We start from the raw sequence: 72,089 nt of genomic DNA, 5'->3' as shown, positions 1-72,089 counted from the left end.
CAAGGCGCCTGTATAGGGCTTCATGAGCCAGGGCATTAGTGGGTAGGCTGGGTCCCCGAGGATCACTGTAGGCATCTGCACATCCCCAACCGTTATTTTGTGGTCCGGGAAGAAACTACCTGCCTGGAGGCGTTTAAACAGACCAGAATTCCTGAACACATGCGCGTCATGAACCTTGCCCGGCCACCCCACGTAGATGTTGGTAAAACGTCCCCTATGGTCCACCAGTGTTTGCAGCACCATAGAAAAGTAGCCCTTTCGGTTAATGTACTCGCTGGCCTGGTGGGCCGGTCCCAGGATAGGGATGTGAGTCCCATCTATAGCCCCACTGCAGTTTGGGAATCCCATCGCGCCGAAGCCATCTAGGACGACCTGGACGTTTCCCAGGGTCACTACCTTTGAGAACAGTTGCTCAACGATTGCGTGGGCTACTTGAATCACAGCAAGCCCTACGGTAGATTTGCCCACGCCAAAGTGGTTCGCTACTGACCGGTAGCTGTCTGGCGTTGCAAGTTTCCAGAGGGCTATGGCCACTCGCTTCTGCACACTCAGGGCTGCTCGCATCCGGGTGTCCTGGCGCTTCAGGGCAGGGGACAGCAAGTCACAAAGTTCAAGGAAAGTGCCCTTACGCATCCTGAAGTTTCGCAGCCACTGTGATTCATCCCAGACCTGCAGCACTATGCGGTCCCACCAGTCCGTGCTTGTTTCCCGGGCCCAGAATCGCTGTTCCACACCATGAACTTGACCCATTGCCACCATGATCTCCACTGCGCGGCGTACACTGCTTTGTGAGAGGTCTGCGCCACTCTGTGACTTCCTGTCCTCACCGCGCTGACGGAGCCTCCTCGCCCGATTTCTCAGCAGCTGACTGTGGAAGAGGTGGACGATAAGGTGCGAGGAGTTGACAACGGCCATAAGTGCAGCGATGATCGCAGCAGGCTCCATGCTCGCAGTGCTGTGGCATCCGAGCTGTAACCGACCAGAGAAGGGCGCGAACAGATTTCCCGCCGGCGCTTTCACGGAGAGAGGGCGGGAGTGACGGTTCAATGATGACAGTTACCCAAAACCACCCTCGATACATTTTCCCCCCCAGCATGCATTGGGGGGAAATCCCAGGATTCCAATGGGCAGCGGGGAGTGCGGGAACTGTGGGATAGCTTCCCACAGTGCACCGCTTCCAAAGTCGACACTGGCCCCGTTACTGTGGACTCACACAGTCGAACTAGTGTATTTAGTGTGGATACACAACTTCGACTTCATAAGGTCGATTCCACAAAGTTGATTCGAAATAGTCTTGTAGTGTAGACGTACCCTTAGAGTAGGAACTAGCTCCTGTGCTTATTTGTATGGCTTTCCCTTTAATATTCCTCTATTTTTTAGCACTATGTAAGCTTACATTAATAAAATAGTTACTAATAAGGGTCATTGGTATCTGAGCATAATTTCATTAGTGCTTCTATCTGGCAAACAGAAGATGTGAGCAAATTCCCCAAGCACCTTAGAACAGTGTTTTGGAGATGCAGAAAAATCATTTGGAATTAGAAAGGTTAATATTTAATTTTATTTGGATTCATGCTTACAAGGCCAAGGCCTCTCTAATCTACTTTTCCACTTACTCGAAGAGGTGGTGACTAGACCTATAGTTTTGCTGTTTTCCATTATGCAAGTAAACAGCCTCCACCACATCACCTCACACTGTCATGGTTTCACACTGTAGTATGAGTGGGAGAAGAGCTATAAAACAGATATATGCACTATTGTTACCAATAATGGAAATTCTTCTTGAGCTGAAGTGGTCCTTGATTCTGGTTATATATATATATATATATAAATAACACATGCCATTGTAAGGAATCAGATTTATATATATATATGTGTAAAAATCATGATTTCATAGATTAATAGATAAGGTCAGAAGAGACCATTGTGATCGTCTAGTCTGACCTCCTGTGTAACACAGTGTAATTTACTGTAGCTGATGATTATATACAATTAAAATAGTATCTAGTTAGAAAAGAGCCTCTGGTACTTTTTAACACTGATATTTCCCTGATGTGTACCTGTTGCTTCCTGCCTGTAATATCTGACTCTGTTGTGACGATAAAATTGATACTCATAGTCAAGACCTTATCATGGCAGCACCATTGTTTCACAAATGTTGATATTACACTCTAAACAGTGATTCAATACTACATTCAGAGAGGCCCACCAGGTGAAAAAAGGCTAAAGAATCCAGCAGTCAAAGTCAAATACACATTAGCTATCATAAACAACTCACAACCAGCTAAGAGATTTGATGAAATAAAAATCAGACACACTTCTACAGTAGTGGTGACAGGAGTTAATTTTATTCCCATCACACTAAAGCTCATGACAGATACTGTACATAGCAGACTCAATGCTATCTATGTATAAATGGCATTTTTTTTAAAAATGAAAAAAGAGAGCTTCCTCGTCAGTAAGAATGAATGTTTGTCACAGCATCTGTCATAAGAGTCCTGGATTCTGTGATTTCTCTGACTTTTTCTTTTTGTGTCTATGACTTCTGACATCCTGAGATTTTTGCTTTGGTAGGTGAATGAGCTGGTGTACAGCTGTGCACTGCAGACTTACAGGAAGCCTTAAGATAACAACTCATAGCGCTGAACAGGGTGCTAACTGGGAGAAGAGAATCAGCACCGGTGACAAGTCTTCAGGGACACAAAGGACCAGATCAGGGAACTCACTGAAAGGGTTCTGCACACTAGACCTCTACAACAAAAAGGCACAACCAGAAAACATAAAAGAGCTGGCAGCCAGTCACCCTCTATAATTTGAAAGCATGATTAGTTTAAAAAAAGATTATAGACAAATAATCCTGATCCTATGAAGCAGGCTGCATAAACGAGAAAGGGAAAGTATAGCATTCAGGAGGTCGTACTGCCAAAATATTTAAAATGAATATATGCAAAAGTGTGGGCCCGAAAGAGTAAGTTTGTCATTACAGCTGATGCTTTTTGCTGTGATTTCTATGATATTATTACCATTACTCCAGGACCATTCCCAACATACAGTGACAAACATATAGCCCTACATATAATTTATTCTTTGTTTTATTTGTCTGTAATGGTGGACAGACTGACCTCTGTACATGGTTTGTTTTTTGAGTTCCGGATTCAAAGTTATGTGTCAAGATGAAAGCTCTGAATATTGTACATATTTCTTGTTTATAACACAATAGTTACATGTAAATCCAGCAGAGCGCCCTAGATACTTGAGTTCAGAACCCTCTAAAGCCCAAATTTCTTCATATTGTATACATTTTAATAACTGAAATATGAAGTGTAATGTTACAGTTTTCCTGATCTGTTATCGAAAGTATGACTAATACTCTAAAAAACACTTTATTAGTAAGTTGTTTCCTCTGAAGTTTTCATTAAAAAAAGAAGAAATATGATCATAATACATTCATTTTTATATTGGAATGAGGTATAATAGCTTGGCAACTGCTAGTTTTAACTCTGCCATTAAAAAAAAAAGTTGGTCGATAAATTCATTAACCAAAACAACCAGAGTTGTTCACTAACTTTGACTTTGGCTCAACTACTATCATAAGAATATAATCACTTCTGCCTCACATTCCCTAGACATGAATCTGAGTATATAACTTGCAGTTTTATTACTCTAATGAACACATTCCTCATTTCTTCTGCTTATATGATAAAAACTGACCAGCCTTTTTACAATTCTATATAATTTCTTAGTACATTGTCTATGTGATATGACAACGAGTTGATATCCAATTTTTGTTTTAGTCATTTATTTTTCGATTGTATTTGTCTTCTTTTCATTTCAGCTGTGGTTAACCTTTATAACTTATTCAATGAGAAACTCCATTGAACTGTATCACCATACACAATTAATGGTTGAGCTGACTATAATAAATGAAAATGCCACCACTGCTTAGCAATTAGCTTATGGATCATCTCCAAAAAACTTACACCCTCTTCCATCTGCAGCATTTAACCATGCTGTGTGATTTAAATTATACTCAAAGTGAATGGCAATATTCAATTACTATGCCAGTGCATTCTGGGAAATTGTCACTATTGTGATTAATAGCCCTTATGGAAAACAATTAATTTGGTGTCCTGCTGCTAGGTCAACTATAAAAGCTAATTTCCTTGAGGAAAGAAATATGTTCATCAGCGTATACCTTTTTTGATGTTTTGATCTGAAACACCATATTTTTCACTATAAAAAGTTTGATTCTATATAAAATAAATGTACATTTGTGATGCATATAAAAACATGTCAAATTTATTATTCCTGATTCACAAAGAAAATATGGTTGACTAGTTAGTAAGTGCAGGACAAAAACATGAATTCTAATAGAACATGGATATACAAAATGGATTTAGTTCTCTTAGATTTTGACATTGTGAACAGCTATTGGCAGTGGCAGCAGCTAGGCAAAGCAGTCTGAAGTCAGAACTGATTTTTTTAACTTGTATGTAGTGAAACCAATGTGTTGTGCCCCTAAAAACAGATTAATTTAAAGAAGCAAATTAAAACGGCCTCCCCTCAGCCAGTAAGTATTTAAAGGCTTTATTCGGCAAGGTACCCTGAGAGGGAGAGGGAGGAACACGTTTGTTCTTTTCCTACTAGTCCCCAGCCTTCTTTTTCTTCCTGTCTTTGAGCTCCTTCTTTGTTCTGATTTACATTCCCGCTTGAAGAAAGAGGGTCTTGCTACCATCCCATCCCTACAGATCATGCTGAGTCATTATTCTTTGTTAAGGCATTGCAGGCAATAAAATGGTCATGTGGTTCGGTTCCATTCAGTTACCATCCTGGCAGCTTTTTTAGAGGCATCTAATTGCATAACACCATCCATGCTAGATTCTGCATGGGTCCATTCACCCCAATAAAGGAACCAAGAATACTGAATATTTGTTAAAAAATAGGTTGATTGCTGTTGTGTTCCTTTACCATAGTTACTGTAAATAGGCCTAATTTCAGAGAAGGCCAAAGAAGAAAGAACGTCCCCTGGCAGAGGACTTTAATCAGATTTGAGTGAAAAATCACTAGAAAATAATCCTTTGGAATGTAAAAGGATTCAACATTACATGTTTCCAGGCTGAATATATTGTTTTAACATTAATGAAACTTTTAACATTTCCAAGTTTTCCTAAACTAGTGAATTTGTATGAATAAAAACAACAAGAAAATGTAGTATTCTGGCAATTTAAAAATAATTAATATTATTTTTATTGGTATTTCCTTTAAATCATATTAAGTAAAAAATGTTATTGTTACACACTAGGATTCTATTGATAAAACCTAACACAACAGAGTAAACAATACAAATGCAGCATATACTGTAATTGCTAATACAATACAATGGATCTCTCAAAAGAAAAAAATAATAGAGTTAGATTATCCTGTTTATTCAGAGCCTGCTTTCTGTAATCTTGTTCACAGAAGACAAACATGATAGTATTAGGGGGGGAAAACTTCACATAATCCTGCTACTGTTTCTAATTTGGATTACAATATAGCTGGTTCAATTACTATAAAGTTTGCACTATATTATCTGTGCCAAAACAAGTTTGAATTATAAAATAGATAAAGGCCTTTTTCAAAGAGCTAGGGGGTTTTGCGAAGGGACACTCATGAAACAACTGGTAGCTGCATGGTTCCCTGTGTGTGTCCTAACTTTAAAGTACTTATATCTCTCATGAAGCTGATTTGTTGTATAATATTGCCACCAACAAAAACTTTTTTAGACCCAGTTAAAATTATTTGTGTACCAAACCCACTCACAGAAATCTGTAAAGGCAAAATAAATAAATAAATAAATAAATGACCAGGTAGGGAACTTTCTTTACCATCTGTTAAAACCCACACATCACATTCACCACTCATACATACAGACTCTGCACCTCCAGTTTAGTAACAAGCAAAACACATACCAAAATTGTCTAATTTTTTCTAAAGTACAAAATCTTAACTCTGACTTCAGCAACATCAATCTCAGGGCTACTGGTGATAAGGGTTTCCCTCTAGACCTTGGGTTTTCACACCTTCCTAGATGGCTATGTCCAAACATATCAATCTAAAGGGAAATCCTTTCTGATTGGCTGCCTTTCCGCACTCCCCTGCCTTCTAGGGAAGGGCACCATTCAGTGTATGCTGATGATGAGGCAATGCTCTCTCTCACCCTCTCCTTTCTTAAAGGGTTAGGAGTCCTGCTTCACACTGCCCCCTCCTTATCCCCCCAACCTAAGAGCGGGGAGAGGAGAAAGAAGGTAATAGAATGCACAAAAGATTAGGAGGAAAGAGACCAAAATAAATACCTTCCCCTTTCACAAAATTTGCAAAGTGTTCTCTGAGGTGGGGTATCAGGCTCATTCTTCCTGAATTCTTGTTACTTTCTTTCTCATTAACTCTCTCCTTCCTTCTGGTGAGAGAAGCCCAAGGCAAGCAATTCTGCCCCAGAAAGACCCTATTCCTAATGTAGACCTTTTTGTCATGCCCACAAATGCTGCTATAGCATTTGCAACCAGTCCCATTTTTCTATTAATATTTTCTGTTTGATCAAAAAATTGTTTTAATTGAAAACATTTACTTTGCTTTTCTTGTTCCACTCTAAATCTAGGGCTAGGATTTTGGGGAATGCTGCAGTGGTAAGGGAGTTGTTGGAGGAGGGTTATGGTAGGGTGGGAGAAATAGGAGGGAATTAACATGGAACTGGAAGGAAAGACAATCAGTTAACTTATAACAATAAAGGAAAGAGGAACTCCAGAGGATAAATGCAAGGAATAGCAAGAATAAAAATATTATAAGAATAAAAAAAAATAGACAGACTAACAATTTAGAAAGAATTCAGGAATTAGATGTATCAAGAGAGAAAACTCAGCACTTTTATAACTACACACATACTCTGCTCAACCCCATTTGGCATACTCAGAGGCTTAACACAGACATTAGCACAATCAGTCCCATATCAACATTACATCATCTGACTTGAATATTCATTTCCATGTTAGTGTTTCAGCACCTAATCTTTAAGAGGAGACCAAATTCCAACAATTCTGTTCCCTGTCTAAATCTGATTCTAGCATCAAATTTACAACACTCTAAAAATGCTTAAGGAAATCAACAGTGGAATCTAACATCAAATATTGCTTCGCCCACCCTGCAAACCCACTTTAAATATATTTCTTTCTTGAAGCCAACCCTAGACTGGTGACAAAATCATCCTGGATACAATTGCTAAGAGCAGTTGAATTGTACAGATCTGATTCTCTGACATGCCAGGGAAGGACACTTCTCCATTCAAGGAAAACAACAGATGAAAGTAATCTTCCTTTCACAACTGACTGGCTATCATTCAAGTACAGACTTCATCTTCATAAAGACTCAGTTTTGATCTTGGGAATTGGGGTGAACCAATTTTCTTTCTATTATCTATGCATCATTGCTTATTGTAGGTATTATAGAAAACTACACCATTTTCAAATGCCTGTCAGCCACATTTTTCTCTCTTTCAGAAATGGCATGTTTCAGTGAAAATTATTTGACATCAGACGTTTCTTCATTTCATGTTTTGTTTCCTGATATGAGAGCTGCTGAGTATGCTACATATTAAAGACCTCATTAATAACAATCTGTTTCTCTTGAGTGAGCTGAGATTTTCTAATAGAGTATCTAAAGTTTAGATATAACAGGAAGACTTTATAAGCTTTTATTTTTTCCATAGAGTTTTTGCTTTTTAAAAGAGAAACATCAGTTAGTGAAGTCAATAGGAGTCTTGGATGAGCAAGGAATGCAGGATTGGGTCCTAAATATTATGTGTTATTCAATGCAGTTTATTATTTTCCTATTAGGAAATGTAAATGATTTTGAAATACAGCTGAAATATTGCAACTTTTCTCCCTATATTAACAGAAAAAAAGGAATTAATAATGTAGGAGATTAATCTTCATATATAGTAATGTTAATAAGACTCAAAAATGTAACCATTATATTATTATTCATTTATGCAATATGGTTAATCAGAAACTACAAAGGATTGTTAGTTTTGAACCCTTAAGCAAAAATTATGAGGTCAGATTTTAAGGAAATAAGCCTCTGGGCTGTAATTAGTATTTTGTAGCATATACAACCTGATGTTTTTGTACTAGGCAATTTGAACATCTGTCCATATTATTTGAAAGAAGACTTTCTCCTAAAGAAGCATCTTATTTTATGTTAACTAGTGCTGCCCATTAAACAAAAATAAGGAACATAGAAGCACTCATTCCCATCACATGTGAAAGCTGAGAACAGAAAACTATGGAATTCTTTGCTTCTGATTGTATTCAAGTCATCATTTCACTAAAAGTAGCATTTAAGGGCATTTAAGCGCAAGGACTACAAATCAGGCTCAAAATAAAACAAAATTAATTTTAGAAGTAGCTCTGCTATCTAGTACATGTTTTAGGGTTCTGGTGTTAACATTATGAAAATTAAGTTAAAACAAGGAATATAACAAAAGCAAATAAACACCTACCTTATTGTACATATTTCAGCAGAATTCAATATACGCTGTAAATGGAAAGCTCTGGAAATTAAATCACTGGAAATTAATTTGTTTTGATCCAAGTGACTCCTGGAATTTAACAGTATATAAACTTCCACATTGACGCATCCTTTATAATTATTCAGTGCATAGGTCAAGGAAAAATATAATTCATTATTATTTTCCCCAAGAAGTTTGACTAATATATAACCTGGGACATAAGAATAAGAATCTTCAACTTTCAGGCTGTCAACATTGCTTGAGAAGTAATGTACAATTTGTGCTCTCATCTAGATTCTAGTCCTTCTTAATAGTGTCTCTCTTCTCAATGTGCAGATATTCTATTCTGAAAAATAAAATCTGCTTCATGAGAGATTCCCACACAGAAGTCCTATGACAATAAAATTCCATTTAAGATACTTGGGGGAGCATACACATGTCCTTTTATGGCAGCATTCTAGAGTAAAGTGAATAAAAGATCCCACTCCCACGCTTCACCTTGGTTCCTCTCTTTTTGACAGCCTGGGTATGATCCTTCCCAGGGGTATGTAGGATTGTTAGGCACCTCACTATCATATGTCCTTAGTGTGAGGAAGTCTTGTTTGTGCCCTTCAAGGGTCAGGTCTCCAGATCCACCATCCATGGGCAACACAAGCACTCCCCTAAGGACTTTATAGGCCCTGCTGTTTCTCTACAGGTTAGTGATAGGCACACTTCTACCTTTGAACCTTCCGAGCTTCTCTTTGGAGTATCCAGCCCCTGCTCAGTGTACACTCTCAATATTCACAGATTTGCTGCTTCAAAAAAAAACAAAAAAAAAACAAAAAAAAAAGTACATCAACATCTTACCAGGTCCACCTCAGATCACTGCTCTTAGCACACAGCACTTAGATATTTTTATAGTAAAATTAAATGTACGTTTATTTAACAAAGCATATAGATTCAAGTACTAGGAAATGGAAGTATTGGAAACAAATGGTTAAATATAAAACAAAATTGTAACACACATTCTAGTGCCAAGAGTTAATTAACAAGATACTCATAGAATACAGGGTTGGAAGGGACCTCAGGAGATCATCTAGTCTAATCCCCTGCTCAAAGCAGGACCAATCCCCAGACAGATTTTTGCCCCAGATCCCTAAATGACCCCCTCAAGGATTGAACACACACCCCTCAGTTTAGCAGGCCAATGCTCAAACTACTGAACTATCTTGTAGAATATTGGTCACAGAAAATCCTTGCAATGTTTTACACTCAGGCTTGGCTATGCCCGTCCATTCATGAAACAGTCACACTATCAGCATGCCTCCTAGGTGAGGGATTACATGTGTTTCTTTATCCCAAACATATATCCTTCCTGTGTCTTTAGACACAAACAGGACACCGCCTGCTGTTTCTTTCATACTGTGAATTTCCTCTCTTACAAATTTTTCAATCTCTTCTTTTGCTTGTGGCTCAGTATGCAAATAGGCTGGCACTGCAAGTCATATAATACACAACAAACAAATGACCAGCTAGAAAGGGGCTGGGGGAGTGTGATGGGGTGTTCACCCTACACCAGAGAGAAAGGGATTAATGGAGGCCTCATGGGCTGGCCATATCCTGTCCCAGAGAGGAGCAGTGGAAGTGAGACTTCGAAGCAGCCTAGAGAGGCTGCACAGGAAGCAGCCAATCAGGTCCTAGCAGACTCACATAAAAGGAAACTGTGGGGAAGAGCAGTCATTGGCTGCTCGGTGCACAGGGAGTGAGAAGTACCATGGACAGAGCAGCTGCTAGCAGGGACCAGAGGAGCAAGAGAGAGCTCCTGGCTGGCTGCTGGGACTGGCTGGCTGAAAGACCTGAGAAGAGGACGAAGAAGGTGCTGGGGCCTTGGGGAAGTTGCTGAGGGAAGAGAAGCAGCAGAGACGGAAGTTAAAGAGGTGCAGCAGGAGGCTGATATCCACAGGTTCCATGGGTTGAGATCCGGAGTATGGCAGTACCATTCCCGTGCCCCCCCCCAGTCCCCCCGACCACTTGCCACTGCGGAAGTGTCAGGAATTGGACTGAGAGACCTTGCCCCCAGCAGGGGAAAAAAACAGATGATGACATGGCTAGAGGTCTGAGTTATGAAAAGGATGCTTCGGTTCTTGGACTGAGGCGGGTCTGCAAGCAGTGATAAGGATGAGAGAGGCACGAACAGGATAGGGTGCTTTGGTTGACAGAGCTAATCCCAAAGTCAGCCAGCAGAAGACACCACTCGGATGAGTAAAACGCCATCACAGGGAGAAAACCCAAAAAGACACTATGACAGGAAGAAGTCCAGGGAGGCTGTAAGGTGATCAGTCACTCATGTGCTTGGCTCCAGCCAATCTACAAGCCAGGAACTGGTCATGTGACTCCCAGACCAGATATATAAGTTACACAGGAGGAACAGCTCAGTCTACTCAACATCACTTCACAGCTTGGAACTCACTCCTGCCTGACAGTGGCAATAAACTTCTCAACTCTTAGCCTGCTCCAACTTTGCTCTTCCTTTGGTCCTGTTCCTAGTCCTGCTCCAGCCTTGCTCCAACTCCTCCCTGGACTTCTGATTCTGGCTCTGCCCACTAGGCCTGACTGCTACAGCTCTGATCATTAGGCCTGACCATCCCCATCACAGTTTGTGACAGCGGAAGAAGCAAGGAGTCTGAGGGAGCAGACCTTGGCTGATAGTTATAGGTTTCCTGCATGGAACCCCGCATAGCATGTGGACCTGGATTCCCTACCAAGGGAAGGTGGCAGGAGATGCCTAAGAAAGGCATAAGGACAACTGAAAACCCTGAGAGAAGGGTGTAGGGTGGGGACCAGGGATGGGGCTGAAGGACAGTGACTTCTATTTGAATTTTTTATCCTGGAAGGATGAGATTACAGTATTGCCAAGTCTTGTGATTTTATCATGACCATAGGAATTTTGGGGTCTTATTTTACTTGTCATATGAAAACATGCTGAAAAGCTGTCAACTCACAAATTTTCCCTGTGTAGAGCAGGTGGCTGATCTAGGAGTTGCATGTGAAAAGAGGTGCAGGGTGATATAGGGCAGGAGGGAGGCTAACTGAGGTGCAGAGAATAGTGATGGGAGATAGAGGGATGGTAGCTCCCCCAGCCTGGAAGCAGTGGTGAGTAAGAGGACTTCCTGCAGAGAAGCCAGAAGAAGGTGGTATTGCCAACTCTTACAAATTGATCATAAGTCATGGGATTTTGGTAAGTGGGAGAAGCTCACACCCTAGGACCAGCAGCTACACTTCGCTCCTCCTGCTACCTTGGGTCTTCTCCTCTACTTGGAATATGGGGAGGTGCTGCTGCAGCAGCAGCTGGGGAAGGGGGAAACCCCAGAGGCGGCGGGAGGTAGGAGATGGGAGGAGTCAGGGAGGTGGTGCTGCCAGGTCCAGAGAAGGGGATGAAAACCAGAGAACAGTGAGCTGAGTGGGGAAGTCAAGACTATAGGAGAACTACCACATATTTCCTATTTTGGGGGTTAAGAGTCTCCATCTTAGCAGACAGAGAGAGGCATGCATTTCATATTCATTAAAGGTTGATATTTCAACCTGAAATTATGACACACACATATCTAGAGGAGTAAAATAGAGTTGAAAAGTCAAAATACAGACTGAAAACATGGTTTAATTATTTTAAAATCTCATCATTTTATGAGATTTTTATGAGGTGGATAGAAAGCTGTCTAGATTGTCTGGCTTAATGGATAGTGATCAATGGTTCAATGTCTACTTAGCAGCTGGTATCAAGCAGAGTGCCCCAGGGGTCGATCCTGGGGCCGGTTTTGTTCAACATCTTTATCAATGATCTGGATGATGGGATTAATTGCACCTTCAGCAAGTTCTCAGATGACACTAAGCTGGCGGGAGAGGTAGATATGCTGAAGGGTAGGGATAGGGTCCAGAGTGGCCTAGACAAATTGGAGGACTGGGCCAACAGAAATCTGATGAGGTTCAACAAGGACAAGTGCAGAATCCTGCACTTAGGATGGAAGAATCCCTTGCACCGCTTCAGGTTGGGGACTGGCTGGCTAAGCAGCAGTTCTGCAGAAAAGGACCTGGGGGTTACAGTGGACAAGAAGCTGGATATGAGTCAGCAGTGTGCCCTTGATGCCAAGAAGGCTAACGGCATATTGGGCTGCATTAGTAGGAACATTGCCAGCAGATCGAGGGAAGTGATTATTCCCCTCTATTCGGCACTGGTGAGTCCACATCTGGAGTATTGCATCCAGGAAGGTCTCAATTCTGCCTTCATCCAGTTTTGGGCCCCACAGGTTGCCCGCTACTGATATAGACCCATGTAGAATTACCCAAATGGAATTGGTGAAAATATGAGTCATTGACAAACGTTTCCCAGTTACACACAGATCTGATAATTACACTCTGATAATCTGTTTGCTGGTATGTGCTGTGCTTCTGTTTAAATCACACTGCAGATTGTGGTTGCTCAGTCATGTCTCTGGTATTTATATCTCACAGAGAAGTTCATACTGAAATTCTTAATCCTCTCTGAAGGAGACTCTCCTTTACATTTTGAAATTGCAAATCTCCAAATAACTTTGCAAAATGTTCATTGTACAATGTGTTGTCTTTGCTGTATTTCCTTTCCTGCACTGTCCCTACCATTTCTCTCACTACATAAAGTAGTATTTATGTTTTATACATGTAGTTAGGAATAATATTTAAAAAGACTTACAACTAATAGCAACAACAGGAGCACCGTGCTGTTGTTCTCAGTAGTGATCTGGTTCCATCATCACAATAAACTACGTAGGCTTCCATCTCCTGGTTTATCCACTCAGGAAAAATATTATTGCCTCATAAAACAGATCAGAACTTGTAGGTGCTGTTATGGTCTGTTGTGTCCATGATCCACAGATTAAAGACTCCTTAAGAAAGCACTGACATGATAGATTATAATGGCTCTGAAAGAGACACTATGGCCAACTAGGTGCTGATAATGGAAGTATCTCACAGATGTCCATTGAGATTGCATTGGAAGAACAATAGTGGTTCAAATGAAAACATATTTGATCCAAAAGTTGACAGGAATCCTGTGGCAGTGTCAAAGGGAAATGTGACAGCCCTGGTATCCCTACACAACTTTAATGCACCTACTTATACTCTGCTTACCTAGCCCTGTTATATGGCCAGATATATGACCAGATTTTCAAAAGTGCTGAGTGCAACTTCTGAACACTCATTACTTTTGACCATTTGGGTAATAGTGTTCATCACTTCCTATGCTGAACAGCTGGGCCAGGTTTATACAGGCAAAGAGCCATTGGGATTCATTCCAGGAATGTGGATAAAGTGATTCCATTATACTGTGGCTGTCATTAAAAAAAGTAATCATTTACCAACAATGTTATCCATGATACAGGTTCCCCCCTCCCCCATATTGAGGGTCTGATTATGATTGGTTCTTATGTGAAAGTGAAAAGAGTGGATACATTGCAAAATTCCTAAGTTTCCCACTTTGTGTCCCAGGGACCAGTTACATTTGCAGTCTCTGTGTTCTCCTGACAGCAGTGATTATTCCCTGCTAGAGCTGCACAAGATGACATAAAAAGAGCAGGGAGGAGGCAGAATCATGGCCTCATCTTCCAAGTGGGTGGCTGATCAGAGAAAGCACAGCCTGAATTATCTTATTGGTGGGACAGTTGTTCCACAGAGAACATGTTACTTAGCAGCGGGTTTGTTTTGTTTTAATTTAGCATATTAAAATACCTGACATTATTTAGGGCCAGATCTAAAGGACCTTGGAGTCATTGGAAAGATTCCCAGTGACATCAATGAGTTCTGGCTCAGACTTTTCATGTTTATTTAGTTGCTTAGTGGGATTTTTGTTTGTTTGTTTTTGTGTTGTCTTTGTTTGTTGGGGAGGAAAATCCTCTCATACCGCAGAAAAGTATTTCACATAATATTATAGCTGTGCATGCTGACTGCCCAGGAACAATAGGGGATGTTTGCTCGTGGCATACCTACATTTCAAATGAAATGCTTAGGGCCTAGGGCTCAGATCCCATGGGGAGTTAGGCACCTAAGTACCTTTTGGTATCTGGAACTATATTTCTAGGTACTGCATGGCCTAGTAGACAGAAAAGTGTATTAATTGCTCAGGGCAATGCTTACTCACACAGGAGAGGTCTTACTTACACAAATACTGTCAGTTAAGGAAATAGGTCTACTTGCATGAGTAGGTGCTTATCAAGCAATGAAGACTGAACAACCCATCCACAAATTAGACCAGGAGAATTCAGGTGAATACTGCTGAAGGATGCTAGTAGGAGCTGAGAAGAAGCTTCCTGTATAGTATTCTACTATTGGAAAATGTCATAACTTGTGCAGCAAAACTGCTGCATGTTCATGTTAAAAGTTACAGTATCATCTTCTCCTCTGTGGCTTATGTACACTGTAAAAAGGCACTAACCTCTTGAGCAACTTGGTGTGGTACCACAGTCCTTTTCTCACCCCTGAAGATCCCTGCAGGCTCAAAGATGATGTCAGCTGGTCTTCAGTGACTTAGCCCTTTGGCCAAGTCAAACTCCAAATGAAACCCTTCAATGGTATTAAAGAGACCATTAAACAGCCCTCATTTGGGTCTTCAGCCCCAGATATGGGCCCTTTAAAAATCACCCCTTTGTTCAGACTCCCCTAAGTATGTCTCCTTCTTGAGGTTTACACCATTTTACCTGTGGCTAGTAAGGAACCCAGGCCCATCCATTATTCTGGGTTCCAGCCCAGGGACCCTATAAACAGCAGCTACATAGAACTTGATCCATTTTGTTGCTGCTTCTTCCCTGGGCCTCCTCTTATCTGGCCACTTTTGCTTCATCCATATCTCAGAGTTCACATTCTTAAGTCCTCTCTCTCTACCTGCAAATCCAGATAAGCAAAATGAAGCCAGAAAATAAACTCTGACTACCTCTCAAGTTTCTTTGGCCAGAGTGAAGCACCCTTCCTTGCCCCTCTAGTCACAGCCAGGAACTGAATTGCTAGGCTGCAGCTCCTTTTATCTGAACCTGTTAGGCTCTTTCAACTTCCGTCTAGCATCAAAGTAGGGGTGGGCCGGGGAGTAGAAGGGGGGATTACAATTGTCATAACTTTGGCAGATTCCAACATGGGTCCATGTGTTAGATAGTGACCAATTGGCAGCCATTACACGGATCTCAAAGTGCATTGATCCTGAGCTAAGTAATGCATGGTGAGCAAGTGTCTCTCTAGGTCTTATGCAGTTTGTGGTTCTCTCCTCATCTTAGCTTTCCTACCTCCTGAGTGAAGGAGGGGAGCAGGTCAGAACTCAAAATGTATGTCTACATGGGGATAAAAGCCATGATCATGTGTTATTGGAAGATGTACCAATGTAGAGGTAAGAAGGTGCCATTTTAATATGGTAACTTTTCTGATTATGACTACATTTTAAGGAGATTAGACATAGGGAGGATTTCAAGTAGGCATAGCCTGAAATTAGGAAAAAGAAAATGTAGTTTATAAATTAGGGAAATATTTTTAACGTTAAGGTCAATTAGAAAATGAAATGATTTCCAAGGTGAGTCACTGTGTTGCCATCAGTAGAAAGTACATTATACAAGATAAACTGCTTGGGAATTTAGTACATAGAAGAGAAACCTGCACTAGTGCAGTAGATGACCCAGGCAGCACTTGTCATCCCCATCAATGCCTCCTGTCATATTATTAAAAGCTATAAAAAGAAAAGACTAATATATGCTCTTTGAAAGAGGATGCAAAAAAGTTGAAGATTGATATTATACTTACTCTTAGACACTCCAGAGTACAAGGTAATGCATATGAAACATAAAAGATAAAACATGCTTTGCCATATTGAAATACTTTAATTACAAAATGGCTTTAGAAGGTTGGGCAAATATTGAAACTCTTTAATCACTTATTTTAATTAATATAAACATACTGAAAAAATGCTGAGATTTTGATTAACATGCTTCTGAATAATGTCATTCCAATGTCTATAGGAGCCAAAAATAACTACTTAGTAGCTATAATCCATTATTATTCATATCAAGCAATATTAGTATCAGCTATGGCAGGTTTCAAAGCCCATTGAAATCAATGAGAGTCTTTCCATTTACTTTGGTGTCCTCTTGATCAGGATAATAATCCATGCTTATCAATAGCAGTGAGATATTCTGGAGAATGCATTTTTCTATAGGTGAAACCAAACCGTCTTTTTATCTTATGTGATAGTTACATTACACCCACATTATGCAGAAATCCTCTAAACACATTATTAACATATCTGAGTTTTACATTTCTTAAAGCTAAATTCTGTACTAAGTTACATAGGTGTAAAATCTCAGAAGTAAATGGATTTGAGCTAGGGCTGTAGATTAATCACAGTTAACTCATGCGATTAAAAAATAATTACAATTAAAAATTTAAATGTGATAATTGCAGTTTTAATTGTACTGTTATATAGAAAGCCAATTGAAATTTATTAAATATTTTGGATGTTCTTCTACGTTTTCAAATATATTTATTTAAATTACAATACAGAATACAAAGTATACAGTGTTCAATTTATATTATTTTTATTACAAATATTTTGCACTTTAAAACTGATAAAAGAAATAGTATTTTTTCAGTTAACCTCATACAAGTACTGTAGTGCAATCTGTATTATGAAAATGCAACTTACAAATGCAGATATTTTTTTGTTACATAACTGCACTCTGTAGAGGTGCGGACTCACTCCTGCAGCGCCTCCTGCTGGTGACTTCTGGGAATTAGCTAGGTTCCAGCTCCGGAGCGCCCTCTGCAGGCCGGTGATCCGCCTGTCCTCTGGCTCCTGTGTCCCTCCCTGGACCTGGTGCCCTTTTACCTGAGGTGCTGCCCCCTGACAGTAACCCCTTTCTCTCTGGGTTTCCCCTCCCCAGGGAACCCCCACCCACTATTCCCACCTCACCTCAGTATAAGGCTACTGCCAGTCATCGTCTAGCCCCATGGCCTGTGGCAGACTGCAGGGTTAGCCTACTCATCACTGGCAAGGAGGGTTTGGACCTGCTGCCTTGACCTACCCCTGGGCTGCCCTCTGCAACCCCTAGTACCCCTTGGCCTTCTGCTAGGCCGCTGCCTGGGGCTTTCCAGGCTAGAGCTCCGCAGCCTGTCCCCACCCCTGCTTCACTCAGCTACTCTGCTCAGGTCCCTGCAGCCAAGCCCATCTCCCTCTACAAACAGAGAGAGACTTCTGTCTGCCCCTGGCTTCTCTGCCTTTATAGGGCCCAGCTGAGTCTATTTCGGGCATGGCCCCAGCTGCAGCCACTTCCCCCAATCAGCCCAGCCTAAAAGCTGCTTTCTCCAGCCACAGCCCCCTCCCAGGGCTGTTTTTACCCCTTCAGGGCAGGAGTGGGGGTCCACCCTACTACACACTCAAAAACAAAACAATATAAAACTTTAGAGCCTACATGTCCTACAACTCCACTCAGACCTACTTCTTGTGCAGCCAATTTCTAAGAGAAACATGTTTGCTTACCTATAGGGGAGATAATGCTGCCCATTTCTTATTTACAGATGTCTGCATGGCACTTTTGTAGCAGGCATTGCAAGGTATTTATGTGCCAAATATGCTAAACATTCATATACCCCTTCATGCTTTGGCCACCATTCCAGAGGACAATGCTGATGATGCTCGTTAAAAAAAATAATTCATTAATTAAATTTGTGACTGAACTTCTTGGGGGGAAATTGTAGGTCTCCTGCTCTGTATTTTACCTGCATTCTGCTATAGCAGTCTTGGATGATGACTCAGCATGTTGTTCATTTTAAGAACACTTTCACTGCAGATTTGATAAAACACAAAGAAGATACTAATGTGAGATTTCTGAAGATAGCTACAGCACTTGATGCAAGGTTTAAGAATCTGAAGCACTATATTCTATTGTAATATTAGGAAACACTATTTCACTAGGAGGGTGGTGAAGCACTGGAATGGGTTATCTAGGGAGGTGGTAGAATCTCCTTCCTTAGTTTTGGCCCAAGCAAGGGGATATGGGGGTGTCATTTCAGTTCCCCTCCTCAGGTGCCAAAATGTTGTGGGTCAGCCCTGTGGGATGTTACTAGGTTTTTTTTCCCTTATCTGTATCCTGTTATAATGTAATAGCAAACATTTACATTGTAAATAACACTGTAACTAAATAACCTATCAAACAAGCCATCAAACAAGAAAGAAGCCTTGTGAAATGCAAATGAAGAACTTTAACAAACAAGTGCTAATTTCAAAGCAAGTGGTCACTGTGTGTGATGATCAGAGGTCAAAGAATCAAAATGCATTCTTCACTCTCCATCATAAAAGGAAAAGCCCACATGGGTAGTGACCCTGTCAGCTTGTTTTCTATTAGAAGAAGCTATGGATTCAAGGAAGGATCCTTCATCTCTGGACTATTTGGATTCTAACAGGGCAGAATAAGTGAACAAGAAGACTGAGCTCCCCAGAGTTATTCTGGATAGCCCTAAGAGACTCTTTGGAAACTGGCAGATTACTATATCTGTGCTACCATTTATAGACTGTCTCTCACCCATATATATATCTTACCTGCTTTAACCTCTCAACAGCTCTCATTTCCTTTTCTTGGCTAATAACCCTTTAGCTAGTTTCCTATAGAATTGGCTTCCAGCATTGTCTTTGGTGTAAGATCTGGAGTACCAATTGATCTGCGGTAAGTGACGGGTCTCTTGGGACAGGGAGCAACTTGATGTGGTGTGCTTTTTGGTTTAAGTGAGCACTTATCACAAAGTCCAGTTTGCCTGGGTGGAAAGATAGATTAGAGAGTCTAGGGGGACTGTCTGTGACTCCTTAGTAAGACAAGTATAGCAATCTAGGAGTTCACATTTGTCACTGGCTTGGTGAAATCTAATTATAAAACACACTCCCAGTTTGGGTGTGTGCCCTGTTTTCTGACAGTATGCCCAGTGGTAAGCACTCACAGTCATGAGCCACACCAGACAGAGTCACAATAACATTTAACCTTTTTATGATCAAACAGTAACCTGAGGTTTAAGTGTGCATAAGCCCCATCAACTTCAGTGGGATATACATATGTCTACTAAAAAGCAGAATTTAACCCAGTGTCTGTATACAGCAGACAGATACACTATGTTGTTTATGAATTGCAACATTTTAGCACATTTTACACATCTTTTGTGTAATCTTTCTCTAGTTTAAAAAAAATGTATTTTTAATTTTGTAGCCAAGGCTTTTCTAGTAATGTTGTAACAAAATACTTATTTATTTCAATGTTATAAACTAACAAAATTCAAGGCAACTATACCCTAATCCAAATTACAGCTCTTTACCAAAGATTCTTATTCAATCTCTCGTATTAGTTGTTTGGATAAAAATTATAACCATTGTGGTAATTCATTAACTGGTGAGATTTTTTTTTAAACTTGACTTACTGGAGACTTCACTTTCAATAGAGATTTGATCCCTGTTTATAGACCTCTAGTTGCACACATGTTGCTATGTCAGCAGCAGAGGGATGTCAGGGGAAATGAGCAAAAGTGAAAGGCAGAGGAAACTTGGTAAAGGGGGAAATGAAGAGTGAAAACAAATTACTGTATAAGTGATAGGCATTGACCTGATAATGCAGGTCCCTTGCTGAATTCAATCGAATGGCTCTGTGACTATGAGGTACTCTTAGTGTTATACTATAACTACTTGGAGGAAAGTGTCAGTACAAAACTGAGAACTTAACCATAAATGACAGTGGCTTTTAAAGTGAGGAAAAAATATATATTTCTGGTTTAACTTTTCATTAATATACATTTTTTGCTTGTAAATTAACATTATTTTGTCATCTGCTGAGTCTTGTTTACAATTGCTCGGAGGATCATATTATATTCTTGCTGTGGTACTAGATGCAATGTGTGAGCTTTCCATTTCAGAAGACTGGAACATATCTAATTTCACACTATACTGCCTGAGCCAAGTGCTTGCTGATGAACTAAAATATGAATTCCAAGGCCTTGGCTGCAGGGCAACTCACCCCTCCCTCCATCTTTCTTAAAGAGAGGTAGCTTTTGACTGTTATATAGGGGAGTCCATTAGGAAACTAAAGCTGACATACAATAGATGCAAAGTTCAATATGTATTATAAATCTTAAAGATCATCGTTGTAAATTAAAAACAGTTTCAGGAATAGTTAATTGACTGTATTCTGTCAAAAATAGCCTCATACGCAATTTCTGTTTTTGCTGAATTGAGGTTTTTCTACCAAGATGACTCAACTGCTTTGGTTTTTCATGGGTGTAAGGGACAAGTTTTAGGCAAAATATTAACCATTGCACAGTATACTTTTTGAAGACAAAACAATTTAATCTTCTTTGGTACATGTACCTGGGAAGTCCTGAACTAAATTGAGCATGACTCACTAGGCAAAATAGCTGTCTCATTAACATTTCAAATCTGGTTAAGCAGTGGTGATCTTCCCCAAATAACTAGACACCTGAGTGAAGCCCATCCCATAAACTCCACTGTAATCTTTTAGTTTGCTCACTACCTTGGTCTTGAATTTAGTTCCTCAGGTTCTGAATACCAATGATCAAAATACTGAAAGAAAAAAGATAACAAAAATGAAATGAGAATATAATGCTCCATTACATAAATGATTATAGAACACCACTGGTGTAGTAAAGGTATATTTAACTGTATGTAATATCTTACTTATTTAACATGTTATACCAATATAATAAAAACCAGCAGGATTTTATTAAGAGGGATAAGGCAAAGATGCCACATTTATTCTAAATACCATAATAAAACAAAAGATAACAGTAAACAATGTTACCCACTTCGGACTTGCATCCGAAGAAGTGGGTATTCACCCACGAAAGCTCATGCTGCAAAAACATCTGTTAGTCTATAAGGTGCCACAGGATTCTTTGCTGCTTCTAGTAAACAATGTTGTTTTACTACTTATTTCTATCACTACTTATTCCTTATACACACACACACACACACGTATATATATATTCATTCACACAATCATTCATTCAGGTTCTGTATAGATGTTATAGTTACCAGCCTAGACGTTGCTCATGCCAAGTTACTGGCCAGGTATCTTGGTCATGAGGATGGAGCCGAGTCTGTGTCAGATGCATCTGATGCTCCTGGAGGCTGGCAGCAGAACCATAGACTCAAAGTCCTCAGTCTTTAGAGTCCAGTTTTATAGGAATTTATTCCTATGTCAGTCCATGAGAGTTGCTTCATTCTGCTGTTGCTAAATCAGTCAGCAGGTGGCTGGCTCCATGTTATCAGATGTTTGTTTTTCCTTCTTTTGAGGTGTGGTGGGGTGGATTCCAGTTTGCCCTCCAGGAGTCATCTGGTTGATCCCACTTGACACCTTCTTTGGCCAACACTGAATTTTTCAGGCTGGTAACTCCCTAACCATTCATTCATTATTTAAACTAGGTACTCATTCACATACATTCTCTATCTTAATCACATCTATTTCACTGTCTCTTTACCTTTCAGGGTGTTACCAATTTAGAGAACAGGCACTTAGAGTCAATTGACGTTTAACAAGTTTTATACAAAGTATCTCTTTGAGCAGGCTTCACACAGACACAGCTGGTGGCTTGCAGGTTAGAGGCTAAATGCTGGGAATCACAAATTTACTTCTAACATAAACCTTCAGTTATAAGGTATCAATTAACAATAGATTATTTCTAACAATATATCATTACAAATTTACTTCTAACATAAACCTTCAGTTATAAAGTATCAATTAACAATAAATCAATAAATCATTTTTCATATAAACCATGTCTAATATAAACCTTCTTTAATATCCCTACAAACATTCATATTTTAATTAATAGTTAGGGGCCTCAATCATGGTGCCATGTTGCTGGGTGTACAAACTCAAATGAATCATAGAATCATAGAATCTCAGGGTTGGAAGGGACTTCAGGAGGTCATCTAGTCCAACCCCCTGCTCAAAGCAGGACACATAATGAAGACACATTGTGAGTCCCAAAGAGCTTATATTTTAAGGCCCTAGCCTGATCCTGCAAGTTTTTTTTCTTGTGGGTGAACCCCTGCACTCATGTATAACTAGTTGAAGGACTGGAGCCTAAAACAATGTATGAAGAGTGGATGGAGAGGGATATAGTCAAATATAATAAAATATATTCTACACCTTTGCCATAAATATGTATTAATTATTATGATAATGATTTATTATTATGCTAGTTTTACTAATAGATAGCAGGAACATATTCTTTTTGTGTGTGCAAAATTCAACCAGTTACACTTTTACATAAGAAGGAGAACTTTTATTAGTATAATTAATAAGTAATTAAAACACAATATATTAGCTTCTCATTAAATTGTAGGTATGTCTTTATGACTTGGTCTGAATGAGGGTTAGGTAGTTCAGAAATAAGTTCACATGCGTACTGACGTTTAATTATTCCTTAGAGTAATGACAAGCTCATATAATTATACCAAGGGTTTAATCAGCGAATAGGTCACAGATCTACATTTAGAGTAATCTCAAGGAAGTTCAGTAAAGTTAGTTGTAAATGTGATCAGTGAGCTGTGGCTGACTAAAATTGTTGGATTATAGTAAGTGATTTGGAAGCTGAATGGAATAAGGTTCAAGTACTTAAATATTTGCTCTTTATTTTTAAATCAAAAGTAGAACTTTCCTACATACATTAACAGTAAATCATTGGTCATTTTTAGAGTCCAGAAGATGCTATGCATATGCAAATACTCTTTATATTTTGTAGTAGATAGGATATCCCCATAATTTATGTACTTTACATTGATCCGTACTTCTATAGCAAGAGTGAGAAAATCAGACCTACTACTGCGAATACCAAATTGTTCCATTATCACATGGATAGATTGCACTGTTTTTACACTGGATTATTTAAATATGTAAGAGCCAGATTTTCAGTGTTCATTGATGCTAAGCCAAGAATACATCATTCTGATCATTAGAAAGACACAGTGGGAGGGGTAATATCTTTTATGGGACCAACTTTTGTTAGTGAGAGAGACAACTTTTTGAGCCACAGAGAGTTCTTATTCAAGTCTGGAAAAAGAACTCCCATTGTCACAGCAAAATGCAAGGTGGATGTAGCGGGCCGGTGTGGCTCCCCTCCTCCCCGGAGAGGGTTGAGCCCCAGACACAGGAAGGGGCGGGGCTACAGCGTGGTGAGCCCGCCCCTCAGAGGGTCAGACGGCGACCCGGAAGGATAAAAGCCGGGCCTTCCAGCCCAGTCAATGCCCAGCCACCGGGGAGAGCAGACCTGTCTGAGGGAGCTCCTGACGGAGGAACCGCTGGAGCCCTGGGCAGCGACCTGGACTGGCCGGAGAGCACCCTACCCCGCTACTGGGAAGACCTGCCAGAGCTTCCCCGCGCCACCTACGACGAGGAGCCAGTAGGAGCTTCCCCGCTACCGTGCTGTTACCCCGAGGAACCCCCGGAGCAGGATTGGCTGGACTTCCCCGAGGAACTACCTGATCTACCCCCCAGCCCGGGTTGTGAGGAACCCATGCAGTGGGACTTCCCGGGACCAGACGCCGTGGACCAGGTAGGACAAGAGGGGGATATTGGAAGTGGCCCAGGGGCAGCCGACCTCAGTCCGGCTGCTGACCAGACCGAGCCCATGTCAGTGTGTTGCGGTCAGGATCTCCACTGACCGTCAGCGGTGATGACCGCTGTCTAGGGCCCGGGGCCGGGACACAGTGGAGTGGGTGGGCCTGTGTCCCCCCTGCCACCCCACTCACGGGTGGCAGTTATCCCCCTCTCCTTACTGCTCAGCCTGCTGCAAGAGGCCTGAGCTCCTGTACTGTTCCCTGCTCTGCCTGCTGCAAGAGGCCTGAGCTCCTGTACTGTTCCCTGCTCAGTCTGCTGCAAGAGGCCTGAGCTCCTGTACTGTTCCCTGCTCAGCCTGCTACAAGAGGCCTGAGCTCTCCTTGTACTGCTTGCTGCCCAGCCCCTGCACCAGAGGGCCTGGGCCTTATCCAGACTGTTTGCAGCCCAGCCCCTGCACCAGAGGGCCTGGGCCTTTTCTAAACTGTTTGCAGCCCAGCCCCTGCACCAGAGGGCCTGGGCCTTATCCAGACTGTTTGCTGCCCAGCCCCTGCACCAGAGGGCCTGGGCCTTATCCAGACTGTTTGCAGCCCAGCCCCTGCACCAGAGGGCCTGGGACTTTTCTAAACAAGTTGCAGCCCAGCCCCTGCACCAGAGGGCCTGGGCCTTTCCTAGACTATTGGTACTGTTTGTAGCTCACCCTTGCAGAAAAGGCCTGAGCCCCAACTGACTCTGTCTTTGTCACCTGGCCTTAAAGGGACAGGACAGAACCCCCGTGAGACCAGCGGGCCGGTGTGGCTCCCCTCCTCCCCTCAGAGGGTTGAGCCCCGGACCCGCCTGTTACAGTGGAACAGATTGTTAGCATAAGTAGCTAGCACATATTGTAAGCGACCATTCAAGGTAGATGAATGCAAATTTAAGGATATGTCTACCGAGAATATTCTAAGTAACATGGACTGATAAAATAAGGAATGAAGAGGTCCTAGAATGTGCACAACTAACTACAAAAATAAAAATCATTTGGAAGAAGAGATGAAAATATTTGGGACATCTGTTAAGAATGCTAATAATAGGCTACCTAAACAAGCATTTCTTTGGCAACCCCAGGGCAAGAGAAGAAGAAGCCAACATAGAAACACAGTGTGCAGCACAATAATGGCAGAAATGACATTATTACATCTCAATATAAAAGACTTGTAAATTGAGCCTGGGAGAGGATCGATGCTATATGACTTCTAATTTATCCACTTCATGGGAAGGGAAGGATGATGATGATGATGATGATATCAAAAATAAGTTATGTACTACCAGTCCCCATTAAACCATGACAGCCATCTTTCTTTTACCATGACAGCCATCTTTCTTTTACACTTATCCTGTGTGCCCATACAACTTATTGGAATATTGCTAAGGTGTATGTTTTCAAATAATTAACATTTTCAAATTAATTCAAATGATATTTTCTTTGAAAATGTAGGAGTCTAATGTCCTGATTTACTTTCAAGTCTATGAAGAACAGAGTTAGTGAAAAGGAATTTCTGTTCCCATCACTTTGTTCAGAAGAAAATAAATTAATGAAATTGTGCCTTGGATGTTACAGATAATATTAGCAACCCTGACTGGCTGCTCACATGTGGAGGGACAGGAAATGGCAGAAACCAAAGCAACCAAGCTGATCTAAAGGTTTTAATATTCCATTTTCCCATTTTATTAAGAATGAAAAGTGGTGCACTTACAGTACATTCTACCGCTACAGTGCCAACTATCCCTTATTTACTGGGAAACATTACTGTCCTATTTACTAAATGCTAAACCTTTATTTACTTGAGTTGTATATTTTTCCAACACACTGTAATATTATTAGGACACCTCTATCCCAATATAACGTGACCCGATATAACACGAATTCAGATATAACACGGTAAAGCAGCGCTCCAGGGGGGCGGGGCTGCATGCTCCGGCAGATCAAAGCAAGTTCGATATAACGTGGTTTCACCTATAACGTGGTAAGATTTTTTGGCTCCCAAGGACAGCATTATATCGGGGTAGAGGTGAATTATTAATATTATTTAATATTATTTAGTTCAGTCTCCAGACTTTGAGTTGTTGGTTGTTTTGGCTATTCTGTTTCCTTAAACATCTTAGAACTCCATTATTAGCTGGTGGGGTGTTGATGGAACTGACTACACAGATAGTGCAGCACTATAGCTAGTAATTACTTAATCTTCTATTGATAAATCTTACTGTATATTATTTTCATTTGAATCATGATAATGCAGGAAAGTGATTTAGTGTACACAATCTGGATGAGGATGTGTGTACTGCCTGAACCCATTTCTTATAGCCTTCCTATGCAATTCATTCTTATGGTTAAAATAAATTTGTACACACACCTTTATGTAGCTGTAAAATTACCAACAAACATGTTAGAATTATGCAGGCAGTTAAGAACCACCCTTTGGCAATACTTTCACTTGTATCTCCACTCCATAAGAAGGAAAACCCTATAATTTTATTTGCCTAAATTACACCTGAACAGATTGGAGACCTCCTACAGATAGCCAGCTGGAACAGCTTGAAGACCTTCTGCAAGAAACAAAGTAAACCATCCAGAGTGCTGTAAAAGGAGAAATGGTGTAAGTTTGTGAGTTATTTCCTTCTATTTCTGTTTTATTTATACTGTTTCTAAAAGTAAATTACTTGTGTGGAGTGCTGTTCTTGGAGCTGCCAGGTTCTCTATAGGGAAGAAGTCTACCAAATCCCTTTTGCTTTTATAGACAGCAGTTGAACTTTAGCTCAGGGGATTAGATCTGCAAGGTTAAAAAGCTTTGCTTTCGAAGGAGAAAATCAATCTGATTTGAGAATAGGGACAGACTTGGTGGAATGAAGCAAGCCCTGTGGAAATTACCTGGACTAGCACTTATTTAGAATAAATAGATTTACTCAGACTAGCTGTGCTTTTGTAAACAGCAGTGCATCTCCCCTCTTTACGATGTAATAATCATAAGGGAGAAAAAAAACAGGTTTTGTAACTTTAAAACATCCTCATATGGTGCACTGTTCCATGAGACATCACAGATGTGGCAGGGAACTTCATTTGATAAATATCTTACAGTGAAACTGTCATTATTGGTATGCCCCATGCGCCCCTTCAATTAGGCATTAAACAACTATTGCTGGCTGATTACTAATTAATCAGAGACAATTTGTTGCTTTTTTGGTAGTAATTAAATGAACATCCTATAGATTATGGACACACTGTGACAGCCATTCTTCTTACCTCCATCCATCTACACCTAAAGCTATGACACATAATACAACAGAAGCAGTCTTCATTCTTCATTCATTGGAGGCACTTGAAATAACACATTTCCCTAAAAGCAATATTTTAAGAATTAAATTCTCATCTCTGTCAGTACTCTGAGCTAGTCAAAATCAGAATTTCCATCCTCTGAGAAACTTCAATCTTTCCTTCCCTGCCAAAATGGGATGAAAGTTGAAATATCAAATTTTTCCATGGAAGGGAAAGCTCTAAACAATTTTGACATGGAAATATTCCAAATCAAAATATTAAATGTTGGTGTGTTGAACCCAATCAAAACATTTCATTTAACTTTTTTTCATAATTAATCTGTGTCTCTCCCCCAGCAGATGTTGCAGGGCCTTGTGTCTATTCCCCTTCACAAGCCTGGCTACCTCTAAATAATATACTGTAGTGGTTCATCCACAAGGGGGATTGTGGTGCATCACATCAGATGTGGTCCTGCCTAGGAGCCCAGCCTATCGGGCATTTATCCAATATTTGTCCAGTGATCACAGTGCAGGTACAGCTGCTGATGGCCAGCACTCTGTCATAGTCATCAAGTCATGATCACTTGTACCTAAGCTACCATTAATGTTTAGTTCTGTGATCAATTCATCTTCATCTGTTAGGACAAGATCTAATAAATATTTTCCCCATGTTGGCCGCAACATTGTGAGTTAAGAAACTGTCATTAATAATAGTTAGAAATTCCAGGGATATTCTAGTACTGGCAGATGAGACCTTAGGAATATGTCACTCAAACTGAAGTTCCCCATGATCACACAGTTTTATTTCCCATATATATTATAGATAAATTCATAAAGGTCCAGTCATTCTGTTCCCTAGTATGATTTGACGGTCTGTAGTAGACACCAACTGATACCCATCTTGTCCTTTATCTGTTAGGTCATTGATCCATAAGCATTCAAGATGATTGTCTTCCAAGTTATTGGTGAGTCAGAAATGGGTAATGCCATTTTTGACAAAGTGCCACTCATCTGTCCCATTTTTCCCACTCAATCTTTCCTAAATAGGGTATAGCCATTGATTTTAACATTCCAATCATGCCAAACATCCCACCTGATTTCAATAATACCAATTAGATTGAATGTATTGTTCATCAATGAGCAATTCCAGTTCCTTTTATTTTCTACCAGGTTCCCAACACTGGTGTATAGGCATTTTAGGAATTTCTTCTCTTCATGTCCTTTAGTTCTTTGATTAATTATGGTATCAACACCTTAATTTTCTGATGAGTGCTTATATCTTCCCTCTTCTTACCTTCTCCTTTTGCTATTTAGTTTAACTCTCTCCTGATTGCTCTAGCCGGCCTGTCACTGAGAAAATTGGTCCCACTTCTACTGATGTTGAAGCCATCCAAAATATCACCTATTCTCCCCCTAATAATGTAGACCAGTGTTCCACAAAACCAAAACCATCTACTCTACAGCACTTAGCCAGCAGTTCATTTCCAGAATCGTCTGCCTTCTGTCTTCCTTTATTCATGGGACAGGAAGGATCTCAGAAGATCGTTTGGACTTTCTTCTTTTTCAGCATGCTTCTGAGTTCAGTGAAGTCATCTGCTATCTGTGAGATATCCTGCAACAGTGTCATTAGTGTTGATATGAACTGTCACCAATGGTCCCTTGTCCATTGACTTCTGAAACCTGTCCAGTCTAAGCCCCGGTCTACACTATGAGTTTAGGTCGAATTTAGCAGTATTACATCGATTTAACCCTGCACCCGTCCACACAACGAAGCCATTTTTGTCGACTTAAAGGGCTCTTAAAATTGATTTTGATACTCCTCCCCGACGAGAGGATTAGCACTGAAATCGACCTTGCTGGGTCAAATTTGGGGTAGCGTGGACACAATTTGACGGTATTGGTCACTTGGAGCTATCACAGACTGCTCCTATGTGACCGTTCTGGACAGCACTGTCAACTCTGATGCACTGGCCAGGTAGACAGGAAAAGCCCAGTGAACTTTTGAATTTCATTTCCTGTTTGCCCAGTATGACAAGCTGATCAGCACAGGTGACCATGCAATCCCAGAATCACAAAAGAGCTCCAGCATGGACCGAATGGGAGGTACTGGATCTGATTGCTCTTTGGGGAGATGAATCCATTTCAAAAGATGAAATGCCCAAATATTTGAAAAAATCTCCAAGGGCATGAAGGACTGAGGCTATAACAGGGATCCGCAGCAGCGCTGTGTGAAACTTAAGGAGCTCAGGCAAGCCTACCAAAGAACCAGAGAGGCAAATGGCTGCTCCAAGTCAGAGCCCCAGACATGCCACTTCTATGATGAGCTGCATGCCATTCTATGGGGTGCCCCTACAACTACCCCACTCCTGTGGGTGGATTCCATCAGTGGATTCTCATGCAACAGGGATGCGGATTTTGGGGACAAGGAAGATGATGAGGAGGAGGATGTTGAAGATAGCACACAGCATGCAAGTGGAGAAAACATTTTCCCCAAGAGCCAGGAACTGTTTATCACCCTGGAGCCAGTACCCTCCCAACCTACCCAAGGCGGGCTCACAGACCTTGAAGGCAGAGAAGGGACCTCTGGTGAGTGTACCTTTGTAAATATTGTAAATGGTTTAAAAGCAAGCGTGTTTAATGATTAATTTGCCCTGAAGACTTGGGATGCATTCATGGCCAGTACAGCTATTGGAAAAGTCTGTTAACATGTATGGGGATGGAGCATAAATCCTCCAGGGACATCTCAATGAATCTCTTCTGGATGTATTCCCAAGGCCTTTGAAAAAGGTTTCTGGGGAGGGCAGCCTTATTCTGTCCTCCATGATAGGACACTTTAGCATGCCAGGCCAGTAGCACGTAATCTGGAATCACTGCATAACAAAGCATGGCAATGTATGGTCCTGGTGTTTGCTAGCATTCAAGCAACATCTGTCCTTTATCTCTCTGTGTTATCCTCAGGAGAGTGATATCATTCATGGTCACCTGGTTGAAATAGGGGAATTTTATTAAGGGGACATTCAGAGGTGGCCATTCCTGCTGGGCTGTTTGCCTGTAGTTGAACAGAAATCATCCCTGCTGTACGCCACGCGGTGGGGGAAGGGGTGAAACGATCATCCCAGAGAATGGGGGGGGGGTTTAGTTGGGTTTGTGCTGAATGTTAACCCGAAAATCGCAACCCCTCCTTTTAAATGGCCAACCCATTTTAAATGGCCAACCCAACGGGTGCTTGGTATGGGAAATGAGGGCACTGATCTTTGAAACTGTGTAATGTTAACAGCTTGGTTCACGTGAAAGAGTCTACCCATTTATTCTCTAAAATGTGTCTTTTTTAATACTAATAACCCTTTTTTTCCTCCCATAGCTGCAAATGTTTCAATGCTCCCCATATCATCTGCATCCCAGAGGCTAGCGAAGATTAGAAGGCAGAAAAAATGTACTTGTGATTAAATGTTCTCTGAGCTCATGCAGTCCTCCCACACTGAAAGACCCCAGTGGAATTCATGGAGGCAGACATTGTCAGAGTGCAGGAAAGCACTAAATGAACGCGAGGACATGTGGCATCAGCGTCATGATGATCGGCGGTGTCAACGTGATGAGAGGAGGCAGGATGCAATGCTGAGGCTACTAGAAGATAAAACTGATATTCTCCAGTGTATTGTTGAGGTGCAGGAAAGGCAGCAGGAGCACAGACCACCACTGCAGCCCCTGTGTAATGAACCGCCCTCCTCCCCAATTTCCATAGCCTCCTCACCCAGACGCCCAAGAATGTGCTGGGCCTCCGGGCACCCAACAACTCCACCTCAAAGGACTGCCCAAGCAACAAAAGGCTGGCATTCAATAAGTTTTGAAGTGCAGTATGGCCTTGTCCTTCCCTCCTCCCCACCTCTACCACCCCACCCGGTGTTTCCTCACCCTCCCTCCCCCCGGGCTACCTTGGCAGTTATCCCCCCATTTGTGTGATGAAGTAATAAAGAATGCATGAATTTGAAATAACAATGACTTTATTGCCTCTGCAAGCGGAGATCAAAGGAGGGAGGGGAGGGCGGTTGGCTTACAGGGAAGTAGAGTGAACCGAGGGGGAGGATTTTAATCAAGGAGAAACAAACAGAACTTTCACACCGTAGCCTGGCCAGTTATGAAACTGGTTTTCAAAGCTTCTCCCATGCACAGTACACCCTGCTGTGCTCTTTTAACCGCCCTGCTGTTGGCTGCGCGTAATCAGTAGCCAGGTGATTTGCATTGACTTCCCACCCCACCATAAATGTCTCCCCATTACTCTCACAGATATTGTGGAGCACACAGCAAGCAGTAATAATGATGGGAACATTAGTTTAGCTGAGGTCTAACTGAGTCAGTAAACTGTGCCAATGTGCTTTTAAACGTCCAAAGGCACATTCTACCACCATTCTGCACTTGCTCAGTCTATAGTTGAACAGCTCCTGACTACTGTCCAAAGTGCCTGTGTATGGCTTCATGAGCCATGGCATTAAGGGGTAGGCTGGGTTCCCAAGGATAACATCCCCAACGGTTATTTTCTGGTCTGGAAAGTAAGAGCTTTTCTGCAGCCGTTCACACAGACCAGAGTTCCTAAAGATGCGAGTGTCATGTACCTTTCCCGGCCATCCCACGTTGATGTTGATGAAACATCCCTTGTGATCCACCAGTGCTTGCAGCACCACTGAAAAGTACCCCTTTTGGTTTATGTACTGGCTGCCTTGGTGCTCGGGTCCCAAGATAGGGATATGCGTTCCATCTATTGCCCCACCACAGTTAGGGAATCCCATTGCAGCAAAGCCATCCACTATGACCTGCACATTTCCCAGAGTCACTACCCTTGATAGCAGCAGCTCAGTGATCGTGTTGACTACTTGAATCACAGCAGCCCCCACAGTAGATTTACACACTCCAGATTGATTCCTGACTGACTGGTAGCTGTCTGGTGTTGCAAGCTTCCAGAGGGCTATCGCCACTTGCTTGTGAACTGTGATGGCTGCTCTAATCTTGGTATTCTTGCGCTTCAGGGCAGGGGAAAACAAGTCACAAAATTCCATGAAAGTGCCCTTACGCATGCGACAGTTTCGCAGCCACGGGGAATCATCCCAGACTTGCAACACTATGCAGTCCCACCAGTCTGTGTTTGTTTCCCGGGCGTTCCATGGCATGAACCAGCCCCATTACCACCATGATGTCCAAATTGCCAGGGCCTGTGCTTTGAGAGAAGTCTGTGTCCATGTCCTCATCACTCTCGTCACCGTGCTGCCATCGCCTCCTCGCCTGTTTTTGTAGGTTCTGGTGCTACATACACTGCAGGATAATGCGCGTGGTGTTTACAGTGCTCATAACTGCTGCGGCAATCTGAGCGGGCTCCATGCTTGTCGTGCTATGGTGTCTGCGCGGAAAAAAGGTATGAAATGATTCTCAGCCATTGCTCTCACTGAGGGAAGGGGGGGGGTCTGACGACATGTACCCAGAACCACCCGCAACAATGTTTTTGCCCCATCAGGCATTGGGAGCTCAACCCAGAATTCCAATGGGCAGCAGAGACTGCGGGAACTGTGGGATAGCTACCACAGTGCAACGCTCCGAAAGTCAACACTAGCCTCAGTACTGTGGACACATTCCACCTACTTAATGCGCTTAGTGGGGACATACACAATTGACTGTATCAAATAAATTTCTAAAAAATCGACTTCTATTAAATCGACTTAATTTTGTAGCCTAGACATACCCTTAGAGTGATGTCTCATGTCTTGGCAGCACTTCATCCTGCCAAGGAGGAAGGCAGCACTTCATCCTGTTTTCTGCCTGGCCCTTGCAGAATGTTCTTTTGATTCTTCTGAGTATTGAATCTCCAAGAATGATCATCTGTATTTCTTGGACAAGTCCATGTTGAGGACTTGGTATTGACTTGAAACTTCTGGTTCCCCCGGGATCAAAGGTAGGGCAGCAAGAAGCATAAGAGCGCTGCTGCCTTTGACAGCTTTATGTCAACAAAGATTTCTCCTGCCTTAGGCAAATTATTACTAAGTATTGAAAAAAAAATATTGTGCCTACCGTACAGTTCCCCTAGGTTTTATGAAGAATATTAAATATAGGATTTTGGAAATATTTTTACAGCTTAAAATGGAGCTGCTTCTGTCACAGCATCATATACTGAAAAAAGTTAATCTTGTTACAAACTAATTTTAAAATCTCTTTTTCGAGTTTCTTTCTTTTAGAATAGATAGTGGAACAGCCTACCTTAACTACATAAGATCCACCTTAACTATATAAGAGCTACATATTATTAACTATCTGCAATACATATGCTTAAAAGTACATTTTTATGGTACTGACAATCAAACAACTAGCTCATAAGAAGCTATATCAAGTATCTTTATCTGATGCCCTGTTTTCATCACATTTCCCTATTGACTGGACACTCCAATTCTTACCTAAGACACTTAATGTTCTTAAAGCTAAATTTTCCCTAAGGTCTGGAGAGTTAAGTTTGCAGTGGGTCTGTTGGACTAGGCAGTATGGAAGCAGGGTGAGCTGAGCTGCTGGAGGATGAACAAAGCTTTTTTAAAACAATTATTCAATGTCAACCCTAGTAAATAATCATCAACCATATATTTTTGTTCTCAGTTTTTATTATTAAAAACTCACTTTGCCTTATCTAGTAGTGTAATACTATAATACTAAATCTGTATTAAAACTAAGGCATAGCAATCACAGCAATCTTCATTGGCTTTTTTTATTTTGAACAAGAATACATTATTGCTATAACAGACAAGTTATAGCATGAACCCTTTTAGTCATCTTTTTTTTCCTAATAATTGTCCACTCATAGTCAAAAAAAAGTCTGATGGCTAACAGCTGACCCAAGATATGGAACATACCAACATGACACACATATCCCCTGCCACGTATTTTTGCAACAAATTTGCATTTGTCTTTATTGAGTGTTAGTTTATTACTTTTAATCTATTTCTATAATTAATCAAGAGGTTATTGGATTTTATGTCATTATAGCATTGCTTTTTGTCCGCTACATCTAGCAGCTCAATAATGACTCAGAATCTTAGACTTGTAAATTTCCACTCAATACTATCTGCTTTTTAGACTCTTGATTCTTAAGATTTATTCTCTGTGTTTGATTTATTTTTAACCAAACAGTTCCATGGTCCAATAGTTTCAGTATTCTACGGTTTTATCATTCACATATGAGAGCATCATGTTGAACTAGATGAGAGAACTTAACTCTGAAATACGGTGTTGTAGGGACTAAGGATAGTATAGCACAGATCTTTGATTTAGGACACCTGTGTTCCCTATTCTGAGAGACTTCCTATGTGACCAATTACATGACAAGTTACATGGCTTGCTCATGCCCCACTAAACTCAATGGGAATTTTGTCATTGACTTCAGTAACAGCATGATCAGATTCATATACTAAATGTTCTCTATCTGCAAATGGGTAAAATGTTACTACTTTACATAGGTGTTGTGAGGCTGATGATATTCATGTGTGAGACATACTTTTAAGATTCTCAGATGGATGGCTCTATAAAAATCAAATGGATAATAAACTATTAGTATATAAATTACTCTTAGTCCTCTGCATTTCTTTTACACAGTAAGATGATTTCCTTTCAAAGGAAAGGCATTAAGTTAGTTTGGCATGTTTCATTTTTATACACCAATGTTACTGACTCCTTTATCTGTTATTATTGTTTGATTCTCAGTCCCCATCCCTGCAGATTGACTGAAGTAGGTGAACACCTGCAATCATAGAATATCAGGGTTGGAAGGGACCTCAGGAGGTCATCTAATCCAACCTACTGCTCAAAGTAGGACTAATGCCCAGACAGATTTTTGTCCCAGATCCCTAAGTGGCCCCCTCAAGGATTGAGCTCACAACAGTTGGTTTAGCAGGCCAATGTGCAAACCATTGAACTATCCTTCCCCCCATGTAGAGCCCCCTTAATTTCAGTGAGGCATTATGCAGAATAAGGGTCCCTTATAGGGTACTTTCTGCAACTCCCATTGTCCAGAAACGCCAAACTGCAGCCACTGGAAGCTGCAGGGGGCCGTGCCTGTGGAAGGTCAATGTAAAAAAATGTCTTGTGGCCTGCCAGCAGATTATCCTGATGGACCGCATGCCAAAGGTTGCCAACCACTGGTATAGAGTGTGGCAGAATGTGTCTCTGTTTTTTTACTGTGGCCTTTGGGCACCACTGTCCTATAAATATTGAAAAACGGTGATAATAATAATTAAGTTCTAAGAGATTGACAGTTTTATTATATTTCTTACATCTTTCCAAATATCGAAGTTAACTTACTGGTCTGTTATTTCCTGACACTTTTCCCTCCCTGAAAAGTAAGTGTAATTTTCAGTCTCTTCAGGCCTCACCTGTCCTCCACGTTCTTAGAAATAATTGCCAATTTTTATTTAAAATCCTTTTTCTATCAATAGTTGACCTTGAAGGATCTGCCATTGCCATATTATTTCAGCTCTACTGTTGGCTGATTTAGCTGCATAGCCTTTGAATATTTTATTCAGTCAAGCACTGACAAGTAGCAAAGCTTTGTTCCTAGAGGAAGGATGAAGTGGAGTTTTATGGACCCACATGAGAACTCAATTTTATTTATAGGAAGCAGCTTATGTAGAGTTCTGGAATGAGAGTCAGGAGAGCAGACTTCTGTTCCCCTATCTGCCACTGAACTGCTGTTACTGAAACTAGTTGTTTCACTTTCTCCATCTATAAAATGAGGATAAAGTGCATTGCAATCAATAGATATAAAATGTTACATGAGAGTTAAGTGTATTTATTTTCTTTTTAAATGTTTGATAAGATAAATTGCATATGGACCAATAGTGACAGTTCATTTATTTTCATTAACTTCCATGTCTGTTTCTGTAAAGGAACTCTACTGGTACCTGTGGCAGTACTGGTAGTTTTGCAAAAGTAGGAAACAATTTAGAAGAAGGAATTTTAGAAGACCCACCACTCACAACTTGGAAATGTTTCTTCTTGGCTTTTTGGCAAATTTGCAAGTTTAAAATTGCATTTTTGTATCTATACATTTCATATAGTAGTAAATCTAGTATTCATGTTATGCCAATGCTACCACTTTTAACCTCCTGCTTGACACCACCCTTGACACCACCCTAGTCATACAAATCCTAGTTCCACGCTGTCACTTATTCATGAAACATTTTCCCTCAACTTCTCCATATAGCAGCTACCATACTGGCTCTTTAAATCCTTCCTCAAGACTCACTTCTGCCACTATTCCTAGGATAAATCTGCCAATAGATGTGTTAACTAAGGGCTTGTTAAGGAACGATAAGGTAACATGTATATTTATAAATAAAAATTGTATATACAATTTCCTCCTCCTTCCCACCCTTTGAGTGTCACTTGTCTTAGGACCCCAAGTCTGCAGATACTTCAGTACATGTGCAACTTGATTCAGGAAAATAATCAAGTGACATCATTGGAACTAATCATGTGGGTAAAGATATTATTGTTTCCAACTCTTGTGATTTTGATCATAGATCTCATGATGTTTGGTGTTTTTTTTCTTAAGGCCTCATTTGTTAGAATCAACATTGCAGGATTGCAGGAAAAACTCAGTTTTAATTTAAAAAACATGGAAGAAGAGAGAAGAAAGATCCCTAGTTAGTTTCTAGCCCTCATGATTGAGGAGAATGGCTTGAAAACATGACCTAAGTGCATCCTAACAGCTCAGAAACCAGAAGACAAATAAAAATAATCCCAAATGTATTATTTTTAATATCTCATAACTTTTTTAACTATTAGAATTTGTAATACTAAATTATGTATGTGTTAATATTGGGTCCTTAGAACATAATCCTGACAGTTGTTCTATGTAGGCAGAACTCTGCACCCATGCAGAGTCCCATTATAGTCAATGGAGCACAGCAATTTGCAGGTTTGGGGCTACAGACTGTACATTTTTTTGTGCAATGACTGTGCTTACCTCTGTGATTGTAAAATGCCTACACAATGGAGATCTGAATACTAACTATAATATAATTCTTCAATTGCTTATGCACCAATTCTAGGAGCCTGGATAACAAACAAGAACTGGGATTGCTCATTTATAAGCATAAATTCGATCTAGTTGGTATTACTGTAACTTGTTCAGGTGATTCCCATGATTGAAATGTTAAAATCAGGAAGGATCGAGTGGGCCTAAGTGGAGAAGAGTGACACTCTATGTCAAAAACAGCACTATCTGTTTCCAAGTCACTGATAACTCAAAAGAAAATGATGTTGAATGCTTATGGATTAATGTCCCAACAGATCGAGCACACAATTTGGTATTAGTTGATGTCTGCTACAGACCACAAAATCACACTAAGGAACCACATGACAGGTGCAAAAGGAGCCAATCTATAATATATATGAGGAAAAAAAATGCTTCATGGTTATGAGGGACTTCAATTTGAGTGACTTATAGTAGTGGTCTCTTGCTCCCAGTACTAAAATATCCTTGGAATTTCTAAATATTATAGATGATGATTTCCTAACTCAAAAAGTGTTGCGTCCAACAAAGGGAAATTCTATATTAGACCTTGCATTGATGGATAAAGAGGAACTGATCACAGAACTAAAAAATAATAACTTAAATACAAGTGATCATGACTTTACCACATTTATAATGTACACAAAGAATAAAGTTTACCATTTATAATGGGAAAGAAATATTTAATAATTGGCTTTTCAATCTAGCAAAGAAAGGTATAACACAATCCGATGGCTGAATTTGGACTAAAAATCAGGCATACATTTTTAGTGATCATAATTAACCAATTGACCAATTTACCATGGACCATGGTAGATTCTCCATCACTGACAATTTTTAAATCAAGATTGGATGTTTTCTCTAAAAGTTCTATGGCCTCTGTTGTACAGGAGGTCAGACTAGAGATGATCACAATGGCCTCTACTGGCCTTGGAGTCTATGAATTTATAATTGTGCAAGAAAGAGTGATTCGGTAAGTAGGGCTCTAGCCTGGGACTCATATGATGTGAGTGCAAGTCCCTGCTATACCACAGACTTCCCTTGTGACCTTGGGCAAGTCACTTTGTTCTCCATTTGTAAAATGGGGATAATAGCACTTCTCTACCTCACCGGCTAGTGTGAGAATAACTGCATTAAGAATCATCAGATACTTGGATAGTACAGTAATGGGAGCCAGTTCCGTGCCTCAGACATAAGAATTAAAAATAATATTTACTAGAATATTTGTAGGAAGTCAATATGAAAGGGGCTGAAACAATTTGTTTAAAAATTCAAGTGGATGTTTACTGAAATTACATTTTTCTGTGGTATTCACCGTATGCTAATCTATCTATCCCACCTTTTAAAGGCTAAAGCCTGTGAATAAGCTTCTCACCAAACTGTGAAGTAGCAGCTGTTGGGGTTATGTGGTAGATGGCTGATACATATTACACTGTCACACCTCACAGTTTTTACATACTCCAGATAAGCTATTTAATAAAGATTATAATGATTGGAAAATGTTATCAAATGTGATTGGAAAATCTTTTTCATTCTGCTACCAAAAATTACTGCTAAAAATTAAACCCTTGCATGAATTTAATAAACCTGCCAAGTTTCTCTTTAGGAAGAATTCGGACCATTTCCACTTGAAGGAATTCAGTATTTTCTGAACATTTCCCAGTAGCAGTGTATAGTGGCTATTTTATTCTATCAAGAATAACATCCTTAGGCCCTAGTCCTGTAAGTCAATGGGAGCACATTCACATGAAACAACTTGCAGGATCAGTATAAATCTTTATTTTTTGTTACAGGTTTAATCTTGTAGTGTGATATGCTTTTTGGGGAAAGGAGTGAGAAAGAATGTGTGATTACTTCAAAAATCTGAAGTCTGACCTCCAGCAGGCCCATGATCAGAAATCTTTGATCGGCTGAATCGTATGAGAATGTTTGCTAAGTTGTGTTTGCTTCCTTCCTTCTGCATTATTATATAAGCTGGTGATGGAAAGAATGCCCCAGGGAAGAAAAACAGTTGGTAAAGACAAAGGGAGTAGGAAAAAGAAGCTTATATAGACCTTGTGGATTTGATATCTAGTGTTTGGAATTGGAAAAGACTTTTTAAAAAAAAAATCTTTGGTTAGATCTCTTGTAAATTACTAATAATGCTAGAAAACTGTAAAGATATAGCTAAATATTTCAACTAGGAGTATTATAAATCTCTGGTGTACTTTATTATTAATCCCATTAAATCACTGCAACATTCCAGATAGCTAATCCAATCTTCCCCAGAATACAGAGGGTTTTTGTTTGTTTGTTTGTTCTTTCCTGCTTGCTTTCTTGTATTATATCTCTATTTAACAAGTAAATAGAAGAACTGTAACGTGATAGCAACTGAGCCAAGGTGGGGAAGAAAGAAGTCTCATATGTCTCCTCTCTTCTTTTTTTTCTCAGTTTGTAGAGTTATGTGCCCTTTATTTAAAGAAGAAAAATTAATTGTTTGCTCTCTCTCTCTCACTGCTATTCACAATTAGCTCTTCATAATTGGTTTTAATTAGGCTGCATCCAGGGCTGCACTGCAATAATTTAAGGGGGAGCAATAACCAATCAACAGCAGATGAGACATTCTTCTGTAGAAAAGCCCAGAAGTTCTGCAGAATGTTAAGGAAGAACTCTGAGAATGGTGAATACAAGTCTCTAGTAAAATCCTCCAGATGTAGAAGTCAGGAATACAGGTATGGTCTGAAATTGGGGAAACATTACTGTGCCATATTTTTTTTTCTGTTTACCCATTTTATTTAACTTACGGTATTCTGAGTTATCCTTTTCCTAGCTAGGCCCAGTTACTCAGCTGGTGATACACTGTTAAGAAACAACCTAGTGTTTTTAGTGATGTTTTGATGTTGGATTTAATCATTGCAGTCACCAGGTGACTTTTTTTCTTTAAACTAATAACCTAACTTGAAATGACCCTGTCAGAGTAAAAAAGTATTTCTGTTGTCTGAGAATATATAATCAGATCAAATGCCACCCAGACATTGTGTGTATGTGTGTGTGTGTTTTCTTAGTACAAGATAAAGTACTATCTGTTTACCCTAAACCTGGCAAAAATGATTGTGCAGACAAAGTATGCAGAGGGTTGTTTGAGCTGGATTTTCTGACCTTTCAAAATGGAATTCAAATATAGAGAAGATAGGTTACATTTTCAGTAATGTTGGCCTATTTTTAATTTTGTTGTACTTCTAAACAATATTGCACTTCTTAGTTTGCTTCCAAAAATCACCAGACACAAGGACTTAGTTTAACAGACTTTGTTGACTAGCAATTGTGCTAGTTATCTTTTTTCTTCAATTCTGAATTGAAATGAGTAGCCAGGGTTTATTTTGGTAGTGGTGTATAAAAAATACACTAAACTAAGGATAGGAAGTATCTAGTAGTAATTAAGGACATCTGATCTTTCTAGCACATTATGAACGACAACTTAGAGATGGGTTAAAGTGTGAATACGGAAACAACCTGTATGCATATTAGTATCCTCAAATGAAAGTTGGGAATGGAGTTTATAAGGGGTCTGTGCTGGTGATTTTAAATGTAAAGGCATTACAAGTTAATAAAGCCACAAAGGCTTGGGGGAACTAAATGTTTATTAGAGGCAAAAGACATATAGGGCCAAATTGTGTAAGCACCAAAATCTTTACCTCTAAGGTAAACCTTTGTTAATAGATAGAAAATTATCTATCTTTTCAATTTCTAACTTTTTTTTCTCATTATTATTTATATCATGGAGTCTTAATCTGAGGCTTGTGATTCCAGCATGGTTGCAAATTTATGTCAGGTAGTTGTGACCATACTGAATTTCCCATGTTGGTATTTGAGAGGAGGGTCTTGTCTAGGTCGCTGCTAAATGGGACTGGATCCCTGTATCGGAAATGTGGGCTTTATATGAAAAAAGTTAAAAAGTATTGAGTGCTCTTACTGTACTTTATAGTAAGATAAAATAAAAGGTTCCTTCTCTGAAGAACTGAAACAGTCCAGTGAGTGAAAACAACAACAAAGAAATGGGTAGACAGAAAAGAAAATGGATGTTAGTCACAAGCTCAGTCCTGTGGATGTCTTGATGGCTGTATACATATATTGATGATTCATTTTTAATAGTAACTTTAAAATGTTTAGAATTAATTAGTAATGATTGAGATAAGAGCTAATGAATAGGATAATGGGAAAACACAGCTTATGGAAGGAATAAAATGAGCAAATTTACAATGTATTGCAGAGTTTTATATATGTTTTGGCAGCACATTTTCGACAGTCCTTGAATTAAGGTTTTTGGAAGATAAAGTGGCTATCTTCTGGAAACATCCCTAAAGATTTGGCTCATTTAACTTCTATACTGGATGGTATTTACTATCTTTGGGATGTTCTTGACAGATATTTTGTGGTAGATTTTATGTGTGTATTTGGTTTATATATTTATTCAAAGATAAGTGGTGACTGTATTACTTTATGTAGAGATAGAGAGTGATATTGCTGCTTGCATGTTGATTTAAAATATAACATTTATTAAATATATAAAACCATAAAAGAATCTGCCTTAGAAAAAAATATATCTGTCACTCCGCTTTCACTGTACTTTAAACATCTTTCACACTTCATTTATAGTGTGGTGTCAACGGTAAATTATTTTTTTCTCCCAGATTCATTTTGGAGGGTGCAAAGCAATTTATAATTTTACATGATTTAGTATTTAGCAATAAGAGATGTAATATTTGTATCTCTAATTGAATGGAATCTACCAGCATTTAGAAGGCATCTACCACCATAGTATCAAAACTACATAAATATTCCAAACTCTAAATATTGTTATTCAGTGCCCATTTATTTTCTTTGCAATAAACTAATATTCTGAGAATGACAAGTGAAGGTAGTTTTTTTCTCTCTTTACTTTGCAGTCTGATAGTGCCACACAATTATTTCTGTACATATAGAAGTAAGAGAAACTTTACACTGCTTACCTTTATGCTGTCTAAATTACAGGGCAGCAATAGAAAACAATTTTGACATTTTTGTGAAGGGGATGCTTTAGTGGTTCACCCTGTTAGTGTCAATAGGCTTACAGACCACCATTTCCATTCGTTCCCTCAATTTTAAAGCCTCTAGGTGTTATCATAATGTTGTGTTGCATTATAGGTAGGGATGGCTGGAAAACAACAATTCCATTTCATGAAAAATGTCTTGGGTTTGAAATATGTTTTTGTTTCACATTGGAACAACAACAACGAAAAAGACTTTTTTAAAAAGAGATTTAGAGCAGGCACTTGAACCTGGTCTCCTACCTCCTTGGCTAGTTCCTTATCCACCAGCCTATTCCAGCATTGCAGTAGTGTCTCTCTCAATTCCTGCCAAGATCCAATGGAAATTTTGTCAAAATTGGCATGTTTTCACAAAACTCCAGTCCTGACAGAATTTTTTTTTTTTTAATTTTCAACCAGTTCTAGTCATAACCAGCCTGTCCTAGGGTCTCACCCCCACTTTGAGCTTTTGGGTTCAAAGATGGGGACCCGCATGTATCCTTCCCCCCACCCTAACCCTTAGGGTAGGTTTCCTTTTCGCTGCCACCATGTCCTTGTTATATCCTTGGGGCAGCCGGTGTAGGAAGCAATCACTTGAGGCCAGAGAGCAGGCAGCTAACCAAAACCTCCATTTTATTTACATATATACAGAGAGCTTCTCAGCCGGTTGAAACCGGTTGAGCTAACCCATAATAATCTAACTCAGTTGCCATAGCAACAAAACCATGACAACCAAATACACAACATATTCCTCCCCCCCTAATAAGAATGTCGCCCTAAATAAAAACACACACTAGACTAGAGAAGGAGGGTAGACTGCCTCCATTCCCGGCTAAACCCTGGGGATTATTTTGCCCCAATAACCGTGGGTTCGCGCTAGGTAAAGATCCAGCCGATGAGGAGGCCTTCTGTCTCTAGGTGGATTACGGCGAACTTACTGGTGTTATTGCACCCGAAAGCACTAGGGGCTCCAAGGGTCCGCAGCACGAACAGGTGAGGAGGTGGTATCAGCTCGTGCTGGGCAAAGGGGTATCTCAGCCGCCGGCAACAGTAATGGAGGAGAACAGTCAGAAACAGGTGACTCGTGATTCGATCCCTCACCAGAAGAGGTGAAGTCAGACCCCCTCAACTGCAGATGGATCCTGAGGACTGGCATGACCTGGCAACAGCTGATCTACATGTCGCCGCCAGGTAAGATTCTCTGCAGTCCGGACTGTGTAGGAAACAGGTCCTGTTTGAGTGATGACTGTGGCCGGAACCCATTTAGCTCTGGAAGTATAATTCCGAGCCAAAACTGGCTGTCCCGGGCTAAAGGTTCGGTCTTTTGCTCTGGGTGCCCGTCTGATGACTTGATATTGCTGCTGATGTTGCACAATTTGTCGGGGTTCAGAAGGTTTCAGCAGATCAAAGCAAGTGCGCAGCTGTCGTCCCATCATTAGAAAGGCCGGAGATGCGTGGGTCGTAGCATGAGGTGTGTTTCTGTAGGAAAGTAAAAAGGTATCCAGACGCTTTTGAATGGAGTGTTGTCCCCCTTGCTGATTTCAAAGCGTTTTTCATTGTCTGCACAAATCTTTCAGCTAATCCGTTGGTGGACGGATGATATGGTGCTGACGTGATGTGGTGTATCCCATTTGCTTTCATAAAATTTTGAAACTCCTGAGAAACGAACTACGGTCCGTTGTCGCTCACAAGTTGTTCTGGCAGACCAAAACGACTAAAGAGTCCTCGTAGTTTTTGGATAGTACTCTCTGCAGAAGTGGACTGCATTATAGAGACTTCTGGCCATTTAGAATGGGCATCTATTGCCACCAAGAACATGCTTCCTTCAAGGGGGCCAGCAAAGTCAACGTGAATACGTTTGCCACGGGTTTTTCAGGCCAGTCCCATGGGTGTAAGGGTGCCCACTGGGGTGCATTCCTCACACCCTGACATGACATACAAGCGTTTGCCTTTCTCTTCAATAGCGCTGTCCAGTCCAGGCCACCAAAAATAGCTTCGTGCAATTTCCTTCATGCGCACTATTTCCACAGTGTGACCGGAATGTAGCTGTTCTAACATCTGTGATCTCTGTGGTGGTGGAATAATTGACACGTCTCCCCACAACAACAAACAACCAGGATTGGACCGATAACTCCGTCCGCTTGGACATGTAGGGAACAAGGTCGGATGAGAACGGAGAGGTTTGTCGAGATGTTCCATGCATCACCAGGTCCATAACGTGGGACAAATACTGGGGTCAACGCGAGTTGCCTTCTTTATCTGAGTAGCAGTGATGGGTGTATTCTCTACCTGTTCAAAGTAGAAGATTTTCTTTTGGGCACTATCTTGGTGTTTGACCGGCAAAGGCAACCTTTGAGAGGCCATTCTGCATTGCCGTGTAGAGTGGATTTTCCGATATTTTGATTTCATATGTGTGTGCTGAAAGTAACAATGCCCAACGTTGCATACGACTAGCAGCTAATGGTGGGAATGCCTGTGTAAGGTCCAAAAATGATGTCATAGGTCGATGTTCAGAGAGAAGAGTAAATTTAAAACCAAACAGGTACTGATGAAACTTCCGAATTCCAAAAAAACAATTCCTAATGCCTCACGTTCGATTTGGGCATAGTTAGTTTCTGCTTTTGCTTAGAGTGCGTGAAGCAAAAGCAATAGGTCTCTCTTCTCCTTGAAGGCATAATATGTGACACGACTGCTCCCACTCCATAAGGGGAGCATCGCAGGCCAATTGCAGTGGTAAGGATGGATCAAAGTGCGTTAGAACTTCAGAATTTAGCAATGCATCCTTAACCTATTTTTGTTGTTAAACGCAACATCACAGGCTTCAGTCCACTTCCAGGCCTTGTTCTGCCCAAGGAGCTCATGAAGTGGCTTTAGCAGTGTGGCTAACTGTGAGATGAAACTTTCCATAATAGTTCAGGAGTCCTAGAAACGAGCGCAGCTGGCTTACATTTCGAGGTGGGGGAGCCTCCACAATAGCTTTAACTTTTGCAGGGGCCTTATGAAGACCTGCAGAATCAATGATATGTCCAAATATTCAACAGAGGGCTTGAAGAATTCACACTTGTCTTTGCGAACTCGTAGGCCATACTCTTCCAGTCTTTGTAGGGGTAGCCTCTAAATTCCTTTAAGTGATCCTCTTCATTTCTTCCAGTGACCAGGATATCATCCAGATAGCACTGAACTCCTGACAAGCCACACAAGATCTGGACCAAAGCTCTCTGGAACAGGGCGGGAGCAGATGTTATTCCGAAGGGTAGACGACAGTATCGATAAAGCCCCTTATGAGTCACAATAGTCAACAGCTCTTGGGACTTTTCATCGACGTGCATCTGTAAAATATGCTTGACTCAGATCAATCTTACTGAACTTTTGTCCCCCAGCCAGGCCTGCGAAGAGGTCATCGATGCGGGGAAGCGGGAATTGCTCTGCACACAACACTGGGTTGACAGTGACCTTAAAATCACCGCAAATCCGGAGAGAGCCATCTTTCTTCACGATTGGAACGATAGGAGTGGCCCATGAGCTATGGGTAACTGGTATTAGGACTCCATTGGTGACCAGGCGCTCCAGGTCTGCTTTCAACTTTTGGCCTGATGGCATATGGCACAGTTTCGGGCTTTCAGATATTTTGGTGGACTGCCAGGTTTAATGTTCAATGTCACAGTGATTCCCTTCATACTTCCCAAATCATCTCCAAAAACAGCAGCATGTTTCCTCCTTAGTATACGGGTTAGACTGGTTTCTTCTTTAGTCATTCCGGTGCACTTCTGCCCAGTTCAGTTGAATCTTTCCCAAGCCAAGACCTACCCATTAAGGCTGGGTAGTTACCTCTCACACCACAAACAGTGGCAATTTAGCCACCTGTCCATTGAGCTCCACCTTAACATCAATAGTGCCCAGCATAGGCACAGCTTCTCCCGTATACGTCTTCAGAACAGTTTTTGTTGCCTTAAGCGGAAGATGCTGTAGCTTTTCTTTATACACAGTCTCGGAGATCAGTGAGACGGCTGCACCGGTGTCCAGTTCCATGCGTATACGTTTGCCATCCAATAAAACGGGGTTACCCAGTATCATGTGAGCCCATTGCCAAAGACAAAACATGCAGTGCCACTTCCTCTTGCGATGAGGTGTCACCTTGATCATCCTGTGTCCCTGCTCTAGGGTATGCAGGGTTCCTCTTTTTGTCGGCCAGACCACAGGCCTCTTTTTTTCTTTTGTTTACAGGCACACTCAATGTGTCCCTTTTTGCCACAGTGTCAACACACCAGGGTCCTTACACCAGCATTCTGATGCCTGGTGACCCGTCTTACCACAGCGGTAACATTCTTGACTCTGCACAGTTTTGTGGGTCGGTTCTTGTGACACTTTTTGCACCCTAGGGGGTGCACTGATGTATTGTGCCTCCCTTGTAGCCAGTTCCATGGAGACAGCAATATCAACAGCCTTCTGTAAGGGTAAGCTGAGCCTCCTGTCAGTAGGCGCTTCCGTATAGCTTCACTGTACAGGCCACACACTAACCTGTCACGCAGGGCATCATGTAACATCTCTTTAAATTCACAGTGTTGTTCTGCTAGCTTTTTTAAAATGGCTACAAATTTGTACAACTGTTTCATCTTCCTTTTGGTCTCTTTTGTGGAACCTATATCTTTCAGCAATTACCAGTGGTTTTGGGGAGAAATGAGACCCCAGGATTTCCACAATGTCACTGTAAGATTTAGTCTCAGGCTTAACAGGGTGGTAGTAAGCTTGCGTAGCAGAGAGTAGGTTTTAGCCCCTACAGCAGTTTAAAGAATATTGGCACCTTCTTCGCTTCTGTAATGTCATTTGCAATACCAAAAAGCTCAAAAACGCTCAGTATACACATGCCACTGCTCTGTATTCTCATCAAAAGGCTCCAGGGGCCTGGTCAGAGTAGCCATGATTTTTAGTTTCACTTTCACAGTCAGTGTAAACAAGCAGCTTTTTTGTTTGTTTGTTCTTTACCTTAACTTTTACTTCCTTCTGTTACTGGAGCAGCACCGGAGTCTCACCCTCGTCGCCAGTGTTATATCCTTGGGGCAGCCGGTGTAGGAAGCAATCACTTGAGGCCAGAGAGCAGGCAGCTAACCAAAACCTCCATTTTATTTACATATATACAGAGAGCTTCTCAGCCGGTTGAAACCGGTTGAGCTAACCCATAATAATCTAACTCAGTTGCCATAGCAACAAAACCATGACAACCAAATACACAACAGTCCTAGGGTCTCACCCCCACTTTGAGCTTTTGGGTTCAAAGATGGGGACCCGCATGTATTCTCCCCCCACCCTAACCCTTAGGGTAGGTTTCCTTCTCGCTGCCCACCATGTCCTAGGGTGTCACCCCCACTTTGAGCTTGTGGGTTCAAAGATGGGGACCCGACTTGGTTTCCCTCTAAACTAAAATCCTAGTTTAGATCTAGTAAGCTGCCACCACTCAATCAGGAAATGTGGATTGAGACACAGTCCTTCCCCAAAATCCTAGGGGATTCCAAGAGCCCCAAATCCATGGAGTTCTTACACCCAGGAGAAACAAACCATTCCCCCTGCTTCCTCCCCCCTCCCTTTTCCTAGGAGAGATACCGGGATCTAACTACAGAGGGATACCTCCCCCTTCTCTTTCCCTGAGAATCCACCCAAGGAAAGACCAAACAAGTCCTTAATAGAAAAGAATTTATTAAAGAATAAAAAGAAAGTAACTTGTCTCTGTAATTCAAGATAGAACAATACAGGGTCTAAGCTTATCAATCTCTGGAGAGAATTCCCCCTCCCCCTTTTCTCAGTAAAAGCAATATCAGCAAACAGGAATAAAGCATTTCCTTTAGCAAACACACAATTGCAAATATAGAAATCAAATCAAAATACTAATTCGAATTTCTAATTAATAATCAATATTAATTAGTATAAACTACTCCACCAGAACTTGGAGACATGACTGTCCTCTCTTAGATCCAAAAAGAGTTCTCGAGACAAACAAAGAAAACACAGACAAAAGCTTCCCTCCACAGAGATTTGAAATTATCTCGTCTCTGATTGGTCCTCTGGTCAGGTGGTCACCAGGTACTACATGTTAACCCTTTACAGGTAAAAAGGGACCTTAACCCTGATCTGTTTATTTATGACACAGCCCCATGCCATTTTACAGGTGTTATTATCTCTTAGTGTCCTCTTGATGTGGACATTCTCACAGAGTATGTTAATACAGCAAAGAAAAACCTGCCACTGACCTATGCTACCAGACTTGGGCTTGTGGGGCACGGACTACAGTGTAGGGTAGAAGGATCCCAAAGCCCGAGCCTGGAAGTCTACACAGCAACCAAATACCACTCTAGCCTGAGCCCCAGGACCCAGCTATGGGTTTTTGTTTGTTGTGTAGACATACCCTTACTGACTGTGTGTCTGGGTGAATGTGAGACCATATGTTTCTCTTGTATGTCTGCACATCTGAGAAAGATAAGTAAGGCTTGGTCTTGTTTCCCAGGTCCATTGTCATGGGAGTGGGCTTCTGTGCTCCTAATCTGTCTCAGTGGATCCAATTTTAGGCTTTTATGGCTTACTTGATTTTTGGGATTTATAGATTGTTATCATGCTTAGGCAATGCCTGGAGTGTGCATAGGGTCACTTAGGTGAGCACAAGTGTCTTTATAGGAAGCTTATAGTGATTGCTTATTGGGTTCAGCCCATTCAATTAACATATATGGAGCTCAAAGTCCCTGCTTATACTTTTATGGTCTGATACTCATTCATGTTTATGCCTTTCCCTGCAAATCTATACTTCATCTGCTAAAATGTACACTCTAATAAAATGCTTGAAAATATGTATACTTGAAAAGTAGTATAAAGGGAAACTTCTACTTTTTAAATAGATACAACTTCCTTCTAAATTACTCAGAATAGAAAACCTCTAACTCAGAGGTAAATCAGAAAATATGCAAATTGCCTCTTTAAAATCCTCTCTCTTGTAAAGTAGATTGTTAGTGTCAGGATGACCTTGTACCTTGAAAGAAATTATACAGAAAGAAGGTGTTAAGTTTCAGATAATTTCAATTCCAGGCATCTCAGGGTGCACCAGGATGGGTTGGCTTTACATAAAAGTACTGTAGATATTCACTTATTAATTTTATGCACTGTTCATAGTAAAAAAAGAAAAAAGACAGAAAAAGAGATTATAACTGATATTCAGTGTTGTAAGATGTCCTTATTTTGAAAAAAAAAAAAAGATTTAAAACTGGCAGCTTAATTTATGGAAATATCCAGAACAATTGCATGCTTATGAAGTATAGTTATACAGTTTGTGCAATACAATTCTTAAAAATTTCATTCACAGAGCCAGTGCTGTCAGCCATCATAACTCTAGCAAGCATCTTTTTCATTTGATTTTCAAAAAATAACGTTGTTTTTTTTCTGACATTGCATGTTTTTTATGTTTGTTGTTGTTTCCCCTAAAAGGTTACAATACTTCCAACTGGTCCTCCTCCAAATGTCATGAAGATGTTGTCCTCAAGGGTCAGCATGACACAGCAGCTATTAATGTATAATGGTCCAGATTTTTAAAAGGGCCACTCTTGCATTTGTTTTTTTTTCCTACAAAGTTATCAATGAGTATATCAATGAGTACAATATAAAAATATATTCCATTTATGACATATCTCAAAGCTCATGTACAATGATGCATGTATTAAGTTTATATAGATTTTTTTCCTTCTAATTTTAATAGGGGAATGGAAAAGGAACTCTCCCTTCAAACCTCCCCATCAACTGAATGCTTAAGCAAAGAGATGGGACACACACTGAGATCTGTGTGTCAACTGACTTGGACCGTCTCAGGTAAACAGGGAAAGTAAATTCCAGAGAAGAGGGATCTCCATTAAAAATGCCATCCACAAATCCTATATGTTTAATTCTAGGTCCTGTTAGCTGTGAATTCTTTTATAGATTCATAGATTCTAAGGCTTGAAGGGATCATTGTGATCATCTAGTATAACTTCCTGTTTAACACAGGCCATAGAACTTCCTCAAAATAATTCCTAGGGCAGATCTTTTAGAAAAATATCAAATCTTGATTTAAAAATAGTCAGTGATGGAGGACACTACCACGATCCTTGGTAAATGGTTCCTATTGTTCATTACCCTCACTGTCAAAAATTTATACTTTATTTCCATTCAGAATTTTTCTACCTTCAACTTCCGGCCATTGGGTGGTGGTATTATTTTCTATGCTAGATTGAAGAGTCCATTATTAAATATTTGTTCCCTATTTAAACTATAATCAAACCACCCTTAACCTTTTCTTTAAGTTAAATAGATAGACCTCTTTAAGTCTATTATTATAAAACACGTTTTCTAATCCTTTAATTGTACTTGTGGCTCTTCTCTGAACTCTCTCCAATTTATCAGCATCCTTCTCAAACTGTGGACTCAAAAACTGGACACAGTATTCCAGCAAGGTTGCAGCAGTGTCCAATATATAGTTAAAATAACCTCTACTCCTTCTCAAGAATCTTCTGTTTATGCATCCCAGGATCATATTAGCTCTCCTGGCCACATCATATTGAGAACTCGTATTCAACTGATGACCCGCCATGACCTCCAAATCTTTTTCAGAGTCACCGCTTCCCCATCCTGTAAGTAAGACCAACATTCTTTGTTCCTAAATTAACATGTTTACATTTATCCATATTAAAACACATAGTGTTTGCTTCGATCCAGTGTACCAAGCAATCCAGATCTTTCTCAATCAGTGACCTACCCTCTTCATTATTTACTGCTTTCCCAATTTTTGTCATCTGCCAACTTTACCAGAGATGATTTTGTTTTCTTCTAGGTCATTGGTAAAAATGCCTAATAGTGTAGGGCCAAGAACCAATCCCTGTGGGACCCCACTGTAATCACCATTGCCTGATGATGATTCCCTATTTACAAACCTATCAGTTAGCCAGTTTTTAATCCATTGACTATATGCCTTGTTAATCTAACATCTTTCTAGTTTTTTAATCAAAATATCATGCTGTCCTAAGTCAAACACCTTACAGAATTCTAAGTATATTACATCAAAACTTTGTCTACAAAACTTGTAATCTCATCAAAGAAAGATTTCAACACAGGCCATAGAACTGATAGTTTGATAGCTTTTATTTTCTATAAACCCATGTTGATTGTGACTCCTTTAAAATCAGAACTTTAGGACTGACTTTCAGGGCTGCCCAGAGGATTCCGGGGTCTTTGGCGGCGGGGGCCCCCGCTTCGGTGGTAAGTCGGGGGCAGGGGGACCTTCCGTTCCGGGATCCGCCGCCAAAGTGCCCCAAAGACCCACGGCGGGGACCCCCCCTCCACTGAATTACCGCCAAAGCGGGACCCGCCGCCGAAGTGCAGCCCTCACCGCGGGTCTTCGGGGCACTTCGGCGGCAGGTCCCGGAACGGAAAGACCCCCCCCGATGCCGAATTACAGCCGAAGACCCGGCTGCACTCCGGCGGCGGGTCCTGCTTCGGCGGTAATTCGGCGGCAGGGGGGTCCTTCTATCCCGGAGAGGAAGGACCCCCCGGCTATCAAAGACCGGGAGCGAAGAAGCTCCGGGGGCCCAAGCCCCGCAAGAGTTTTTCGGGGCCCCCGGAGCGAGTGAAGGACCCTGCTCCAGGGGCCCCAAAAAACTCTCGTGGGGGCCCCTGCGGGGCCCGGGGCCTGGGGCAAATTGCCCCACTTGCCCCCCCCGGGCGGCCCTGCTGACTTTAAAAGCCCCCAAATAGGACAGACTATTAAAAACAAAACTTCCAAGGACTAATTTATAATGATTTACTAACTTGTTCACTGCAAATGCCTTTTCAATCTCCAATTTTGTTATGGATTGCAAATCTCTGGATTAACCAATCCATAGTATTTTACAGATGTGTGAATGTTTTTAATGCTGATGTGCTCAGCTTAATGGTGCACATAATTCACGCTTCATATGAACTCTAAAACATCTATATTGGAAATACAAGAACATATAAACCAAGAATGGAAAAACACTTCAGTGTTCAGTAATTACGTTTGTATTTTAAACTTTAAAAATTGTGATTAAAATAAATTCTTCAAGTGTTATGGTTACTGACACTTTGAGTAGCTGCTGGAATCAGGTATATGAGTCTACTATGAATATCAGACTCAAGCAACACACATATACTTACCAAATAACATCCCCTAACTCCTTCCCGAATAGCAGGATCTTGGAGACAAGTTAATAAAGGCACCTACTAATAGGTCTATCTCTATTTAACAAGATAGAGATAATAATACAACTTTTTATCTGTGACCCTTCCCTCCCTTATCACCTCTGATGTGGAACCACATAGAATAACTTTTTTTGGTCCATTTTGCAGACGGTTTCTCTAAGTCTATTGGCACTTAAAATCTTTAACACATTTTTCAAGCACAAAAATCAATGAGTGATTGTACTGTATGAAACTTTGTCTTATTGTTAGGTCAGAGTAGCAGCCGTGTTAGTCTGTATCTGCAAAAAGAACAAGAGTACTTGTGACACCTTAGAGACTAACAAATTTATTTGAGCATAAGCTTTCATGGGCTATGCTCAAATAAATGTGTTAGTCTCTAAGGTGCCACAAGTACTCTTGTTCTTTTTGTCTTATTGTTGTATTACCTATGTGTGAGTATGAAATGACAGCACTGCAGCACTGGATCTTCTTTCCCTTTCCTACATCAGTGCTTCTGAGACTAATGGGGAACTATGCTAGAGAAGACAAGAAAGATTGAAGTGCAGTAGGGAATCACTGAAAGAAAACTTGGGGGATGGGAGTAAACAATACAAAATAGATGAAGAGAGGCATTAGAAAGAGATGAATGGAGACAAATAGAAAATGGGGTAAAAATCAAAGAAAGTAGACTGGAAAATATGTGCTAAAGAGGACAGAAAAAGAGCCACCATATTATATAGCAGAGGAAAAAGAAAATGGAGTGAAAAGAGAAAAGTGAAAAATAACAAAAACAAAGGAGACAGAATAGGGTTTTTTATTTATTTAATTGGCAAATTAACATCACAATGTTGCAAAAATATAGAAAACAATATTTCATTACATATTGGTTGCTCCATGTGGTCTTTAACTCACATTATTCATGTAGTCATGGATAAGTATTCTACATTATGGATAGGATTTTCGAAATGGGTGGGGAGGAGGGCTAAAGTTAGGACCTGAAATCCATATTGAAGCACTTAAATAAGTAATCTCCTTCTCAAAAGTGCTGAGCTCTCAATAGCTCCCATTCACTGATAGCAGAATAAACATCAGCAACCCTATTTAAGGCTTAGATAACATATTATATTTTATTATTTAGGAAAAAGGATTGCAAATAATTCAATTCATGTAGTTGATTATAAAATAAATGATGGTATTATACACACAAAACGAGGTAGCACTAAGGTTGTACATGAAACCTAAACTGTCATTTCTCGACTTTTAAACACCATGCAAATATAATGTTCTGTTAATGTTGGTTATTTAAACCAAATATTATAAAATTATTTGGAATTGGTATAGTATTTTAAGTAGGGAGAATGCAATGTATTTTATATAATACATTTATGTTTCAACTGTAGGTGTGGAGACGGGCTTCTTAGAAGTAATATCTTGTGATTTCATTTTGGTGCCCTCTAAAGCTTATACTAAATCTGTAGGAATGGCTTCAAACACCAGGTACTAATGTTTTTCAGAAATTTTATGTAGAAAAATGATGTTTCTCTTTTTTATTGAATATTCTTATTCTCTGTGGATTTTCAAATATCTGTTAAGGCATCTGCTAAAGGACTGTCAGGGCATAAGCAGTTGTCCAGGTAACAGAGAACTTACCAAGAAACATTCTGAGCATTATGAATGGTGAGTGGCAGTGGAACTGTTGATGTTTATTGGCTTATTCTCCTGAGATTTTTTTTTTTTTGCACCAGTCTTTAGACAAACAAGTTTAGAAAGGTTTGTTAGTGAAGATCTCATTACCCTCATCAGCATAAAGAAAAGCAAATGCTATCATCTTTGTGCTGTGCTGTTCCTTAGCCTGAGGTATCAAGGTTTGTTTATCTGCCAGATCGTAGTGTGGGTATAGGCTTCTTCACTGCTGGATGACTGTATCCTGCAATGAGTAAGATATGCTCATATTTACAGAAGTTGCCGATGGTACCTAGTATTCCAGCAGCTGTAGGTACAGGTGGGTAGAAAGCCTGAAACAGTCACTGTAAATATCTGATATTCCACTATACATGCAGTGGTGTGCTGGGGTTGGGGTTGGGGTTGGGGCTGCGTGTGCACGGGGGGAATAGAGGGGAGAAACAAAAACAAAAATACATCCCTTCTTAGGAAAGATTTCAAGTTTCTGTAGCTATTATTGATATGCAGTACATGCCATATGGTGTTTGTCAAGTATTGCTCGCAGAGCTGGATAAATGCTTTAGGATTTAAAAGTAATCATCCTGAATGTTTTTTTCCAGACTTAAATCATATTTTTATGAGATCCAGATAAGGTTTCCTAATAGTTTTTTCCCATTATTTTTCATTTTTGCAGCTTTGGCACCAGTGCTAGGCAAACCTTGCTGGGTCTGGTTTGTGTGGATTATGCAAACTGAACCTTAGTTTTTTCAGGGAGCTGATAGCAAGCAAGCTCTTCTTTGAGCTCTCCTGGATACAACAGGATTACTCACATTCTTCTCCCCAGGGACACAGACCATCTATAGTCTCCAGACCTAAATTGTTGTGTATTTGGTTGTCATGGTTTTTGGTTCCTATGGTAACTGAGTTAGATTATTAGGGGATAGCTCAGCCAGCCAATGATGGGACAACAGCTGCGCACTTGCTTTGATCTGCTGAAACCTTCTGAACCCAGACAAACTGTGCAACATCAGCAGCAATATCAAGTCATCAGACGGGCACCCAGAGCAAAAGACCGAACCTTTAGCCCGGGACAGCCAGTTTTGGCTCGGAATTATACTTCCAGAGCTAAATGGGTCCCGGCCACAGTCATCACTCAAACAGGACCTGCTTCCTACACAGTCCGGACTGCAGAGAATCTTACCTGGCGGCGACATGTAGATCAGCTGTTGTCAGGTCATGTGTCCTCAGGACACATCTGCAATTGAGGGGTCTGACTTCACCTCTTCTGGTGAGACACCGAATCACGAATCACCTATTCCTGACTGTCCTCCTCCATTATTGCCGGCGGCTGAGATGCCCCTTTGCCCAGCACGAGCTGATACCACCTCCTCACCCGTTCGTGCTGCGGACCCTGAGCCTATGGTACTTTCGGGTGCAACAACACCAGAAGTTCGCCGTAATCCACCTAGAGACAGAAGGCCTCCTCATCGGCTGGATCTTTAGCTAGGGCGAACCCATGGTTATGGGGCAAAATAATCCCCAGGGTTTAGCCGGGAATGGAGGCAGTCTACCCTCCTTCTTTAGTCTAGTGTGTGTTTTATTTAGGGGATGTTCTTATTAGGGGGGGAGGAATATGTTGTGTATTTGGTTGTCATGGTTTTTGGTTCCTATGGTAACTGAGTTAGATTATTAGGGGATAGCTCAGCCAGCTTCAGCCGGCTGGGTGAGCTCTCTGAGTCTGTAAATAAAATGGTGGTTTTGTTAGCTGTCTGCTGTCTGGCCTCAAGTGATTTCTTCCTAAACCGACTGCCCCCAAGGATATAACATACATATTCTTAGATTTCTTTAAGCAGCCCACCCTTTGTTCTTCTAGCTACCAGAAACAGGTGCAGCTCCTTTGGTTCTTCAGGCTTCGATAGTATGCGGAATCAAAGAGAGTGGTGGATAAAAGGCTTTTTTCTTTCTCCCCGGCAATTTTCAGGGTAATTCCATCTACCCCCCCTCAAGGGTTGCCCAATGGACTTGTGGGCAGGATGGACACTGGCCACACCAGCAAGATAGTGACCCTTTGAATGTAGAGTTCTCAGGAGCAATAGGCTTGAAGGGATTTGTAGAAACATTCAACAGGACCAAGAACCTTTTTTTGACTTCAAGTTCATAGTCTGACAGAAGTACTGGTAAGAGATGGAAAAGAACTGCAAAATCATTTGTTCCAAATCCCTGCAATTTTCCAATTTTCAAATATCCCCCCAAAATGGGCTCCCACACTTTCTTTGGATGACCATTTAGCAGGGTAGTACATATCATTGTAGGGACATTTTTCCTGGTAATCAGCCTAAGTTTTCCTTGTCTAGATTTCATTCTGTTGCTTCTGGTTACTCTTTTTATTATCACCATAAGAATTTCCTCTCTATCCTTCGTATTTTCACACTTCAAATATTGATAAACTATTTCAGAGAGTTTTAGACATAGCTTGACTAACCAACGGCTACATAAGTACTGTCTTTCCTTTTAAGTCAATCTCTCCTTTTTAAATCAATCCCTCCAGTCCAATGAAAAATGTTGTTGATCTTCTCTGAACTCCTTCCTTTTTCTCTATATTTACTGTTACTCAGAATGGAATAGAGTATTCTGGGTGAGATCACATAGACAGCGATTGTTGCATCCCAATTCCGTGGCATGATGCCTCTGCATATGCAGTCCACATATGTTTCTTTTTTTTTCTATCCTTTCATACCACGTTACAAACACATGTGAAGTTTGCTGTCAGCTATAATTAGTCGATGATTTTTCTCCTTCCTATGGAAAGTTCTTACTCTGGATTATTTTTCTGTGTCTGCATTAGCTCTCACTTTTTCAGGTTGAATCTTATTTTCTTTCTTGACCTTGTTTCTTATTTCTCCAAGACTATGTCTATGTCTACATTACAGTTTGTGTCTGCATAATTCATGTCGCTCAGGGATGTGAATAAATCACCCCCCTGGGAGCTTTTCCTGCCGACAAAGCTACCACCTCTCATGGAAGTGGTTTTATTATGCTGACAGGAGAGCTGTCTGCATAGAGCTTCTTTACGAGAGGCACTGCAGTGGTGTAGCTGCATCACTGCAGCTGTGCTGCTGTAGGGTTTCTGGTGTAGACATGCTCTAAGTGCCTTTGAATTATTTATTTGATCTATCTGTTACTTACTCTCAAATTGAGAATTGGGGTATCTCTAAATTTCTTTAACATGATTTAAACAATACATATACCATTTGATGGCTCTCTGCACAGGGTTGGATTTTGTTGTCTTTAAACTCATCCTGTCTTATGATGAATTCTAATAGCTCCTGGACCTTGTTTCTAAGCTACCCTATTATTCTCATATTCAAAAGCAGTTCTTTCCTATCAGTAGGAAATCAATTCAGCATGGCTCCTGTTCTTGTTGGCTTCTCTGCTTTCTTGCCTTAAAACCCTGATACGTAAAAGAATAAATGGACACAAATCAGACGTCAAGAATTATAACATTCAAAAACCAGTTGGAGAACACTTCAACCTCCCTGGCCACTCGATTACAGACCTAAAAGTCACAATATTACAACAAAAAAAATTCAAAAACGACTCCAAGGAGAGACTGCTGAATTGGAATTAATTCGCAAATTGGACACCATTAAAGTAGGTTTGAATAAAGACTGGGAGTGGATGGGCCATTACACAAAGTAAAACTATTTCTCCATGCTTATCTCCCCCCGCCCCCTCACACACAGTTCCTTATATCTCCTTGTCAAGTGCTGGAAATGGGCCATTTTCATTACCACTACAAACAGTTATTTTTCTCTCCTGCTGACAACAGTTCACCTTAACTGATCACTCTCCTTATAATGCGTATGGTAACTCTCATTGTTTCATGTTCCCTCTGTGTGTGTGTGTGTGTGTGTGTGTGTGTGTGTGTGTGTATATATATATAGATAGATATAATATAGATATAGATATAGATATAGATAGATAGATATCTTCCGTCTATATTTTCCACTACATGCATCCGATGAAGTGAGCTGTAGCCCACGAAAGCTTATGCTACAATAAATTTGTTAGGCTCTAAGGTGCCACAAGTACTCCTATTCTTTTTGCTGATACAACAAAGTACTTAAGGGCACTTAGTTCATTGCTGAATCAAGTACAAAGTTATCTTCTAAATAACTGAAGACCCTCCTTGGCTATGAATATTTGGGTCTCCTTGTTACCCCAAAAGTACAGAGAAATTTCCCCTGGGTACATCTTCATGCATCTTGAAATACTTTTTAAATTCATCCAGGATTTTTTCCCCTCACTCTCCTCCTTTATTGGTGGTCTATAGCAGATGCATTTTTCCATCACATTTTTATCAAACAGTAAACACTTTTGATGGATAGCGGCAGTTTAAAATGTCTCAACTTTCAGTATGTCATACACAGATACAATCCATCTATTTTTAACATTCCAGTTAGGAGAATAATTGCATCAAACTGCTATTGTATCTACCAGATCATAATCTCCATCATTTGATAGCATTTCTAGTTCACTTTCTTGTTTCCCAGACTCATTTTATTTTTCATTGTTTTGGAACAACTCTGCTTTTCTGCACATTGCTGCCAAATATTTATCCAGATGCAAGGATCAGAATGACTGAGTGTATTCTCCCCAATCTACATGACATGTTATAATTTCAGCCATAAAGAATGATTAAAGTTCAGTTTCAAGTCTTGAGACTCAATCACCCATGGTTTTTCCTTAGTCCTGTAACCAGGACCTAGCAGACACTTCTGGATCGCTGATCTCAGAGAAGAAACAATATTTTTGTGCCTTGCCAGTGACAAATATCAGAACCTTCACTGTTAGAGCAGAGGGCAAAAGGTAAAGACTATTTAGATTCTTTTTAAATACTTTTAGTGAAGGTATTGAGGAACTTCTGAAGATCTGTTTCAAACTTTGAAATACTAACTAGAGTTAAATTTGTCAAGTCTTCTCATTACTATATATATTTGATTTATAGCAGTTTTCTGATTAGCACTCATTTTTACTATGAAAATATCTCTACAGAAGAGTAAGTGTGTGTGTGTGGATGTGGTTTGTTTTGTTGGTTTGGGGGTTGTTTTGACTTCTGGGTGGATTCATAAAAGGGATAACCAAACCTGTATTTATTTATTTATTTATTAATATTAGGCAATGTCTACAATATGGGCCTTACAGTGTCACAGCTGTACAGCTGCAGCTGCACCACTGTAAGGTCTCCTGTGTAGCTGCTCTTTGCCGGTGGGAGAACTTTCCCGCAGGCATAGTTAACCCACCCACAATGAGTGGCAGTAGCTATGTCAATGGGAGAGCATCTCCCACTGACATAACCCTGTTCACGCCGGCACTTTTGTGAGTGAAATTTATATTGGTCAGGAGTGTGTTTTTTCACAACCCTGATCGACAAAAGTTTTGTAGAGAAAAGTACTAGTGTAACAAAGCCTTAGATACTTGTTAGAGACAGGGTGACATAATAGTATCTGTACAGTTCTTAGCCAGTGAAAAGCAATAATCACAACTATATCTACTATAAGATAGACAAGGTGGTGAGGTAATATTTTTTTATTGAACCAACTTCTGTTAGTCAAAGAGACAAGCTTTTGAGCGCCACAGAGCTCTTCTTGAGATCTAGGCAAGGTAATCAGAGTGTCACAGCTAAGTACACTGTGGAACAGATTGTTGAGCATAAGAAGTTAGCACATTGTAAATAACCATTCGAAGTGAAGTGGGCAATTAACACCTCAGATGTTATAGGACAAAGGAGATTTAGTGGGTTACAGATTGTTGTAAGAAGACACAAAACCAATGTCTCTAGTGAATCCTTGATTTTTTATATTTTTTTTTGGTGTCTAGCAGAGTTGTGAATTTAAGCTCCCAGGGTCATCCTTTGAAGATGTGCAGATTTCCTTCTAGGATGGAGACTGAGAGGACAGATTATGGAGTGATTATGTTGTGAAATGTGTTCACCTGTGGGTAATGGAGTGTTTTTTGCTTTTTATCATTTGTTCTGCATGGGTTCATTCAAGAGCATAATGACTGTCCAGTTTCACCTACATAGTTGTTGTTAGGGCATTTGATGCACTGGATGAGGTACTCCGTATTGTGATAGGCATACGTAAGACCCATGGATCTTGAAAGGTGTATTCTGGGGTGATATTCATCATCACAGTAATGGAGATGTGACTGCAGGTTTTTCTTCTATTTTTATTGCAGGATCTAGTGTCTGGTCTGTTCCTGGTCTGAAGGGAACTTGCTTTTGATGATTAGCTTGACAAGGTTTGTGGGAGGGGTGAGTATTTGAATACCAGAAGAGGAAGTTCAGGAAAGATTTCTTTCAGAATCTTTATTACAAGATTTCATATGTATTATAAAAGATGATCATTAAAAATCGTATAGCCCTTTTTGCAGAAGCAGATGTGTACTCCTCAATGTCGTAATCATACTGTGGTTGGCATCATTAAACTCTGCCTACTTAAATTCACCCTGCAGGGTCATTTAAATGCAGTATTTTATTTTACTCCATTTTCTGTCCTAAAGTATTTTTGTGTGCTTTTGTTTGCTTTTGTCTCACACTACAGGTGGCTGCATTTCAGTGTCAAATGATGTGATCCTTTATATGTAGTCTATGTATAATGGTAAGATTGTACTGTTTACTAATAAATGCAGTAATTACTGTTTGTTCACAATGAAAAGGGCCATATATAGCTACCATATTCTTCTATGAACAACATACCTGACACTGTATATTCCATCTTCCAAAAATAGATTTTCAATGTGTAGATTTAACAATGTGTAGGTATCAGTTTAAAATTCAGAAGTAGCTGAATAAAGATGTTTCTTATTTACTAAAGCATGGAAAACTCTGTATCTGTCTATTATACTGAGTATTCAAGTCCTTGTTTCTAGCCATGTCTGTATGCCAAGTCTAAGCGACATCCATTTGCTCACATAAAAATGCTTTCTTAGTCAACACGTGCTATGGCATCCTTCGAGTATGTTTTGTTCACCCATGAATTTAGTCTGCTTCAGCAGTTGTCCTTGCTGACATGGACCTGGGCCAGGGTGCATCAGGGCTAACCAAATTTGTCCAATTTAGTGGAAGCAATTTGATTTAACTAGCAGTTGTTACCTTTCTGTCCTACCTCCTGACTGGCAGATTTAGAGCCTTATAAAATCCATACAGGCTGAAAGCCAGGGTATCACTGTCCTAAACTGCATTGATTCACCCTATGGAAAGCAAACATATTATCCAGGGATGAAAGTAATTTACAGGGCTTACCGGTACTGCCTGAGGGGGGTGTGGCCTCATCCAGAAGAGGCATGGCCTCTCAAGATTTAAAGGCCCTGGGGACCCAGCTGTGGCTGGGAGACCCAGAACCTTTAAGTCAACCAGGGGCTCCCAGCTGCAGAGGTGGCTGGGACCCCCCCGGGGCTCTGTGGCAAATTAAAGGGCCCGGGGCTCTGGCCGCCAGGGGGAACCCCGAGCTTTGCGGGGCTGGGGCAGGGATTTAAAGGGCCGAGAGCTCCTGCCACTGAGGGAAGCCCGGAGCCCTTTAAATCCTGGCCCCAGCCCGGCCGCCAGAGCTGTGGCTGGGATTTAAAGGGCTCTGGGCTGCCTGCAGCCGCAGAGAGCTCTGAGCCCTTTAAATCCCAGCGGCAGCAGGGATTCAACAAGCTCTGGGCTGCCCGCAGCGGTGGGGAGCTCTGAACCCTTTAAATCTCAGCCCCGGCTGGAATTCAAAGGGCTCTGGGCTGCCCACAGCCACGGGCAGCCCAGAGCCCTTTCAATCCCCGCCGTGGAAGTCGATGCGGTCCGGCACGGCATACTGGCTCTTGCCGGTACGCCGGACCGGCTTACTTTCACCTCTGATATTATCATTTCACAGTCAAAACGTTCAGCAGTGGAATAACAAAGCAAATAGGTTAAATAGAATGATCTTCACTAATCTATACACTAAGGGCTAATCTATACTAGAAGTGCTACATGGTACTGCTATAGTGTAGTTTTCACTATATTTTGGTGTACATAAAGGCTGTTAGATATCTGGACTGACTGTGCTATCAAACCATCTCCACGAGCGATGGTAGCTATGTCGGCAAGTGAAGCTCTCCCCCCGACATAGCACTGTCAACACCAGTACTTAGGTCAGTGTAATTGACGTTGCTCAAGGAGGTGGCTTATTCACCGACCAACATACATTTTACTGACTTAAGTGGTAGTGTGTACAGGCCCTTAATCTATGTCTACACTGCAATTAAACACCTGCAGCTTGGGCTGCGAGTCTGTAAAATTTTGGCATAGATGTTCGGGTTTGGACTGGAGAGAGAAGAGTCCCAGAATCCAGACACCAGCCCAAGCCCAGACATCTACACTGTAATTTTGCAGCCTGAGCCCCACAAGTCTGAATCGGCTGACATGGGACAGTTGTGGGTATTTAACGTACTGTAAGGTAAGCATCTTTTTTCTTTATTATTATCTTTAATTTCAAATTTATCAACAGCCTGTATATTTACCATTTGAATCCCTATCCATCCAGAAGGCAGTTTGTGAACCTACAAACTCATATGCATGCAAACACAGAAAATACACACTCTAAATCCAACATACATTTGTCTGCAGCACAATGCAGTCACAATTTTACAGCATCATCTAAAAATAGTTAGCTGGTAAGCATCTGGTAGTATTTAACCCCAGTTTAAACTCACCTTGTTAATGCTGCTCCTACCAACAATTGTGGTAGAAGCATTGGCCAAAGACCTAAATCCAGTGACTCAAAATAGTAACTACCTCTGGTGGTTAAAGATAGGACTTATAACTAAACTGGCCAAAATTTTTCAGACGAATATTTCATTTGGCAAAAAAAATGCAGTTTCAGGTGACTGGAAACTAGTAATGAATTGACATAGATTCAGCTAACAGTTCCGGGGGGAAAATAATTTTTTTGGCCTTACCTTCTATTTACAAAATGGGCAGATGCAGAAATGCCGATCTTATACATTTTAGGCCAATGGTTAAGGTTAAAAGATTCTCCTGTTGAAGCTGTTTCACTGTGAGGAAACAATTAGTCATTAGAGCAGGGACATGAACCTGGGTCCCCTACCACCCAAGTTAGTGCCCTAACTGTTTGGCTATAATCACCTCTCTTGCTTTCTTCCATGAGACTACCCTATAGTCCACTGCCTCAGTCACTCTGCAATGTGGGAGAACCAAGTGTAAATCCCTACTCCACAATGGGCAGAGGTGGGAAAGAACTGAGATCTCCTAACCACTGGGCTAAAAGTTATAAGGGGCACCACCTCCTCCAGCTGACTTATGAGTCTAGGGCCCTAATTTCCTTTGTTTATATGTGAATAAGTACTTGGTAACTAAGTTTTGCAGGGAATTTCTGGATTGTTTGACAAGAATCAAACTCTATTTATAACTGTCAGGGTACTGAATAATTAGTTATTTACCCAGCTCTACTTATAACTAACTAATACTATCATTGACTGCTGAAGCTTTGATTATACTTTGGTGCACATAAAGGTTGCTGGATATCTGGATTGACTGGGCTATTTTGAAGCTTATTGGACTTCAGTCAGCGGTAAATGAGAAGGTGTGGTATCTCTCAAAGCCTCCCTGAATAGCTTGATCATTACACATAGCTGATAAACCAGACTGCCTAAAACCAAACAAATAAAAATAGAAGTAACTGGAAATTGTTAAATTAGGCATCAGTGTCTGCCTATCTATGCCGAGGAAGATATAGAGCTGACTTCTCTGTTTATTACAGTCAGAGAGTGCTCCTCCTCATAAACTAAACTTCTCTTAAAGAGAGTCTACTCTAGTGAACAGTATGAAATCGTAAAATTGGGTCAGTTTGATTTAATTTGTATTAGGTTCCAAGATTATCCAGGAGGTTTACGATAAATCACAGATCAGCTAGATGTGATGTTATCTATCCTTATAGTAAATGAACCAGTTGGAATGGATTAAAGGATACACTAATGAAAATGACTGCAGATTAATTTGGAAGAGCTTGGACAGAGTCTTATAGGTAAGCAAGCTTACTTCAAAAAAATTGCTTATCTTGTGAGCCTAGAAAGAGTTTAATTAAATCTCTGTCTCTGTCTGAAATTCAAAAGAAAACCAGCACGTAAACTGTTGTACCGGGCAGACTCCATGCTCTTCCTCGCTTTCTATTTCTTGGAGTTATGCTTAAGGGAAAGAATCTCAAGTTTTGAGGAGAATTGACTATAAACTTATGTATTCTCTTCTCCCCTCTCCCTTCCCTCGCAAATATTCATCTCAATATTCAGTTTACATATACACCGATATTTGAAAATGAAAATATGAACAATCATAGGCAACATACAATCAGGAGCTTCACTTTGACAACTGTTTAATTTTTAAAATGCCTTTATTTTCCTTTCTAAAATACAGAGATCGTGAGTTATGGAAGACTCTCATCTGCAAACTAGACAATTTATATATATATTTAGTGTAAAACAAAAATGAAGGTTTCCCAGAATTATTGGTGAAACAAGTAAGAAGTTTCTGAGCATACTGCCTGGAAAGACCTTTGGAATAGTAAAGGCAGATTTAAACATAGGAACTACCAGACAGGATCAAACTGTAGTATCCTGTCACTAATCTGGAGGGAGAGGTAGATATGCTGGAGGGCAGGAATAGGGTCCAGAGTGACCTAGACAAATTAGAGGATTGGGCCAAAAAAAATCTGATGAGATTCAACTAGGACAAATACAGAGTCCTGCACTTAGGATGGAAGAATCTCATGCACTGCTACAGGCTGGGGACTGACTGGCTAAGCAGCAGTTCTGCAGAAAAGGACGTGAGGATTACAGTGTATGAGAAGCTGGATATGAGTCAGCAGTGTGCCCTTGTTGCCAAGAAGGCTAACAGCATATTGGGATGCATTAGTAAGAGCATTGCCAGTAGATCAAAGGAAGTGATTATTTCCCTCTGTTCGGCACTGGTGAGGCCACATCTGGAGTACTGCGTCCAGTTTTGGCCCCCCCACTACAGAAAGGATATGGACAAATTGGAGAGAGTCCAGTGGAGGGCAACAAAAATGATCTGGGGTCTGGGGCACATGACTTACGAGGAGAGGCTGAGGGAACTGGGCTTATTTAGTCTGCAGAAGAGAAGAGTGAGAGTGGATTTGATAGCAGCCTTCAACTACTGAAGGGGGGTTCCAAAGAAGATTGAGCTCGGCTGTTCTCAGTGGTGACAGATAACAGAACAAGTAGCAATGGTCTCAAGTTGCAGTTTGGGGGGGGGTCTTGGTTGGATATTAGGAAAAACTATTTCACTAGGAAGGTAATGAATCACTGGAATTAGTTACCTAGGGAGGTGGTGGAATCTCCATCCTTAGAGGTTTTTAAGGTCAGGCTTGACAAAACCCTGGCTGGGATGATTTAGTTGGTGTTGGTCCTGCCTTGACCAGGGGATTGGACTAAATGACCTCCTGAGGTCCCTTCCACCCCTAATTGTGACATTGCAGTCCATATAATTTTATAAAAATATGCTAATGAGTGAATATAATGTAACTGGAATATGCTTCATACAAAAGGTATCATTACACATCTTATAATCTACTGAGTGTGATCATCCGATTTCTATAAAGGTACCACTCTTATATCCAAAACTACAAATATGAAATCTAACTCTGAGGGCCTATTTTAATTATGCAAAGTGTGGGCCATTAATGGTGGTTTGGAACCTTGATGACTCCCATTAACCAGAACAATTGTCTGCAAATGGGTGTGGTTTACCTGTAAGTATTTCTGTATACCTGTGTGCTGGCAAGTGGGCAATGAAGTCTTGCAGTGACATGTGATCATGTCACCTGAACTGGAATCCATCTTTAACCTGGTGTCTTTCCATTGAGAAGGAGGGGGTGAAAACCCAGAGAGGGACCGAGAACATAAGAACATAAGAACGGCTGTACCAGGCCAGACCATAGGTCCATCTAGCCCAGTATCTGTCTACCGACAGTGGCCAATGCCAGGTGCCCCAGAGGGAGTGAACCTAACAGGCAATGATCAAGTGATCTCTCTCCTGCTATCCATCTCCATCCTCTGACGAACAGAGGCTAGGGACACCATTCTTAGCCATTTATAGACTTAGCCACCATGACTTTATCCAGTTCCCTTTTAAACATTGTTATAGTCCTAGCCTTCACAACCTCCTCAGGTAAGGAGTTCCACAAGTTGACTGTGCGCTGCGTGAAGAAGAACTTTCTTTTATTTGTTTTAAACCTGCTGCCTATTAATTTCATTTGGTGACCCCTAGTTCTTGTATTATGGGAATAAGTAAATAACTTTTCCTTATCCACTTTCTCAACATCACTCATGATTTTATATACCTCTATCATATTCCCCCCTTAGTCTTCTCTTTTCCAAGCTGAAGAGTCGTAGCCTCTTTAATCTTTCCTCATATGGGACCCTCTCAAACCCCTAATCATTTTAGTTGCCCTTTTCTGAACCTTTTCTAGTGCTAGAATATCTTTTTTGAGGTGAGGAGACCACATCCGTATACAGTATTCGAGATGTGGGCGTACCATGGATTTATATAAGGGCAATACTATATTCTCAGTCTTATTCTCTATCCCCTTTTTAATGATTCCTAACATTCTGTTTGCTTTTTGACCGCCTCTGCACACTGCGTGGACATCTTCAGAGAACTATCCACGATGACTCCAAGATCTTTTTCCTGACTCATTGTAGCTAAAATTAGCCCCCATCATAGGGATTCCCGCCTTATCCAAAAGATATATAAAGGGGTGGAACAGGACAAAGTGAGGAGAGGAGCCATCATGAAGAATCCTCTAGCTACCACCTGAGCTGGAACAAGAGCTGTACCAGGGGAAAGAATGGTGCCCAGGCCTGGAAGGGGTCCAGTCTGAGGAAAAAACTTACTGAAGCATCTCTGAGGGTGAGATTATCTGTATTCAGTTTGATTAGACATAGAGTTGCACATTTTATTTTATTTTGCTTGGTGACTTACTTTGTTCTGTCTGTTACTACTTGGAACCACTTAAATCCTACTTTATGTATTTAATTAAATCACTTTTTACTTATTAACTCAGAGTATGTATTAATACCTGGGGGAGCAAACAACTGTGCAACTCTCTCTATCAGTGTTATAGAGGATGAACAATTTATGAGTTTACTCTGTATAAGCTTTATACAGGGTAAAATGGATTTATTTGGGTTTAGACTCCATTGGAAGTTGGGCATCTGAGTTTTAAAGACAGGAACACTTCTGTTAGCTGCTTTCAGGTAAACCTGCAGCTTTGGGGCAAGTAATTCTTGGAACAGACGGAAGTGTGTGGCTCAGCAAGACAGGGTGCTGGGGTCCCGAGCTGGCAGGGAAAGCAGGGGTAGAAGTAGTCTTGGCACATCGGGTGGCAGCTCTCCGGGGGTTTCTGTGATCCACACTAATCTTCTATGATTCTATGATAACAGAGACTAAATCAGGTGGTGCTGGCCAATGTCTACACTTATGTTGGTGTGTAGAGGGTAGCATGGGTATAAATAGCAATGTAGATGGAGAAAAGCTGCATAGGCGAGTAGAATACAGACACGCCAGAACCCTAGGTTAAATATTCTGCATAACCAAGGAGTGTGTGTCTCCACCTGCCCCCCAACCTTTCACTTCTGCATGTAGCTACATGCCACAGTGTGGACACAGCCTGCCTTTCACTGTACCATGTAGCTATACTTACCCTACATGCCTCTGCAAGTGTAGACAAGGCCTTAGAGGAAGATATAAGAACCCTACAGCAAGTAGATGTGCGATAATTGCCCTGCATGGAGGTCTCATCCTAATCCCTAACATTTAGAGATTGATTTAAACCCTAAACATGTGATATATATGAGATTTATATCCCAATCTCGGTACATATTAAATCACAATCATGACTTGAACCACAATAGTATACAAAGAGCATTATCATGCCCACATGCACTGGATCAAATATGAAAGTTAATCCTTGGGAGTTTCCTGATAATACCAAGCTTTGGAACTTGATTCTTTCATATTTTTGTAGAGTCATACAATATTATTTTAGTAGATGCTCTCTTTATGGCAAAAACTATAGCTGCCATGCAGTGACATTATTATTCTTTCCCCCCTCCTTTTTAAAGAAGAAGAAATTTGCACATTAAATTAAGGTCTAATCCTATATTTCAACAGAATTACAAACCGAGTAAAATTCACTCTGCAGAAAGGGATAGCATGAAGCCTTATTCACCACTCAAGTCCCACATCAACCTTATGTTGAGGTCCTTCTTCATAGGCATACATTTCAGTCCTAATAAATGATTATTCATTACTGTCACTTTCTCTAATCTTGAGTTTGCCAACCTGCTTTTGTGTTATCCAGGAGGGGGCGTTCAAAAGTAATGAAAAGTGTTTCCTAGCTTTGTGGCTAAGGAAAGCAGAGGCACTGCAGCACTCCAAGCCCCTGCCAGTACCCAGCATTTTCTATTTCTTAAGTAAATCATTTTTTCATGCTTCACAGTAGGACAATAATGCTATTCCATTGATAGTCCATATGTACCCCGGGAAGAGGATTCAATGTTTGCTGCAAGTCATACAAAATGAAACTCTTTTCTCTCATAGTGGCGGAAGCTAAAAACACACAAAGGATTCCACTATGGGGAAAAACTTAGTAACATGTTGCCAACTGATAATCAGAAAAGAGGATGTATAAACCTCTGAATTCTGTCATTTAAAGTAGCTCCATAATAGCTCTGGCAAAAAAGGCAAACCATGCCAAGCTCCACACATGTTGTTTTAAAATTTCTTGGCTTCAAGTATGTAGAATTTCCATAAATAAAAAGGGCCAAATTTTGTCCAGATAACATGTCCTATATGACTTCACTTATACTAGTGGGATTGCAACATGAAGGGCATAAAGTAGAACTTGTGCTAAAGTGTTCCCTATGAGCATTTTTATATAGTGAAATGGTGCACTGAAGTTGGGACCAGATATATATATTTTTTTTTTTCAGTAGCTGGACATTCCTCAATTTCTCACTCTAACCTAGACATTTGTACAGCACTAAACCAAGACTGAGGTAACAACCAGGTAAGATGGGAATGTGGGTTATAGGGCCATAATGCATTTCCTTGTTAATGTCCAATGCTATGATCCTACAGTGTGTTCCATATGCATGTTGGGGTTCACCCACAGAGAGCTCATTGCAGGATCGAGGCCTGAATCTTTTTAAAGAACATAATGATATATCTGAAAATATTGTTAGAATTGGAATCCAAGGTATACTGCACTTGTTCCTAGTCATTACAACAGCAGCAGTTAAAACTTGTGACATACTAATGATGTCACATTTTGGTGACTTTTGAAACTCTAGTACTGAATGCAAGAACAAAAGCTTAGGTTGGCCAGAACTGGGATTAGAGGGGATGGAAATGTTTTAAACTTACTCGTTTTAGCAACTTTCCACTATATCTTGACTGTGTTTTTAATAAATTGATTGGAAATTCATGTGCTTCAAATAAGATCAGGATCAGAAAATGGTATTTATTCTAATTTTAAAGCAAAAGATAATTTCCTTCCCCTGGAAGCTCTTCAAGGCAGGGACTGACTCTCATTCCATGTTTGTATAATGCCTGGGTCAATTTGGTCCCAGTATTAGTTTGGGTCCCTAGGTGCTACTGTAATACAAATAAATGACTTTGTATATGATATTGCATATCCTTTTTTGTGCCAGTGAGCAAGAGTGCTAAGCGGGTAGCAATATTTTATACTTGGAAATGTAATTCTTCCTTTTTCCTTAAGGAATTCATCACACTCTGAGCTTTAGATATATTCCCTCCTATAATCCCCACAGGACCTGAAAAATATTTCATTCTAAAAGACAAAAAGGAAATCAGGAAGAGTAGTGAGGAATCTGTTGCAGGAAACAAATTTGGCGTGTGGGGGTGGAGGGAAGGGACGGGGGACAGGAGGGAGAATCATCTCTTTTATAAGTGTTATGCCTTCCCAACCAGGGCATACTAAGATGTCTCATATGATGGTTATTGTATGAAATCTGAGTCAAGGCTTTGGAAATTTAATTTATAGAGATAGTTAAAATGTTGGGTTACTTCGTCCCTAGGAATGCAATAAAAGCTTTGGCTCGCTGGAAGGGGAATTATGACCTAGTTCATTTATTTGGGGATCTGTCATATGGAAAAGAAGCAATTCTAACTCTGGCACTCATCTATTGTCCATTGAAGTCAGTGGAAGCCTTTCCAATTATTTCAATAGGTTTTGACTCAGGCCTTAACTGGAAAATTCACAGTTTTAAAGTTGGAGAAGGTTATTAATTCCTCACAAATGTATAATACTAGGGAATGCTATTTCAGTGTCATGGATAAGTAAAAGCTATTATAAAATGCAATTCTATTGTCCATTCCCTTTGATGACTGACTGGGCCTTCTCTTAACATTTAGGCCAAATGTTCAATTGTTAGAACATAAAGTAGAGGGGATTGACACATCTAGATGAGTTTATCTTGATAAGTAAAATCAGTGGTTAGACGACCACCATTATCTTGAATATTATTTTCAGACCTTGTATACAGATCCTAAAGCTATGTTAAAATGACATGGTCACCTATTCATTTTCTTTGACTGCTGAAAGAAAAGATCACTCCACCCAACTAAGAATTTCTCCAATTGATGTAAAACAAAGGAAAAGGGGAACTTAGCAACTGAATGAAATGGAGAATTTGCAATATTCTTTGGATATTTATAACTTTTTGGCTTGGCGTGATTTTATTAAACCTGTTTGATCTTTATAAATTAACTTAAGCATAAGGTTTTCCACTCAGGTGTCCATTTTTAATCATATTATTTTAATCATGGAGATGAGTCAGTCTGATTTGACTAATTAAGCTTTTCCCCCACCCCTTTTTCATTAAAGGAGACTATCACTTCCATCATGAATGGTGGAATTAGCCTGAAAATAAATATTTCATTCAATAAATAACACCATACATTTTTACAAGTGGTAGCAGAATGATCTGCAATAGCAGCATGTTATGATGCCCAAAAATATTACAAAAACTCTGTTGAAAACCTGTAAAGAATTAAATAATTTGGATAAGCATCCAGATGTCTGAGGGCTTACATCAACCAAACCTTCTGGTGTTTGCCATTATTAGTGTCAATTCATTCTTGGAAGCTTAATTACTGTATAGTTTTATGTATAGGTTGGCTGTGTTAATGCTGATATGTTTTTGAAAGACCAAGTTATGGTAAATTGATATCCAGAATAATGGGTACTAAGGAAGAGAACAAATATGAAAAAGGAAGAAACCTGATATGGAGCGTTCATTGTTAAGCAGTAAAATGTACTCACTATCTAGATGTGTTGTACTAAGTAGTCCCTTGTTGCTTTATAAATAATCAGACCTTGTGTTTGCCAAGGGGAATTTTGCTGAAAGAGATTTCAGATTGAAGTTTTTCGGCATTGTGAATTTTCTTTTATAGTTGTCTGTTTTAGTGGCTGGAAGGCATGAACCAATATAACTTTTTTAAAAAGTCATGGGGTGAAAGTTGACTTCAGTGCAGATGCCTCCTCTGCATCAATACATGAAAATGTTCCTCTGTTACTGTTTGAGGATAAGAACATAAGAAAGGCCGTACCGGGTCAGACTAAAGGTCCATC

At 40.4% G+C, this 72,089-nt stretch overlaps 1 long non-coding RNA gene across 1 annotated transcript; it reads left to right on the top strand.

Moving 5' to 3' along the window:
* The first annotated feature begins 54,403 nt into the window (after window positions 1–54,403).
* LOC123370715 lies at window positions 54,404–61,035 on the top strand. Its single transcript, XR_006579516.1, has 3 exons — window positions 54,404–54,718; window positions 60,619–60,694; window positions 60,984–61,035. It is a non-coding gene; the product is annotated as an uncharacterized LOC123370715 (long non-coding RNA).
* The last annotated feature ends 11,054 nt before the right edge of the window (window positions 61,036–72,089 follow it).

Source organism: Mauremys mutica, chromosome 5 (genome assembly GCF_020497125.1).
Source record: "Mauremys mutica isolate MM-2020 ecotype Southern chromosome 5, ASM2049712v1, whole genome shotgun sequence".
Taxonomy (NCBI): Eukaryota; Metazoa; Chordata; order Testudines; family Geoemydidae; genus Mauremys; species Mauremys mutica.
The sequence above is the reverse complement of the archived record's forward strand: the minus strand, read 5'-3'. Positions and strand labels throughout refer to the sequence as shown.